The sequence below is a fragment of the Hyperolius riggenbachi genome, chromosome 7 (genome assembly GCF_040937935.1).
Source record: "Hyperolius riggenbachi isolate aHypRig1 chromosome 7, aHypRig1.pri, whole genome shotgun sequence".
Classification (NCBI taxonomy): Eukaryota; Metazoa; Chordata; class Amphibia; order Anura; family Hyperoliidae; genus Hyperolius; species Hyperolius riggenbachi.
The window spans coordinates 272,691,397-272,763,485 of NC_090652.1; the positions used below are offsets into that span (position 1 = coordinate 272,691,397).

Consider the following 72,089-nt stretch of genomic DNA (forward strand, 5'->3'; position numbering starts at 1 on the left):
TCACAGTTCAGTGCAGCTCTGATCAGTGGCGTAGCTAAGGAGCTGTGGGCCCCGGTGCAAGTTTTCATGGGGCCCCCCCAAGCACTCTATACATAACAATTGATTTGGCGCACCAAAACCTGCCAAAGACAACCACAGAGTCAGAGTTGCAAGAAGGAGATAGGGAACAGTGTTTTAAGGATTACTACTATTCAAAGCATCTATAAAAGTGATTATTACCAGCACAGGACCAACAGAGAGCTAATACTGTGATGAAGAGTGGACCCTTTGGGGCCCCTCTGGCCCAAGGGCCCCGATGCGGTCGCTACCTCTGCACCCCCTATTGCTACGCCCCTGGCTCTGATTGCTTTGGCAATACATTTATCAGTAATTATCATAGCAAAATGATCTATATATTGTTTTTTTCAGGACAAATTAGGCTTTTTGGGGTTGATATTTGCTTTTAGTAATTACCTTATTTTCTATGCATTTTAGAAGGAAAATAGGAAAAAAAGTACAAAATACACAATTTAGCCGCTTTCATACATTATAGCTTTAAAAAGTTATATTGTACATTAACCCACACATTTTATTTATCTATCTCTCCTGTCCTATTTAAACAGGTCATTTGTTTTCATCATGTGTTAGGAACACATTCTACACCCTACTCACTTGATGCATCCGTCTTCTCCTGCAACTTTTATTTTACACTTGTTTCCTAATTAGTTCTGTCATTAAAAACCCTTGAGGGAGAAGAGGGCTTTGCTGCCATTCCTTTTCAACTCTGTAGACTTTTTATCAGCACAGAGATAAACAGTGTTACCTAGGATTTTGTAGAGAGGAGACTGGAGAGACTTATTTTCATGTCCTTAGGCTGGGGAGTGGTTAATGCAGAGTTCATGGCAGGTATACAGAGTGGAGTATAGTACTGTATTAGATACTAGGTCTATATTTAAAATTGAGTCTCAAGCAACCAGAAAGCACACTTATCTGACCAGCATTAGCCGATCCCCTTCGGTGCCGGATAACCGAGACTCTACTTATTTTATTCTGTGTGGTTTTCCTCTTGTAGCTGTCATCTTTCCCCCATAAGAAGCATGTTTCATGTTGGCTGCTTTGGCTGCTGTAAGCTATCGTTTCCGTATTCTGTCTCCATAATGTTGTTAGTTTAATGGCGTTGATCTGTGCTAGAAAGGGAGTAACACGGTGACAGTCACAAAATTCCACAGGTGACACCTCTCGCTTCGTGGAAATTCTCTTACTGACGAAAATCAAATGCATAAATCATTCTTATGCTGTCAAATGTTAATCCATCATTGCCTCTGACAACATCAGACATACAATATTGTTTTAGTGAAATAATAAATAATTTACTGGAGGTGTTGTGTGGCTTCCATTTCTTTTTTTCTAAATGCTTACCTCTTTCTATGTGCAACTTCACAACCATTCTGTAGACTTTTATGGCTAAACAAACCTAATACATTATATTGTCTGAGGTATAGATCAAGAGATAGTGCCTTTACAATTCATGAAGGAGTTCTAGGACTGTCCTGCAACTCAGTGTAGTATGCCTTCCATAGGAAAACGCAAGGGGGATGACAGCTGCCCAGAATCCCCCCTCAGACCAGGGTGGGTGCAGTGTCTGGGGACAGGCACAAGTTGAGACACCAGAATATCTGCAGGTATCAGCACTTCCCCCTTTCTTTCCCTGCTACTGGATGGTGCAGCAGGGTGTGTACAGAGCATGGAGCAGCAGCATGTGTACAGAGTATGGAACAGCAGCATGTGTACAGAGCATGGAGCAGCAGCATGTGTACAGAGTATGGAGCAGCAGCATGTGTACAGAGCATGGAGCAGCAGAGTGTGTACAGAGCATGGAACAGCAGCGTGTGTAAAAAGCATGGAACAGCAGCTTGTGTACAGAGCATAGAGCAGCAGCGTGTGTACAGAGCATGGAACAGCAGCGTGTGTACAAAGCATGGAACAGCAGCTTGTGTACAGAGCATAGAGCAGCAGCGTGTGTACAGAGCATGGAGAAGCAGCATGTGTACAGAGCATGGAGCAGCAGTGTGTACAGAGCATGGAGCAGCAGCATGTGTGCAGAGCATGGAACAGCCATGTGTGTACAGAGCATGGAGCAGCAGCATGTGTACAGAGCATGGAGCAGCAGTGTATGTACAGAGCATGGAGCAGCAGCATGTGTACAGAGTATGGAGCAGCAGCATGTGTACAGAGCATGGAGCAGCAGAGTGTGTACAGAGCATGGAACAGCAGCGTGTGTAAAAAGCATGGAACAGCAGCTTGTGTACAGAGCATAGAGCAGCAGTGTGTGTACAGAGCATGGAACAGCAGCGTGTGTACAAAGCATGGAACAGCAGCTTGTGTACAGAGCATAGAGCAGCAGCGTGTGTACAGAGCATGGAGAAGCAGCATGTGTACAGAGCATGGAGCAGCAGTGTGTACAGAGCATGGAGCAGCAGCATGTGTGCAGAGCATGGAGCAGCAGCATGTGTACAGAGCATGGAGCAGCAGTGTATGTACAGAGCATGGAGCAGCAGCATGTGTGCAGAGCATGGAGCAGCCGTGTGTGTACAGAGCATGGAGCAGCAGCATGTGTACAGAGCATGGAGCAGCAGTGTGTGTACAGAGCATGGAGCAGCAGTGTGTGTAAAGAGCATGGAGCAGCAGTGTGTGTACAAAGCATGGAGCAGCAGCATGTGTGCAGAGCATGGAGCAGCAGTGTGTGTACAAAGCATGGAGAAGCACCATGTGTACAAGCATGGAGCGGCAGCGTTTGTACAGAGCATGGAGCAGCAGCATGTTTACAGAGCATGGAGCAGCAGTGTGTGTACAGAGCATGGAGCAGCAGTGTGTTTACAGAGCATGGAGCAGCTCTGTGAGTCAGGTATGAGCACAGCCCCGTGCCCTGCTGTGTGAATGTTTCACTTTTCTCTTCATTACCAATGTTGGCTGTTATTATTATCTGCATCCAAACTGCCCCTGATTGATTCCGTTGTCAATCGGGAGCAGATTGGACATTTAGGAAGTAATTTTTAGATCCTGTCAGTCAGACGGGAAATTGCATTATGTGCACCCAGCATGATGCCCTACTATATTATTATACTGTACTTTGCGTGGCTGAGGGAGACCTTTCAGGAATACCCCCTTGAAAATCCTGGGTTTGCCCCTGCCTTCTTAAAACAGACTGTAAGCTTTCTCCTCTGCTCTCCCCACTCTACACCAGTGACTGCAGCTTCACAGACTCCATGTGTAGAGGTCCAGAAGCCGGCAGACCTCAGCGCTCAATGTTTTTAATCATGTAAAGGTAAGAGTAGATTTCAAAAGAATGTCCTTCCAACATCCCCCCTTAATCATAAATGGATCCTAAACTTCCCATGTGGAGTCAAGCAAACTCCTTTGGTACACAACTCTATGTCCATCATCAACAGGGTCCAATGGAGGATAGTCAACTCATCAGCCTACCTAGTGAGTTCATCTACATGTCTTTATTTACTGTCTTGTTTGGCTCATATGTTAGTTTTTACCCCTGCTTGGTAGCCCTGTTTCCCAAAGAACTTTGCAGGCTCTTTTAGCACTCTGGAGAAGAATACCACAGAGCTGTGTAATCTGTACTGTTTTATAGAGGGAGAAGGGGAGGATGAGTGGCACCAATCTACCAGTGCCTGTGGCTTTACAAAACAATAGCATTGGAGCACAATTTTACAGCTTCTCCTATCACTAACAAAGTTGCTAGTGTATGCCAGAGGACACCTGAACATGTATGGAAAAAGCTCCTGAAAGATCTTTGCTACGCTGGCAAACATGTACACACCTTGTTGACCCAGTCATAGGTGGCCGGTTTGGGCTCTCTCAGAGCATGGAGTCTTAGTGGCCATGTGTCTTCACCAGAACACACCGCAAGGGATGATGGACCACTACTCCTAGCGGGCAACAGACTTCTTTGTGGCCTGTTGGCCATCAGGTCATGACCCTTGGGATTGCCCCATGGTTGACCCTTGAAAACAGATGCTGCCACAGTGTGGAGTTGTTCAAGCTGGAGCCAGTGGTGGCAGAAGAATTAGTGTAGTCGAGGACACAAAGCCAAAGGTCGGGGCTGGCAAAGAAAAGCATAGTAGAAGTCATGGAGCCAAGAATCAGGGCAGGAAGCAATCAGCATAGTTGAATCCATGGAAGCCAAAAGTCAGGGCAGGCAGCAATCAGCATAGTCGGGGTCACAGTGCCAAGAGTCGAAACCAGAAAAGTCAAGGATAGTTTCAGAAGCAATAAGCATGGGTTACTCCTCACTGGCTTAGCCAAATCTGTCACAAAAAACAGTGCGGCCATTGAGGAGAGGTGGCCCTTTTATGGCAATGGCGCTTGAATTTGGCGCCAGAAATGTGCGCTGCAATCTAAGTGTGCACATGCCGCTGTCTGCACATGCATGCATATTGCGCTACGTGCCCGGCCAGCACGATAAAGCCGAGGGAGGTCCTGCGCGTGTGAGTATGAGGTCATTGCCAGGAACCCTGAAGGTAAGTGTGGGGTCATGCTGAAGAAGAGGGGACAAAGAGCTGGGAGCGCTCTAAGGCAGTGGGGCTCAGAAAGATTTCGGATATCTGAACTATCCAGATAATCCGAACTTTTTCCACTATCCGAACTTTGAATACCAATTCGGATATTTTTTAAAATCCGAATTGACTATCTGAGCAAACTCGGATTTCCCATCTGAAATCCGAAATGCGGGCGGATAGTTAGTTCAGATATCTGAGCAGAAGCCAAAATCATCTTCAATGGCAAAAATCCCTTTCGAAGGCATCCAGGCCGAAAGAGAGAGAGAGAGAGAGAGCGAGCTCCAAAATGGATTTTAGCCATTTGAAGAGACTTTTTAAGCTATTTTCATGTCACTTCCGGTTTTCTATCCGAATATCTGAATCCAGCCGGATATTGGGTTCAGATATCTGACTTTACTCGGATACCAAAAAGTTCGGATTCGGATATCCGATTTGGATCTGGATATCTGGGTATTCGGATCCGAATCAATTCGGGTTTTAAAAATGGGTATCCGAGCACCCTTGCTCTAAGGAGGTTGGACAAGGAGCAGTGGGGGAAAATTAGGAAAGGGGGTGCAGGAAAAAGGAGTAAAAAAGACCTGGGACCACAAAAAGGGATGTCTACCAGGAGCAGGCAATATCACATTCAGGGAGGGGGAGCCAGAAGTAGAAACCATAGTATGAGAGGAGGACCAGGACAGGTAGCATAATATGGGAAGCTTGATGAGAAAGGGCATTGGGCAGCTCCACTTCCCATACAAGTGTTCCTGACTAATGCCTTTCCCCATCCTGCTGGTGCTGAATAAGGAGGATGTATAGAGTAACTAAGGGGAGAAAGGGATTTGTAAAATGAGTGGTGCCTGGTTATGTATCTACTGTATATGCATGCAAAGTGTATTTTTAATCATATTTACATTTCTGGACAAACCAAGCAAAAGGATGTGGCCAGAACTGAGCTTTAAGCTCATAAGAATGTGGCCTTCTGTGAAGGAATTTAAATTGGAAGTTTGATCAGGTGCATCATTTTTTAAACAGAATATATTAGGGTGCACTGAGCTGCCAACTTTTCACAAAGGAGCCCTTGAGCAGCTACCACCAACATATACCATTTATTGTCTGCAGTGGTGTTTCAAAAGCCAAAGACTAGAGAAATGATTCCAATGCAATTTAAAAAGAGAGAGAAAGGGAGCACCATCACAACCCCTTTTAAGACCTACATTTTTTTCCTCATCTTATTAAAAAATCGAAACTAATGGCAATGAGATGTTACAGGCAAATTCAACATAAAATGGATATGCCTAAAGCCCAAGGAAGAAGAAAGTATGAGTTGACACTTCTTGCCACTGTAAACACTTTGTCAAAATTAAACTGGCCATGGTGAAACAAAACATAAATCCACACCTCTTTGTCCCCTCTAGGCTGTAATAATCCGTTGTCTTCAAGTGTACCCAAGGCGAACCTCAGGTATGAAATGTCATACCTACCTAAGAAGAGAGAAGCCTTTTGATCCTTTAGAAGCTTCCTCCGTTCCTCCTTCATTGACCTTACTTCCCCCCCAATGACAAGCTCTTGCCCCCCCCTGTACCTGTGCAAGTACAGTTGTACCTGCAAAGTAAGCCAAAGCCTTTCATGCATAAGCAACTCCTTGCTACTGCACAGGTGCGCCAGTGCTCATGCAGGTGTAGCATGGCCATGCTTGCTCCAGAGGAGGAGCACAACCCCGACATTAAGGAAGGTCCTGACAAGTGGCGGCAGGAGTGTGGAGCACCCTTGAAGCCTCTATAAGATCCAGTATGTGTTTCTGAACTCGACATTCATCTCGGGTTCTTTTTAAATTAACACTGGTTAGAGACAAAAGACTATTATTATTATTATTATTTTTTAGTATTTATTTATGCTGACATCTTCCGAAGCGCTATGCAGCGTTGAAAAGTATATCGTCTTGTAACTTTAATGGTGGCCATACATGGTACTACTTTGTCATCCAATCTTACCATTTCTATGTAGTATAAGGGTAAATTAAGTGAATATATTGAAAGGATAATTTAGGCAGTTCCCTTATATTACATAGAAATGGTAAGATTGGATGAAAAAATTGTACCATGTATGGCCACCACTACTGTCCCTCAGAGGGGCTCACAATCTATTCCTTACCATAGTCATATGTCTATGTATATATTGTGTAGTGTTTGTATATCGTAGTCTAGGGCCAATTTAGGGAGAACCCAATTAACTTATCTGTATGTTTTTTTTGGGGGGATGTGGGAGGAAAACGGAGTGCCTAGAGGAAACTCACGCAGAGATGGGACGAACATGCCAACTCTGTGTGGATAGTGCCCTAGCTGTGATTCAAACTAGGGACCCAGCGCTACAAGGTGAGAGAGCAAACCTCTATGATGCCGTGCTGCCCGTGCTGACTAAGCATAGCATTGATCCAAAATTGTTATGCTACACTTGACCTCATTTATGAAAACATCTTTGGAACTGTTTATGTTGTCTATAGCGGCATTTTTGATCATATCTTTCATTATCCTGTAGTGTGCTTGTCGAATTAAAGGGGAAAAGCCTGATTGGATGCTACAGGCAGCTCAAAAGTCTTTCCTTTAGACCCTCTCGTAAATAAGACTGACTGTTGCCTCTAGTTTTCAGTGAATTAATAACCTGAATATCTGATGAGTTGTCAAAATGGCTTCTTACCTCCACTGTGCCCGCCTGACAGAAATTCTTCCAGCATTGTGAGATCCAATAGGAAGGAAAAAAAAATTTGTAAAGCCTTGCGGGCATCTCATGAGCTCATTGAAGTACCTTCCTATGGTGTTGACATTTTTTTTTTGTTTAATACAGTCAGTGTCAATTGAGTTAACATTTCACACAGCTGTCTGAATGTAGTCAGTCCCACAGTAGTCAGTTACACTTTGATAATGTGTCTGTCACTGTGTTCAAACAGTCATGCGCTGACACTTCTTCCAGAATGAACATGTTTCAGGAGCGACGAGAGGGGTTGGCCTTTGAAATAAGCAAGAAACACACTTTTCTTTCCAGGAAAAGACATGTAATCTAAAATAATAGCACAGCAGTAGCGCCTGTGGGATTGTGGGAAGCTGTTGGAATTCATAGGTGTCCATAAAACGATATATACGGTATATAAAAGTATAAATTGTACAGAAACAATACCATTCTAACCATTTAATCCATCATTAGAATAGTAAATTATTGAAAATGCAAAAACATTCATTAAAGCATTTTTGTAAAATTAATTAACTGATTAATTACAAACGATTCCGCATGTTACTTACTGAAATGTTTTTGGAATCTATGATCATTTCAGGAATACTTTCATTTTTAACACTGAAAGTTTTTTTTCTATTTTTTTAATTTTTTTTTAGCCCATTGACTTTCCTTCCATTCAATTAAATGTTGCAAGGAAATAAATTGGCTTACGCCATGTAATAAATAAATTCCACTATAAGTTCAGTTTGGACTTAGCAGACAATTAGGAGATATAAACAAAGGCTAGCTAACGAACGAGTCTAGCACCAGAAATTGGTCATCATGGGTGCTCACTATTTAATTAGTTGGAAAAGAAAAAGGAAGAAAGAAATTAAAAGAATTCCCACAGCTGCCATCAGTAATTTTTTATTTACAATAACCCTTATTAAGGAAAAAGAAAGAATAACTCCACATCAAGTTTATTACACAACGCTATATTCATAATATTTCTGTCTGTATTTTTCAATTAATGTATTCATTTACAAAACACAAAAAAGCATAAAAATATATATGCACAAATAAAAGAGAAAATAACATTTCCAATTTTCTAACATGTTACAAGCACAAATGAATTACTTTTAGTGCGCAAGCCAAATTAAATTTCAGACGTAATAAATAAGGCTCATTTTTTATTATTATTTTTTTTTTTTTAGCAAAGTACTATAAATACATGTATACATTGTAAAACTTATTTGAAAAATAAGATAAATGTTTTTTTTTTGTTAAAAAAGGATCATGCATAAAAATAATACCTTATTCTTTTTCCATGCAAGATTCTATGTTTTTTTTATTTGTTCATTTAGCTAATTACAGCTCTCTGCAATCCCAGTGTTCCATCCACCTTGTTTTCTGGCGCTTGATCCTTCCCCAACCCTGAATCGACTGCAACTGAACAGCTGAAGCTGAACAGGAAGGAATTGCAGGTGTCAATTCACAGTTTACAAATATGACATCTCCTCCGGCGTAGCTGGAAATATGAAATATTGATTTATGTGCAGTAAAAGGTCTTATAAAAATGATCACATACACATGAGAGATTAATGCGCAGGAGATCAATAGAAATTTCATTCTTGACGCTAGACTGTCACCTATGGTGAAATGCTAAAATACAGAAATCAATATTATCTATGAAATGTCAAATTTATTATAATTATGAGGATGAAAGCTGGCCAAGTGGCTCCCAAGAGAGGAGGAATAGGTTATTGTACTGAAGCATCCTTCATGTCCCTTGTTCGCTGGCTGCCAATTTGAGAACAATATTGGTGCACGAGTTTTCGGGCTTTCTGTGTAACCACGTCGTAACAAATTCCTCCTGGAATATTTAACTCTTGAAACTGACAATAATACAAAAGTCCCCATAGGCAAAAGGTGTGGAACTTTAAGGGAGACATTAAGATCATCTCAAGAACACGGCATATCTCGCCTGTGGTAGATAAAACAGAAATTGATTATCAGGGCTTTCAAAATAGGCTTTTCCTTCTTAGCAAACCTCACTGGATGATTCCCGCACTCCGGCGCTGTAGAAAATAAAAAGAACTATTAGCGATATTCCTTTTTTTTTCTTTATGACTCCAGCTATTAAGTCGATTTACCAAAATGGCCAATGACTTGCTCTTGTTACGCGTGAATTATTTTAAAGTTGTTCCTAATGAATTTGTGGTTGTCATCTGATACCATGGATGAAGTTTAATTTAAGTTTGCCATAACGGCGATGCTATTAAAATGTTCAAGGATATTGTACTGCTTGACGTGGAGTTGGGTATTGTCTTGTGGGGTATTAGGGATGATTAGGGAGCTTATTCATTAGTAAGTGAAGTAGCCAAACATGAACAGTATATGAAAAAAACCTTGTCAAATGAAAGCAGCTTTCAAAACAGCGGGTCTTCTACCGCTTCAGCAAATCTGCAAGTGTTGCAAAAGATCTTCTGTTGCTCCAAGGCTCTTAAATGCTGACCCCACCTAATATTTTTTGGTACTTTTGGTAGATGGTTGGAGATTGACTCACTTGTATACTGGTAACTAGGGATGCTTATTAGGACTCCGCAGAAATGAAATTTCTTCATTTCCGAAATCGGAAATGGGATTTCTGTGGAAATACCACATTACCGCAACTCGTTGATTTTAGCTCAATCACAGAACTCAGAAGAATTGGACCAATCAGAGAATGCAGAGTTAAAGAGAGTCTGAAGCGAGAATAAATCTCGCTTCAGACCTCATAGATAGCAGGGGCATTTGTGCCCCTGCTAAAATGCAGCTATCCCGCGGCTTAACGGGGGTCCCTGATCCCCCAAATCCCCTCCTTACAGCGGGGGAGCGCTTCCGCATTGGGGCAGGGCTAACCACCGCAGCCCTGCCTCCCGCGCGTCTATCAGACGCGTACCTCCGCCTCTCCCCCGCCCCTCTCAGTCTTCCTTCACTGAGAGGGGCGGGGGAGAGGCGGCGATGCGCGTCTGATAGACGCGCTGAGAGGCAGGGCTGCAGCCTTTAGCCCTGCCTCCAGGAAGAGCAAAATTTACGACCAAGTTGGTCGTTGATTTTGCAGGGGAGGGTTTGGGGGTGAAGGGACCCCATTTAGCCGCGGGATAGCGGCGTTTTAGCAGGGGCACACATGCCCCTACTAAGTATGAGCTCTGAAGCGAGATTTATTCTCGCTTCAGAGTCTCTTTAACTCGGAAGAATTTTGCCAATCGGAGAATGCAAAAAATTACCAAAAAAAGACTAATTGGAAATCGGAAATTGGATTTCTGTGGAACTACCGTATTACTGCAACTCAGTAGTTTTAGCTCCATCATAGAAATCAAAAGCAGTGGACCAATCAGAGAATGCAGAGTCAACTCGAAAGTATTTGGCCAATCAATGAATGCAAAAAATGGCCCTTAAAAAAGACTCCTCAGAAATCGGAAAACAGAAATTGGAAATCCGTGGAATCGGTAATCGGCATTGGTGGAAATCAGAGTTTCCACAGAATCAGAAATTTGCATTTCTGACCATCACTACTGGTAACTAACAGCCTTGTCTTATCGTTTGTGATAGTCTGCCATCTGTGTCCTCCCTCTGACACTTAGATTGAACTTCCCTTTTTCACTACTCTTCTTTGGGTTCAAACAGATACCATCTGGTGGCTTAAAACAATCCTGAGCCGAAGTTCGGGATCAAAATAACATACTCACCTGAAGAGAGGGAGCCCTGAGGATCCTATTGAGGCTACCCTTGGTGGTCCGATGTTCCTCATCGCTGAGTGCAGCCCCTTTCCACATCAGGGGCACACAGCTCCTCTTCTTGCAGCGTGGCCGCTCAGTATGCACAAGCATGGCCACGCATGCACAGAAGCACAGAGCAGAAGAGGAGCTGCATGGCCCCGATAGGATTAGCAACAATGCCTTGTTGCTAATCTTCCAGGGGGTCCGCACTCAGCAGCGTTGGACATAAGAGCAGCGAGGGAAGCCTCAATAGGATCCTGAGGCTTCCCTCTCTTTAGGTAAGTATCTCAATTTGTTCCCAAATGTCGGCTCGGGTACACTTTAAAGATATGTTCTCCATGTGCTTCTGATGTTAGTGTTGACTCCAATCACAAAGACTGCTTAGTGCACTATATCAGTACATGAGCAGTAAGGTTTCCTGCAGAATCTGGGCCCTGCTAAAATTGATCAAGTTTTTGTACATTATTTCAAATTGGTAATCTTTATGGTAACTGCTTTTTTTCAGTCGTGCTGGTGACAATTTTTCTGTCTCCTACTTTCAGTTATGTTGATGACCATCCTCTTGTTCAATGAATCCCATTATTCTTGGTGAAGTTTCTGGTTCCAGTTAATCTTCACTGTTCGCTGTCAGTGAAGTTCCTCCTGTATATAACACCATTTTCCCTCTGAGCTATTGCCTTAGCAGCAGTGGCGTACCTAGGGCATTTGACACCCGGTGCTAGGTATTGAAAGACACCCCCCCCCCCCCCCCCACGGTACACTACCTGCGGCGCGCGAAGCGCGCCGCGGCGAAAAAATGGGCGTGGCTATGACCGGATGGGGCGGAGCTAATTTAAAAGTGCACCCAAGTTTTAGTCAACCTTTCTCCAGAAAATTCACATCATTGCGCAGCTTTTCTCCAGAAAATACACAAAATGTCAGAAGCTTTCAACATAAAATACACGTAATGCGAGAACATTTCACCAGACATTACACGTTATGTGAGCAGATTTCACAAGAAAATACATTCAATCATGTCGGCAGATTTGACCAGAAAAAAATCATTCAATCTTGCGGTAGATTTGACCAGAACATACACAATGTCAGCACCAGATTTCACCACAAAATACACAATATCAGTAGTTAAACTGACCACAAAATACACAATGACGGTAGTTAAACTGACCACAAAATACACAATGACGGTAGTTAAACTGACCACAAAATACATAATGACGGTAGTTAAACTGACCACAAAATACACAATGTCGGTAGCAGATCTGACCACAAAATACACAATATCGGTAGCAGATTTGAGTGTTGGCAAGCTGATAGCCTGGTGGGTAGGTGGTGAAGGGTGAGCAGCCTGATTGCCTAGTGGGTAGGTGGGCAGCCTGCTGGGTAGCAGTGGTGGGTAGGGGGGCAGCAGTGGTGGGTAGCCTGCTGGGTAGCCTGGTGGGTAGGTGGGCAGCAGTGGTGGGTAGGTGGGTAGCATGGTGGGTAGGTGGCCAGCCTGCTGGGTAGCCTGGTGGGTAGGTGGGCAGCCTGCTGGGTAGCAGTGGTGGGTAGGTGGGCAGCAGTGGTGGGTAGGTGGGCAGCCTGCTGGGTAGCCTGGTGGGTAGGTGGGCAGCCTGCTGGGTAGCAGTGGTGGGTAGGTGGGCAGCAGTGGTGGGTAGGTGGGCAGCAGTGGTGGGTAGCCTGGTGGGTAGGTGGGCAGCCTGCTGGGTAGCCTGGTGGGTAGGTGGGCAGCAGTGGTGGGTAGCCTGGTGGGTAGGTGGGCAGCAGCGGTGGGTAGGTGGGCAGCAGCGGTGGGTAGGTGGGCAGCAGCGGTGGGTAGGTGGGCAGCAGCGGTGGGTAGCCTGCTGGGTAGCCTGGTGGGTAGGTAGGCAGCAGTGGTGGGTAGGTGGGCAGCCTGCTGGGTAGCCTGGTGGGTAGGTGGGCAGCAGTGGTGGGTAGGTGGGCAGCAGTGGTGGGTAGGTGGGCAGCAGTGGTGGGTAGCCTGCTAGCAGTGGTGGGTAGGTGGGCAGCAGCGGTGGGCAGGTGGGCAGCAGCGGTGGGCAGGTGGGCAGCAGCGGTGGGTAGCCTGCTGGGTAGCCTGGTGGGTAGGTGGGCAGCAGCGGTGGGTAGGTGGGCAGCAGTGGTGGGTAGGTGGGCAGCAGTGGTGGGTAGCCTGGTGGGTAGGTGGGCAGCAGTGGTGGGTAGGTGGGCAGCAGTGGTGGTAGGTGGGCAGCAGTGGTGGGTAGGTGGGCAGCAGCGGTGGGTAGGTGGGCAGCAGTGGTGGGTAGGTGGGCAGCAGTGGTGGGTAGCCTGGTGGGTAGGTGGGCAGCAGTGGTGGGTAGGTGGGCAGCAGCGGTGGGTGGCCGGGCCGGTGCACCTGTAAAAGAAAAAAACCTTACCTGCAGATGTCTTCCGAGTCCCAGGCAGCCTCCGCAGCTCCTCTTGAATGTCCCGCGCCGTCTCCTGCTGCGTCATCAGTGCAGGGCTACGGGAAGATGGCCGCCGAAGCCCACACTGGAGACAAAAATAGACGGCAAGATGGCGTCGGCGGCCATCTTGCCGTCTATTTTTGTCTCCAGTGCGGGCTTCGGCGGCCATCTTCCCGTAGCCCTGCTCGGGTAAACTGAGGGCGGCTATCAGCCGCCCTGTCAGTGCCCGTTGCCGGCGCCCGTGGAGGGGAAGCGCGGAAGGAGGGGACCCAGGTGAGGGAGATGTGGGGGGTATTTCCCCCCTCCCCGCCGACGCTGCCACCCCTCCTTCAGCGCTGCTTCCCCTCCTGTGTCATCAAGGCTTCTGGGGAGGCCTTGATGACACCCCCCCTGGAGCTGACACCCGGAGCGGAGCGCTCCTGGCCGCCCCATGGTAGGGACGCCGCTGCTTAGCAGTAGCTGGGGCCATCCAATGATTTCTGTAAAATCCTTAGTGGAAAAAGAGACAATTTGTTTTCCTTAAGCCCATGTCCTGCCAGTTTCTTTAGGCATCTGGAGCCTCCATTATTAAGGGGACTCCAGATGACTGTTTTTTAAATTTGTAAAGGTAGTCATTTTTGACTCCCTACTAATTTAGTATAAAAAAAGTACTACTAAGTAAGTAATGCTCCTTACACTCAGACATTGTTCAGGTAAACTTGATAAATCCTAAGAGATGTCAGGTGATAAGAAGCTTGCACTGCAAGCTTCTTATCCCCTCAAATTGCATCTGGTCTACAAAAAATGTTTTCCGCACCAAAGAAGAGAAAAAGAGCTAAAAGTAGTTCAAAAGAAACTGTAACCAAGAATTGAACTTCATTCCTATCAGTAGCTGATACCGCCTTTCCAATGAGAAATATTTTTCTTTTCACACACAGATCATCAGGGGGTTCTGTATGGCTGATATTGTGGTGAAACCCCTCCCACAGTGTGATGTCAGCACCTCACCGCACTGAAGTACTGACATCACACTGTGCATTGTGGGAAATAACAGCTGTTTCCAACTGCCAAAAAAAAAGCAAGCAGCATCTTGAAACATGAAAACATATCCTATGCCAAAACGCAGGAAAAAAAAGGGACATGCCAAATGTAAGAAAAGTAATATGAAACTCAACTTAATTTGTGTTTAAAACATCATTTTATAAGAACAATAGAAATGTACAAAAGAATGGTCTGCATGAGGCACACAACACGCATCTTCACTATCTTAGGGTGAACTTCCACACTGACTCACATTCAGTGAAGACTGGTTGTTTAAACATTTTTTTATCTAATGTTCAAGATAGTCTCTTGATGAAGTGAACCCTGTTCACGAAATGTGGAGAGCCAACTGTCTTTGATTCCATGTTTGAACATATATAGTGTGATTTACCCTCTGAGTGGTGCCCCCAATGCACAACTTGGGGGTACACCACTATACAATCATTGTTATATCTAATACAATCAATTTTGTTATACCTACTGTGCATTTTGCAGCACAATTACAATTATTGGCTGTCTTGTATACTCTGTACAATGATATATAATTTTATATTATTACAGTATGTTCTAACATTTGTGATGGAGTTAAGTATCATTGTGTATGTTTTCTTTTAAACTGTTTTTGATTTGTTAGCCTTTTTATATATTTTTCTAATATAATGATACTTTAAACACAATTTCTATGGTCTGTTACTAATGGTATTCTTGACCCAGTAGAGTTCAATTTTGGACCGTTTGCTTATGGTTATACATATTCGGGATGTTGGGGTTGGGAATTACTTTATCTAAGTACATTTTGCACACTATTTACACCCTGATAGGTCCAAATTGTTATAGTATATAACCTAATTTTTGACAACTGACTTTGATTACTTTCTTGCTTGCTGGGAAATAAAAAATGCATTATGTTTCTTATGTGTGAAACCTCTCCTAAATGAATATAGAAGAAACATTTATACAAACAAGGCTAATATATCGAGTATAAGTTCTCTTACTTCTGTGCAACGTCATTTATTATGATGCAATTGTAGATGCAGAAACACCACAGACTCTCATCTTGCTGTAATCTCTTATAGGGTGAGGTTGATCGTACCATACCATCTGTCTAGTCAGACTTCTACTTTATCAGAGAAAGGCCTGGCTGGAAGTTTGAGAGGGTATGGTAGGACACATCATTTAGAATAGGACACATCATTTTCCACTAATACACATATATTCCAGTCCCTTTAATACAATTGACGCTGTATCCTGGGACTTGTTTGCTTTACTTCTGACGTTCTCAGATTTCAGTAGTTCTCTGATCATAATAGCTGGCTCCTCTGCTAATGTTGTTAGTGGCAACCTGCCACAAATAACTGTAGATGATGTTGAGAAGCTGAACATAGACTCTTACACCTGCACAATGCTGAGCAATCAACAAAGGATAGATGTTCCTCTTAGCCTAGGGACACATGGCCAGCTCACCACCATAAAGATTCAAACACACTGTTTTAGGTGGCAATAAATAGGTTGAGATCGCCAGTGGGTTCTATTCAAAACAGGTAAAAAAGGCGGTAACACCTGTGCCGCTGTAGGCGGCAATATTAATAACTGTGATTAGCCATGATTACCACTAACAGCTTATAATCATGGCTATTAACATTGCCCCTTATGGTGGTGCTGAAAATAGCAGCGGATAGGGTTAGGAGGCGGGGCGATAGGGGTCATCAGGGTATGGCGCCTGCAGGGGCCCTTAGTGTTTTGTGTGTGCGTGTGTGTGTGTGTGTGGGGGGGGGGGGTTAAGATTAGGAACCAGCAGGGGGGGTGGTAGGGTTAGGCAGAATCAGGCAGGGTTCTTAGTGCTAGGCATCAAGAGGGAGGGCTAGTGTTAGGGTAAGGTTAGGTCATAGTAAAATATAGTAAGACTTTTTTTTCTGAAGCCAACATGTGGATTCCTTGAACGTAATTTGGCAAAACTTGTAAAAATTATGTGAAAATCAAAATACAATGCATAATCATGATCAGAATCAATCAAAATTACTTAAAGGGAACCTGAACTGAGTAACATTATTTAAAATAAACACATGATGTAGCTGCAAATGAATATTACATACGTACCTTACCATCAGTTCTTCTCAGAAGCTCACCATTTTCTTCTTGAAGTGACCCCTTCCAGTTCTGACAAGATTTTGTCAGAACTGAAATATACCAGTTGCTGTCAGTTATATAACAGCTGCTGTCAGTTACAACTGAATGTGCAAGGTAGTTTCCATGTTTCCCTATGACTCATGTGGGCGATATAACAGTTTAAACAGTGTGCTGACCAGGAAGATGGTATGAGGGAATGGCCATTTTCAAAATGGAGGACGGAGAATTCAATTGATCACAGTGGACAAACAGGACGCAGGAGAGAAGAAAAAGATTGATGAGCAGACTACATGGGAGGTAAATATGACCTGTGTATGTTTATTTTGACTTTTTATTTTCAGTTCAGGTTCTCTTTAAACATTTACCAAAGCGAAAATACTCATTATGATCAATACTACCTGCAGCCAACTTTTTGGACAGTGATTGATTGTTGGAATTGTCAAATCATTTTAGTTTTGGCTCTTGTGTATTCCTTTGACTGAGTGTTTGTAAATGCATACAATGTGACATGTAAAAACAGAGATAGAGACAATTAAGGCCCTGCTGCAAAAATAACTGTCCTTTATTCGACCAAAAATTGTAGCTGTGACAGGTAAGTTCAGTCATTAAAAGCATTAGTACAAAACATGCATGCTGTTGAACCGGAGAAAGAGTACAGTGAGTGCAGGCGCTGGTGAGCCAGACGGCATGTTTCACACCTGGTGGTGCTTCCTCTGAGGCTGTGTCAGTGCGACATGGTCACAATCAATCAATATTTACCAGTTTGCATGATCAGTGGAGATAGTCAGTAAGATGCAAATGATTCCGACTAGCATACAAATGTAATGCAAATGCAGCTTTGAATTAGGCCAATAAAATGGCATAAAGGGCTTTTGATGGGCTCTGTTCCAAGCTTCATATTATTTGCAATAAATCTGCATGCAGACTCAGAATTATTAGCCTCACATCGTTTACCAATATGTATCACACAACGACCATTAAATAATGATTTATGCATTTCTTCTAGTCTGCAAATAATATCAGTTACAATTCCCAGACAATCTGATCTTTCAATTGGATTGTTTGCCGGATCAGAAGTAAACATTGTCTTTTGCAGTGGTGTAACTACTAGGGCCGGATTTGTACTTTTTTCCGCCCAAGGCCCACTATCACCATCTGCCCCTGGGCTGACTGCATCCTAAACTTTCCCCCCAACATGGCAGGGATTAAACTGTAAGCTCCTGTGAGGACAGCTGATGGCAGGGATTAGATTGCAAGCTTTTTGGTGAGTGGCGCATTTCGGTGAGTGGCAGGCAGCTCAGAGATCACTGTATGTGTCCATTTGCTGCCCCTTCACCCCCCCCTCCCCCGAGTGCCAGATCTGGCTTTTGGTAACCACCCCATGTGCAAACTTTGTGAAACAGAACGACCGTGGGCCGTCACTGGCTGCTAATATGTGAAGACTGCTGCACACAGCCTGCACATTGATTTCCTGGTGCCCTAGGCCATGACCTTTGTGGCTTTGCCAGAAATCCGGCCATGGTATCTACAAATCATGGGGCCCCCCTCAGAAAAACTTTGAGCCCCCCCCCCCAATTTTCACACCCTTTCCCTTGCCAACCTCTTGTGACCCACACATTTTGAAGGCCTACCTTGCAAGAGCCAAACAAGTGTAGACATCATAATCTTCACACCTACGACTAGTGAAGCCACAAAAACACCTGATCTGAAGGATGAACCCCTTTTATCGGAGGGAGTGAAGTAGTAGTTGGTAGAGATGGCTCGAGCCTCCGATTTTCGGTTCGCGAACCTCGAACTCGAACTTCCGAAAAAGTTTGCTAACCTGCAAACTTTTTGAACCGCAATAGACTTCAATGGGCAGGCGAACTTGAAAAACTACAAACACTGTTTCTGGCCTCAAAAGTGATGGAAAAGCTGTTTCAAGGGGTCTAACACCTGGAGGGGGCATGGCAGAGTGGGATACATGCCAAAAATCCAAAGGAAAATTACGGATTTGCAGCACAGCAGGGTTATAATCCCTAAAAGGCAGAAATCACATTGCATTGCTAAATTGGAGGTCTAAAGTGCTTGAAAACATTTTGCATGTGTATATATGCATCAGCAGTTACTGTAAGTAGTGTACTGCTGATAGACCAAACTCACTGTGTAACGCACCGCAAACAGCTGTTTGTGTAGTGATGGCCGTGTTGGACTGGTGCGCACGATGGCGAGAGTGCAGGCAATGGTGGTTTTCAAGCCCATATGGTTGAGCTGAGGTAGCTCAATGACAGAACAACTGTCCACAATGAAGCAACAACCTTATTATCTTGGGTAGGTGTGCTCCACCAACACACTCATATAGTCGGTCATTGCTTTATTGTGATATGCAAGCCCCTTCAACGCAGCAAGGTAACGATCACAAAGGGGAGTTGACACATGTATATGCCTTTTGTTTTGTTGTTGCAGCCGCAGTGCAGACAGAAAAATAGGCATGCATGTACACACACCCTAAAAAAATATTATTGTTTTTGTTAGCGGCTGCTGCTAGCAGCGGCCTTAAAAATTCAGGAATCCACCTGGAGTCCTGGTCTGGACCCTGTTGGTGGTGGCGGAGAAGGCAGTCAAGTGGCCTGCAGACAGAGATGCTGTGTGGGGACTAACTTAGTCTTGGGGCAGGCAGTAGCCCTCCGGTATCCATGCCTCATTCATTTTGATAATGGTGAGGTACTGAACACTTTTTTGACCTGACTGCTGGTGGTATAATACAAAGTACAGTCACACAGAGCCAGTGAAAGGTATGCACTGAATGTGCTGGGCCTGGCACAGTACAGCAGTTAGCAAGGGCCAGCTGCGACAGACAGGGCTGTATATGCAGTGTCAGCGGCGCACACACACACAAAAAAAACCACATCAGAAGAACATTAGCTCTCAAAAGAGCTGATTTGGGGTGCTTTTCATCAACAAATATCAGCAAGGAGCACCGTAACAGACCTCCTATCACTTTCCCTATCTCTCCAATGTCTCTCCCTTCTCTCACTAATACAGCAGCACACAGAGTGAGAACATTGCCGACGCTGCTGCCTTTTATAAGGGGGAGGGGGGCTCCAGGAGGGAGTGCAGCCTGATTGGCTGCCATGTGTCTGCTGACTGTGATGTAGAGGGTTAAAGTTTAGCCCAATGATGTAGTATAGGGGGCGGGTCGAACTTGCTAAATGTTCGTGGTTCACCACGAACTCGAACCAGCGAAGTTTGCATGAACAAGTTCTCCAGGGGACCGTTTCGGCCATCTCTAGTAGTTGGGCCCCCTTACAGCTCTGGGCTTCCCTGTGGTTGCAGGGGCTGCTTCCCTGTAGTTATGCCCCTGGTCTCTTGTGTGCTAAACCTTACACTTGCCCATCAACATACATTCTGTAAACTGCAAATCTTGCATCTAGTCTTGCATCTCTTTTTCCTCTTGTGTTAAGCTAGGTCCACACTTGTGCCCTGCAGAACGGATCCGTTTTTGTAAACACAATTTTTCTCTCTCCGTTTTGCAGGGACGTTTCCAGTCCGTGTAAACGTCCCCACCCTTTGCCGTGGAAGGAGGGCAGCCACCATGCTGAAGGGGAGAGCAGGCAGGAAGGGGGCAGTGGGGGCAGTGGTGGGGAGGGGGGTCAGTCCCCCCCTCACCTGGGTCCCCCCTTCCCTGATCCCCTACAGCTAGTTTCAATCATTTAAAAATAGTTTAAAATCAATATAATGTAGCAGGCGGCGAGCAGGGATCTTACTTACTTGCGCTCCATCGCCCAATGCGTCACTTCCTGTAATGCCGTCCAATGAACATCAGAGGACGGCATTACAGGAAGTGACGCGGCAGCAGTGAGATGCAAGGAAGTAAGTTCCCCGCTCGCCGCTTGCTACATTGTATTGATTCTAAACTATTTTTAAATGATTGAAACTAGCTGCTACATTATATTGATTTTAAGCTATTTTTAAATGATTGAAACTAGCTGGAGGGGTACCGGAGACCAGGGACCTAGGTAAGGGGGGGATAGTTCCCCCTCCTCTCTGACCGCTGCCACCCCTGTCCTGCCTGCTTTCACCCTCCAGCATGGCGGCCCCCTCTCCCCACCCCCCAGGCTGACACAGAAACATATACGTTTCTGTGTCAAAATTTTCCTGTGTAGAGGGAAATCCGTTTTCCCATTGCCTGCCATTACCCCTCCGGGTATCCAGGTACAGATCCGTTGCGTGAAAATGCAGCAGATCTGGACCTTCCGTCCAAATTTTGAAAACGGAGCCTTGCAAACGCATACGGATCCTTTTTTTCTTGGGTGAGGACGGCTGCTATTTTTAACATTAGTATCCAGGGCTCAGTTTTTTTAACAGGGCTGAAAAACAGAGCCACGGATACGTTTCCGGACCTAGTGTGGACTAGGCCTGAATCCAGAGTAGACACAAAAGAACATGTAGTGCAGCTTGCATTTAATGGTCAGTTAAACATCTAATCTGGCATTTTCCATTAGGTATACTGCAAAACTGCTGTTTTTTAATTACACATAAGAACAAATAACCAAGCTGAGATGATGTCTGCCATTAATCCTGAAAATCTATAAAGCTGAACGAAAAAAGATTGTATTTTGTATCTCATCAAAAGTGGAATTACCATTTTAAAGAAAACCTGAACCCTGAAGAAATACTAAAATCCACATACTTAGGCTCCGTTCACACCTAAGCAGGAATCGTGCGATTCCCGCTAACCGCAAACCACTAGCGTTTTTAAAAAACACTAGTCCTGTTCTAGCCTATGGCATTGTTCTAATCGCAAACGCCTGCAGTGGTTTGCCGGAGATTCTGGAGTGATCGTGTTTAGCATGTAAAGAACCGCTAATTGTGATCACTTGTGGAAAAATCACACCCGCAAAACGCTAGCGGTAATTGCTACCATTTTGCGATTTGTAGTGTGAACGAGCCTTTAGAAATGTTTAGTTGTGGATTTTTTTTTCTGGTTGGACTTGACGGACGGATGTCTTTTTGTCAACCAAACTAGCTATGTAACTGTGTAAATCCAAATCCCGAATCCATCCAAATACTGTCCGGTTAAGACTTGAGTTTTCAATTTTCAGGGATATGGGTACCCCCATCTAGGGATGCAGAAATTTCAATTCTGCGGAATCCGAATTAGCATTTTGTAAGAGTCCCATTTAACCAAGTCCTGGTGTCAAGAAAAGTTAGAGCAGGAGAATATTTCAGCCAAGGGATGAGTGCAGTTAATAATAATAATAATAATAATAATAATAATAATAATAATAAACAGCTGCCTTAGGTCACGTGGGCTGTGCACAACCAGACTAACTACATTTCAAGGGGAACTGTAACCAAGAATTGAACTTCATCCCAGTCGGTAGTTGACACCCTCCTTTCCCATTAGAAATATTTACTTTTCTAAATTAGATCAAAAGGGGGGTGGTCTGTATGGCTTATATTTTGGTGAAACCTCTCACTCAGTGTGATGTCAGGACCTAGGTCCTGATAGTTTCCTGTCTGTGAGCCTCGTAGCATTGTGGGAAATAACCGCTGTTTCTAACTGACAACAATCAGTATCTCCTGCTGTGCATTAGGGATGAAGGCGAACCGTTCGCCGGTGAACCCCTATGGGCCGCTACTACTTCCAGGTCGCTATGACCCGGAGTAGTACGGCTGCGCTGGGCTGGTGGTGCACGTCTTTGATCGCGCACCTATTGCCGGCCACTCTCTGCACATGAGCGTGGTGTCACTCATGACGTCACTCACATGCACAGAAAGTGCCCGGCAACAGGCGCGCGATCAAGGACGACGCGCACCGCCGACCCTGCGGAGCCGTATTACTCCGGGTCATAGCGACCCGGAAGTAGTACAGGGTGAGGTGTTTGCTGCTACTGCACATCTCTACTGTGCATATGTACAGTGGGATGCAAAAGTTTGGACAGCCTTGTTAATTGTCATGATTTTCCAGTATAAATCGTTGGTTGTTACAATAAAAAATGTCAGTTAAATATATCATATAGGAGACACACACAGTGATATTTGAGACGTGAAATGCAGTTTATTGGATTTATAGAAAGTGTGCATTAATTGTTTAAACAAATTTAGGCAGGTGCATAAATTTGGGCACCACAAAAAGAAATGAAATCAATATTTAGTAGATCCTCCTTTTTCAGAGATTACAGCCTCTAAACGCTTCCTGTAGGTTCCGATGAGAGTCTGGATTGTGGTTGATGGTATTTTGGACCATAACTCTTTACAAAACATCTCTAGTACATTCAGGTCTGAGGACTGAGATGGCAATTCCAGAACGTTGTACTTGTTCCTCTGCATGAATGTCTTAGTGGATTTTGAGCAGTGTTTAGGGTCGTTGTCTTGTTGAAAGATCCAGTCCCGGCGCAGCTTCAGCTTTCTCATTGATTTCTGGACATTGGTCTCCAGAATCTACTGATACTGAGTGGAATCCATGCGTCCTTTAACTTTGACAAGATTCCCAGTCCCTGAACTGGCCACACAGCCCCACAGCATGATGGAACCACCACCATATTTTACTGCAGGTATCAGGTGTTTTTCTTGGAATGCTGTGTTCTTTTTCCTCCATGCATAATACCCCTTGTTATGCCCAAATAACTAGCCGGCTTCTCCAAATGTGCTTTAGCATGCCTCAAGCAGCTCTGTTTGTGCTGTGGGCGGAGAAAAGGCTTCCCTTGCATCACTCTCACATACAGCATCTCCTTGTGTAAAGTGCGCCGAATGGTTGAACGATGCTGGTCTGTGGGTTGACTCTGACTGTTTTCACCATTTGTCGCTTCTGTCTAACTGAGATTTTTCTTGGTCTGCAACTTCGAACCTTAACTTGAACTGAGCCTGTGGTCTTCTATTTCCTCAATATGCTCTTAATTGTTGAAACAAACAGTTGAAATATCTGAGACAAATCTCTAGACAGAGGCGCTCTACCTGGTTCATGACCTGATTTTGCACCCTCCAAAAATCGTTTGCCTGAAGAAGCGGGACTGTTACTGATGAAACGCGTTGCACTTTTGGAATTACTAATAAATGTTACTTTAGACTGTACGTAACCTGTCCATTGTTCGGCCTTTTTTTCAGAAGGGAGGTGAGTCCACCCACTTCCCCCTTTTTAACAATTTTAACTAATTTTATTCTGCTTGGCGTCTGTTATCGTATTTCAATATTATCTAGTCCACCCTTGGTAGAGGGGTGTATCTCCATTTTCTCCTATCTACAGAGAGCGACTTTTTAAACCTGAGCGGGGTCAGGTTATAATTCTCCCCACTCGGCCTGTCCAGTGGCTGCCTTTGTGGCGACCCACCCTTGTGAGTATAATCATCTCAATTATTCGCAACAGATCTCTCCATATTAACATACTGCACCATATTGGGCTCTCGGTTTCTCCCCCATTTTTCAAGCTATTTCCTCAATATGCTCTTAATTGTTGAAACAAACAGCTGAAATCTCTCAGACAGCTTTCTGTATCCTTCCCCTAAACCATGATGGTGAACAATCTTTGTCTTCATGTCATTTGAGAGTTCTTTTGAGACCCCCATGTTGCTACTCTTCAGAGAAAATTAAAAGAGGAGGGAAACTTACAATTGACCCCCTTAAAGGAATACTATCGATTCACATATTTTTTTCAACACAGGAATTGTTTGGGAAGTGCTGCTAAGTACTGGTGTATACATTTTAGTAGCAACTTCATTGTTTACTGTTAGCAAAATACTTTCAATGTTTACTGACGCCAAAACTGACGGCTGACTGAACCATGAGGAGAGGGGAAATTCCCCTCACACTTGATCAGTGTAGCTCTGTGTGTGACACAGAGAGAGAGCTCCTAACAGCTGCAGCTCATGTGTCCTGTGTTTCTGACTGACCTGTCTGAAGAGAGCAGAGGAAATGTAACTAATTGTCACAGCTTTTTCATACTGTTTTTGCTTTCAGAGTTTGATATGTATGATATTTGCTTTCTGTAGTCTGATATGCAACTCTGGCTGTGCATTGAAGCAGACACCCCTTCTGCAATTGATTTGTCCCAATATAGCTAAATCCTACCCTCAATAGATTACAGCTTTTGCCTCTGATACTTAACATGAAAAGTAGGAAAATGTTTACACAGCTACTTAGACATTATTTGCACATTGTCATTTTAGAACACTTGGGTATCGATAGTATTCCTTTAAATACTCTCTCATAATTGGATTCACCTGTGTATGTAGCTCAGGGGTCACTGAGCTTACCAAGCCAATTTTTTTTTTTTATTCTTTATTTATCCAATCATTTATTTCCAATAAAATTCACACACACACACAAAAAAAAAAAGGAAATACATTAGTACAAAATATTAATACACGTTTCATTGAAACCTCTTTGAGCAAATAATTTACATCCTCGTCCCAGGAGGTGACCCTCCCACCTCCCCCATTTCCTCCATCTTCTAGACCGACCCATCTCCTCTGTTTCCGATAATATTCTCCTACTAACACCTAATTCTAGTCTAGGGGTCCAACACTCCTATCCTGTTTTCTTCAAGATGGGTTATAGTGAGAGGCACTCCCCCTGTGCCCTGCCTTCCCAACACAAACCAAGCAAAACATAGAAACCACCACTAAATAGAAAAAGAAACACATTTAGTGTTATTGAACACTGGTATCACTGCTTACTCCTGCTAGGCCATCTCCAACTTCCCAGACTCTTCCCTTTATAGGCTATTTTCTCCTACTATGCTTCCCCGCCCATGGGTTAAGTTCCTACTTCCCACCACTCCTATATTCCTCCGTTTTCTTAAACTCCAGCCACCTATCCCAACCCCTGATTTCCCTCCCATGAACTATACCTGAGAGCTCTTCCATCAGGTAGGTTTGGTCAACCTCATCAAAGCATTCCTTTAATGTAGAAGCTTGGGGCGACTTCCATTTTCTTGCAATCAGTATCCTTGCCGCATTTATCAAATGCATCCCCAAGGAGCCTCTATATTTTTCAATCCCTTTCCCAACCAAATGCAGTAGGTACTCCTCAGGGCTATCTAACTCAGGTATCTCTGCCAATTTCCATATATACGATTTTATTCTCCTCCAGAAGGGGGTAAGCCCCTTGCATGTCCACCACACATGTTTAAAGTCTCCTCTTTGGTCTCCACATCTCCAGCATGCGGGGCTCGCTCCACACATCTTATTTAATCTATCGGGGGTGTAGTACCACCTCATTACTACTTTATACCCTGACTCCTGTATTCTGGTCGAAACTGAAGCCCCAAAAATCATCTTAATTATCCTTTCCCATTGGATAGACGTCAGCTCCCTCCCAATATCCTGTTCCCATTTTGTTTTATATTTCAAGGTATAATCATTATCTTCTTCTAAGAATTTGTAAATTTTTGCTAAGGTGCCCTTTGTTAGTCCGTCAGCTAGGCAGAGCTTCTCAAATAAGGTTAGTTGCCTTGACAATCTCTCCTTCGTACCTAGTGAAACCAGGAAATGCCTAAATTGAAACAGACTCCATATATCTATCTCCCCCATCTGTCTTTGTTCCGCTACTTCCTTTTCATTCAACCACCTTCCACCTCCGACCAATGAACGAATCTGTAGACTCCTTCCCTGTCTCCACTCCCCATAACTTCCCCTTTGGCATCCCGGGGGGAACGTATGATTTCCCAAAATAGGCATCAATGGAGAGGGGCCCCTAGACATCTCTCTTCTGTTTCTTACCTTATCAATGATTTTTAAAGTGTGTTCCACCAGTGTTCCTGGTGTTGTATATATCTTTGGGACATATGGTAGCCACGGTTCATCCCTAAGGTCCTCCTCAAACATTTATTTTTCCATTAGAACCCATTGCTTAGACTTTTCATTTCTGTTCCAATCAACCACCCTGGTGTATACTGCTGCGTGATAAATCCAATTAACTTAGTTTCACTTTTCAAATATCACTGCATGTGTTTCCTATAGGATATATTTAATTGATATTTTTTATTGTAACAACCAATGATTTATACAGGAAAATCATGACAATTAACCAGATTGCCCAAACTTTCACATCCCACTGTATTTATATTAAAAAAACAACCTTTTAGCCTATTGCATTGTTAGGGGGTATGGCTATAGATAATGGCAGTTGGTGCTGTTTAGTTTTTTCATGTCTGCCAGTAGTAAAGATGATGATATGCATGCTCATTGTGGATGAAACAATATGAACAAATTTCATGGTGAATATCAATCATTTCTGGATCTCTCTTCTAGTTTTTAACTTCTCATTTGCAATGTATTGGTTTATTTTTTCCCCCTTTTCGCTAAAGTTCCTCTTAAAGCTACAATTAAATTATTGTTTTTCCAAATGCAGTATGTTCTATTTGGCTGGGTTTAGGATAGGGAAGTGATTAGGGTTAGGCACCACCAGGGGGGTGATTAGAGTTAGGCAACACCTGGGGGGTTTAGGGTTAGGCACCACCAGGGGAGTGGTTAGGGTTAGGCACCACCAGGTGAGTGGTTAGGGTTAGGCACCACCAGGGGGGTGATTAGGGTTAGGCACCACCGGGGGGGTGATTAGGGTTAGGCACCACCAGGGCGGATGATTAGAATTAGGCAACACCCGGGGGGTTTAGGGTTAGGCACCACCAGGAGGGTGATTAGGGTTAGGCACCACCAAGGGAGTGGTTAGGGTCAGGCACCACCGGGGGGGGGGGTTTAGATTTAGGCACCACCAGGGTAGGTTTCTGTGTGAGAGCAGGGTTGGGTTAAGCTGTGTTATTGAATTACGTAACGATTTGTAAAGTTAATATCTTTTTATTATCATCTCCCGTATGTTTTAAAACGGTAAATTTTGTTAACAAAGTTTATCGTTCTAGAGATTTCATTACCCACCAGCGCCAATTCATTATCCAGCTAGGCCCTGTTTCCCTGACTCCCTTTTTTAATGCACCCGGGTTTAGAAACCAGCAAATGCAGTGCAGCCATGATATGAATGTAGCACCAACATAAATAAAAAAAAAAAAGCAATGCAATGTGTATCCATGATGTAGGTGCGGTACAAATAGTACCATGGTTGATGCACACAAGCCCTTAGTATGTGCACTTATTGCGGGCTGCAAGTTCTTGTCCAGCCCCAATGAACTGAATAGCTGTTCATAAGTAAAGAATACCAGTAGCGATGAACCTCCATTCTCCAGCTGTCTGCCTCAGTAAAGTCTCTAACTGAGCCAGGGAACTGAAATTTGCCTTCCTGGGCGCGCTTTTATAGCTGGGAGTGTTCTGCACCTGCATAGTTACTAGCCTATAGCTAACTGCACAGGTGCAGATTGCTCCTGGCCACAGTGGCACAACCAAGCATGCACGCAGCCAGGGCAGTGCATGTGCAATAGTCGATGAGAACTGGGGACACCTGAGGAACAGAGAAGAGCAGACAGACAGAGGAAGCCCATGACCTACAGGGGGCTGGGGGAAGCCCCAGGTAAATATAAGTCCTCATGTTCTTTTCATTACAGGTTCTCTTTAACCCCCCTGGCGGTATGATTGCTGCGGCTGCGCGGCCGCCAGGGTTTTTTTTTTAAACTTTTTTTTTTTAGCATGTAACTAGCCTAGCGCTAGCTACATGCTTCTCCCCTCCCTGCGGCGTCCCTCCGTCACCTCCGATCGCCGCCGGCGCCGCTTGCCCATAAGGAAATCCCGTTCTGAAAAGGATTTCCTTGAGGGCTTCCCCCGTTGCCATGGCGACGACCGGAGTGACGTCACCGACGTCATCGACGTCGTGACGTCACACGGAGTCCCGATCCACCCCATAGTGCAGCCTGACGGTGATTGGCCAGGCTGCGCAAGAGGTATGCGGGGGGGGGGGGGCCCTGTTTAGCGGCGGGTAGCGGCGCATCTGCGGCGGGCAGTGGCGATCGGACCAAACACGCAGCTAGCAAAGTGCTAGCTGCGTGTTTAAAAAAAAAATTATGCAAATCGGCCCAGCAGGGCCTGAGCGGCACCCTCCGGCGGCTTACCCGATGTCCAGCACGGGGTTACCGCTAAGGAGGTTAAAGTGGACCTGAACTCTTGCACAGGACAGAAGGAAACATAGAGAAATCCACCCTGCATGTATTTAGAGACTTTAGTCTATATTTCCCCTCTTCTGGGACTAATCACAATTGTAATTTGAACTCTTAGCTGTGTCAGCTCAGGAATTTCGGCAGCCTCAGCAGACCAGCTAACTTGTAAACACAGGATGTTAACCTTATGTCTTCTTTTCTGAAAGCAGGAAGCAGACACTCTGCAGATGTGTTGCATAATTTCTATCAGCTGAAACAGAGATATGATTTTTCTTATTAGGCTATTATGCTGTTGCTTATATTTTAGAGCAGAGAGGAAGTTCTGAGTTCAGGTCCGCTTTAAGGGGTTCTCTTGCATATATAAAAAAAAAACAAAATCTGAAACTTACCTGGGGGCTGCAGCCCCCCCTGCAGCTGTCATGTCCCACACTGTCCTCCTACGATCTTCCGTTTCCCGTTGCCTGTGCCTGCGCAGTAAGCTTCCGATGACGCGCGTGGGAGCGAGCACATGCGCAGCCGCACAGCCGCAGTTCTATTCATCTAGTTAGATGAATATTTAGACCGGTGGCGGCAGCAGGGAACAGATAATCGTAGGAGGACAGCGCGGGACATGACAGCTGCAGGGGGCTAATAGAAGCCCCAGGTAAGTGTCATTTTTTGTATTTTTAGAAATGCAAGAGAACCCCTTTAAGCAGAGCCCATGCAAGCTGCCCATCAATCACAACACTAAATGCATTTTTTTCTGTTCAGTTTTGTAATCTATTGTCCAATAACGTAACCTTAAAAACCTAAATATATTTAAATTATTTTTTTTTAAATGTTAAAAGGAAGCTTGGGCAGCCGTAAATTACTAGCTCCATTTTTAGCATGGTCCTTCCACCCCTGTTTTCTTCAAGTCTCTTTCTGACACTGGAGTACCTAAACCTGTTAAAGTTAATGCTGAATGCTGCACAGTTTGAGAGATAGGACTTTCTGGCAGTCAAGCCTCAATTAAGAGATAAAAGACCCACGTGTAGTGCATTTGATAAAGCTTAGAATACAAGGACAGGCCTGGATGTACTTGAAGGTGTCTATAGCGATAACTGAACAGTCAGCAGGAGCCACATTCAATTGGAGTGGGTGCTCTAACTTATCAAATTTCACATATGGGAAATTATTGGTGCCTACAGGGATGATTAGCGCTAACCTGGAGGGTCAACTGCATGCTGGGATAAAGGTGAAAACCGTATCTCGCCATCAACACCAAATACATCCATTTGCTGGAGATAGCAGCATTCTCTCCTCTCTAATATCCCTCCTTGTACAGATTGTGGGTCTAGGCTCTGAATAGCGGTAGAAAATAATGCCTTGTATTGCGGGAATTAGAATGCACATGGAAGCAGGCTAGCTGCTTGTGTACCATGACATTTACTTAAAGATTTGCAAAAGAAAAAATTTACGACTATAATTTAATAGAAAGAAAAAAAAGAGCACCACATTGAATATTTAATTGTTTGTTTTAGGCCATGTCAGGACAAATGAAGGGATTTCAAGCAGTTTACCAGTGAACATGATGTGCGTTTGGACAAGCTAATATATGTAATTGTTAATGAATGTTTCATGTAATATGCGTTAAAGAGAAACTTCAGCCTAAACAAACATACTGTCATTAAGTTACATTAGTTATGTTAATTAAAATAGATAGGTAATATAATCTCTTACCCACGCTGTTTTAAAAGAACAGGCAAATGTTTGATTTCATGATGGCAGCCATTTTTTTGGTTGAAAGGAGGTGACAGGGAGCATGAGACACAGTTCCAACTGTCCTGTCTGCTGATCACCCCTCCCAGTTGCTAGGCAACGCGGATAACAACATAGGAAATCCCATCATGCTCTACACAGCATCAAGGACAAAAAGCCTGGGCTTTTTTTCTTTGATGGGTGGAACTTATGTAAAAATGCAGCTAAAAATGATGCTTTGGTAAGAAAAACAAAGTTCTGATGCTGTAAAACTGTTAAAGAAATACCAAGCATTTTCAGTTCTGCTGAGTAGATTTTTAGTCCGGAGGTTCACTTTAAGAACAGACAGGAAAAAGTGTTCATTGGAACAATTTGAAGATTTGAAGAAGTTAGAAACAATGATAAAAATTATAGCTTACAGTTACATTTTACAAAAGGATTAGTGAACCTGTAACATGGCTAAATCAATTTTAAATTATACCCTGATGACATTTGAGGAACTCTAGGGTTCCTTTGGTGCTCCCCCTTTCCCAGAACAGTATGGCAGAGATGGATTAAAGAGGAACTGCGACCAAAGATTGAGCTTCATCCCAATCAGTAGTTGATACCCCCATTTGCACGAGAAATCTTTACCTTTTTTTGGAATACATTAGCAGGGGGGTCTGTGTGGCTGATATTGTGGTGAAACTCCTCCCACAGTGTGATGTCAGGACCTAGGTCCAGAAAGTTTCCTGTCTGTGAGCCTCGTTGCATTGCAGGAAATAATGGCTTTTTTCAACTGCCAAGAAAGCAGGCGCATGTGTATATCTATAAAAAAAAACAACCTTTCAGCCTATCGCATTGTTAGGGGGTGTAGTTACAGATAATAGCAGTTGGTGCTGTTTTTTTTTTTTCATGTCTGCCAGTAGTAAAGATGATGACTTGCAGGCTCATTGTGGATTAAACAATATGAACAAATTACATGGCGAATATCAATCATTTCTTGATCTCTCTTATAATTTTAACTTCTCACTTTGCAATGTATTGATTTATTTTTTCCCCTTTTCACTAAAGTTAATCTTTAAAGAGAAACTCCAACCAAGAATTGAACTTTATCCCAATCAGTAGCTGATACTCCCTTTTACATGAGAAATCTATTCCTTTTCACAAACAGACCATAAGGGGGCGCTGTATGGCTGATATTGTATTGAAACCCCTCCCACAAGAAACAAAAAAAGTACGTACTCTTGGCAGTTTCCTGTCTGTGAACCTTGCTGCATTGTGGGAAATAGCTGTTTACAGCTGGTTCCAACTGCCAAAAAAGCATGCAGCAGCTACATCACCTGCCAACTGTAAAAATGTCACCATGTAATAAATGTCAGAATGTAAATCAGGGATTTCAAAGATTTTACAATGGGCAAACACTGACTAAATCATTTATACATAATTATTGTAAAAATGAAGCACTTTTTTTAATAACATTATTTTCACTGGAGTTCTTCTTTAAATGGAACCTGAACTGAGTAAAATGATTTAAACTAAACACATGATGTAGCTGCAAATGAATATTACATACCAACCTCGCCATCAGTTCCTCTCAGAAGCTCACCATTTTCTTCTAACAGTGACCCCTTCCAGTTCTGACAATATTTTGTCAGATCTGAAATGTACCAGTTGCTATCAGTTATATATCAGCAGCTGTCAGTTACAACTGAATGTGCAAGGTAATGTCCATGTTTCCCTATGGCTCAAGTGGGTGATATAACAGTTTAACAGTGTGCTGACCAGGAAGCAGTTATGCGGTGATAGCCATTTTCAAAATGGAGGACCGAGAATTCCATCGATTACAGTGGACAAACAGGACGCAGGAGAGGAGAAAGAGATGGATAAGCAGACTACATGGGAGGTAAGTATGACCTGTGTATATTTATTTTGACTTTTTATTTTCAGTTCAGCTTCTCTTTAAATATAAATGGTTTTTTTTTATCACCTGGCTTTCTTTTGGTAAGGTTGGGTGGGAGACTGTATCAGAGGATGTGTCAGTCAGGCACCTGCATAGACACCCCCCAGGCCTTAGATACCTGCTTTGGCTGCCTTGTGGATGATGGTACTACTGTATGTTTTTTACACAGTCACCACAGCTGTTATAGCTTTAGCCTGCTGGCTGTAAATGGCTGTGCATGGCCTTGTTACTTAAAGGACAACTGTCCTTTAAAAATCACATGTATAAAAAGTACTTTTCTCCAAGAGTAAAATGCACTATATAAAACTTTTCTCTTACATTGTTGCTTAGCTTACAGTAAGCAGTAAAAATCTGCCAGATCTGACTGGTTTTGGACTAGTCTATCTCCTCATGCAAATTCTCAGTATTTCCTTTATTCTTTTCACTCCCTGGAAAGGCTCTAAACAAAGTTGCACACCAGGCTCGCTGTTTGTTTGCAGCCTCGATACTTGTTTGAACTCTGATGCAAAATAGCAGCGACTGCGGGTGGTTAGTGTTAGGAGCAGGTAGAGGGTGGTTAGTGTTAGGAGCAGGTAGGGGGTGGTTAGTGTTAGGAGCAGGTAGGGGGTGGTTAGTGTTAGGAGCAGGTAGGGGATGGTTAGTGTTAGGAGCAGGTAGCGGGTGGTTAGTGTTAGGAGCAGGTAGGGGGTGGTTAGTGTTAGGAGCAGGTAGGGTAGTGTTAGGCTCTGATTAAGGGTTCTTGTTAGTCATCAATAGAGTCAGGTTGTTGTTAGGCATGGAAGGTGAGGGTTCTTGTTAGGCATATTTAGTGGAGGGTTCTAGTTAGGGTTCTAGGGGGGGTTAGTTATATGTTGTGGAGGTCATTAGTTAGGCGTAGATAGGGAAATGTTCTTGTTAGGCATATACAGTATAGTGAAGGGTTCTAGTTAGGTATCCCTGGGATGTGGGGGTTGTTCTTGTTATACTTAAAAAGTAGGGGGGGGGGGTTGTTAGTCATCAATAAAGTAGGGGTGTTGTTAGGCACAGATGGGGAGAGTTCTTGTTAGGCATATATAGTGGAAGGTTCTAGTTAGGCATTGATGAGGGAGTGTTTTTTAGGCTTAAATGGGAGAGAGTTAATGTTAGTCATCAATAGAGTTGGCATATAAAGTGGAGAGTTCTATTTAGGCATAGAAAGGGAAGGGTTCGTGTTAGGTATATATAATGGAGGGCTCTATGCAGGTATCAGGGTAAGGGTGTGTGTGTTCTTCTTGTTAGGCATAGATAGGGGAGGTTCTTGGTAGGCATAGATAGGGGAAGGTTCTTGGTAGGCATAGATAGGGGAGGGTTCTTGGTAGGCATAGATAGGGGGAAGGTTCTTGGTAGGCATAGATAGGGGAAGGTTCTTGGTAGGCATAGATAGGGGAGGGTTCTTGGTAGGCATAGATAGGGGAAGGTTCTTGGTAGGCATAGATAGGGGAGGGTTCTTGGTAGGCACAGGGGAGGGTTCTTGGTAGGAATAGATAGGGGAGGGTTCTTGGTAGGCATAGATAGGAGAGGGTTCTTGGTAGGCATATATAGGGGAGGGTTCTTGGTAGGCATAGATAGGGGAGGGTTCTTGGTAGGCATAGATAGGGGAAGGTTCTTGGTAGGCACAGGGGAGGGTTCTTGGTAGGAATAGATAGGGGAGGGTTCTTGGTAGGCATAGATAGGAGAAGGTTCTTGGTAGGCATAGATAGGGGAGGGTTCTTGGTAGGCACAGGGGAGGGTTCTTGGTAGGCACAGGGGAGGGTTCTTGGTAGGAATAGATAGGGGAGGGTTTTTGGTAGGCATTGAGGAGTTTTTTTGGTAGGCATAGGGGAGGGTTCTTGGTAGGCATAGATAGGGGAGGGTTAGTGTAAAGGTTAGGGTACAAAGCTGCATAGTAGAACATCAGTAACACTACCAATATTCTACTGTAGCAGATAATAGAATAACAGTTAAATTGCTGCTATTACCACTATTTCCATTTTTCATTGTACCTTTTTTTTGCACAGATGCAGTGATACCCCTTTGTCCTTGATATTGGGCAGAAGTGCTTTGCAAAGCAATGGGGGTTTATTTCCATACTCAATTTACAGAATATTTCCTAAGAACTATGTTGGTTGTGGTTGGTGCTGTTCAAGCTACAAAGCTCCATGATTGTAGGCTTAGTCATTCTGAGCGACACCAACCTTCACCGGGATAAGGGGTTAAAAATACCTTTTCATGGGGGGGGGGGGGGGGGGGGTTTGATAAGCAATGTATGGTGCCAAAAACAATAACTTTCACTTACCATTAGTGGTAACATCATAACGGCTGACTTATTTGTTTTAATGCATTGAGCATATTAATATTCACATCCGCATTGCAAGCCTGAAATTTACAATGGAGCAGTTGGTAAGGAAGGAAAGGAAAATGTCTCCAGTCACTTGATTGTGATATGGCATGACTGGAGCACAGTGGGTTAGAGCTGATGTGTTCCCTCAGTGGTTGGCTGTCCCTGGTGGAAGCGGTACATGTGCACTATGTTTATCATTTGCAACAACTTCTGAAAATTGATACAGGGGATATCAGTATGCAACCCGGTGTCCACAGGACTAAGCTCTATTGCACTGTTCACTGTGACTGTCTTGCCATTAGTTGTACCTTCTATTACTGTCCGTATCTTTGCCTAACGTTATATCTGTGTGTTTTTGTTTACTTAGTTCCAATGTGATTTTACTTGTACTGTGCCTAATCGATGTGCCAAACCTAATTCCAGGCACGGCCTAGCTGTGGTTGGCGAAATAAACCAATTCTGATTCTATGTGTTGTTGCTGCACCCAGGCTCAAACTGACAATGTATGCTACACAAGAGAAAAGAGATGTGTGCTCAGACCAGTCAACTCCTGACTTCATTACTGGCTGCCTCAAGTCTGCTGGCTAATTAAAATGGCAAAACGTTTGCATAATGCATTCTCCTACCAGAATGTGCAGGATCTAAACCATCAACCTGCCTTTCCTGCAGGAGTTGGCCCACGCAATGTGCATTGCATCTCAACAGGGGTGCCGCGTTTAGGCCTCCTTGTACCCCCTCAAACTGACAATGTTTCAGCCAGAAACGCTATCATCCTCCCGATGGGAAGGCAGTGTACTCTTGTTGTTTTGCTTACAATGATGCACATTTGAAGCTCTCGAGGGCTACATAAAATGGCATGGAGGCCCACATTGGGCCCGCGGGCCTTGTGTTTGACACCTGTGATTTGGACTAAACTGTAACTTTTATTGGGTCACTAAAATCATAACAACATCAAAATGTATACTGACAGTGTGGTCTGTATAATGTTAGGGGTTCTTTGCTGATTCCCCCCCCCCCTGTTGCTGTGTGCCCGTATGAGGCTTCAAACACAGGACGGGGTGTAGCTAGCCCTTGTTGCACATTAATTAGGGTGATTGTATTCAGTGGAATCCTTGTTCATCACCACAACCCCAAAAACAGGTGGGGAAAAGGAAACGAGGTGGGTCTATATATAGTATAGATACTGGGGAGGTAAAGTGCGCATAGACTTGTAACTAAACAAAGCATAACAACACTATGGGCCTGATTCACAAAGCGGTGCAAAGTGTTTGCACGCGAGTGAAAACCCCTTTATCACGCCTAAACTCAGTTTAGGCATGATAAGAAGAAACTCGCGCGAATTTTCTGAATTTTCCGAATTTTCGCGCAGCACCCGGCTCTTCGCGCGAAGCTCCCATTAAGCCCTATGGGACTTTGCGCGCGTATGCGCGTACGCGCTGTAGCTTCGCGCGAGTTAGAGCACAAAGCGGTGATAACTTTGCTAGTGCAAAGGTTATCACGCCTAAAGTCTTTTAGGCGTGATAACTGAGTTATCACCGCTTTGTGAATCAGGCCCTATGTGTTAAGCTACCTTCTTTAGAGCTAGGGATGACCGAAAATCGCAATTTCATGTTCACAAACACATTTACGAATTTTATCATGAAAATTTGTGAACCGATTGTTCGCGGTGAGCTCCATTGACCTTAATGGCATCTCCAAAAACTTTAGGACCTCTCTGCAGCCACAATTTTTTTTAAAAAAAGAGTAAAACTGACCAAAACAGTGGCATGGCAAAGCAGGATCAAGTGCAAAATAGTTGCCAAAAATACGTACTTTACACAAACGCTTTTTTTTAATGGTTGTTTTTAAAGAAATTTTAATGGCCACCGACTTTAACGGTTAATAGCAAAAGCACCCATACTTAATAGAATCACCAAATTTGAAAGGTATGTAAAGGAGAAGACTGGGTACAAGGTGAAAATATTTTTTCCAAAAAGAAATGACGTGGGGTCCCCCTTTCTAAGCATCTTTAACCCCTTGTCCCTCATGTAGACTTGGATAGTCAGAATACGTGGCCCCAGCTGCGTGGGGCTCCGGACCCTGAGCTATACCTGCCCACATGGTCCATGGCATGAAGGGGGGGGGGGGTGGCTGGAAAAGAGGGTTGGCCAATCCTCCCCCTCTCCCTCAGAGCAGTTGTCCAATGCATGGACAAGGAACTGATTCCCACCTCCCAGTAGGAGGTAGGGGCCAACATAGGGGTTCATAGTGAATCTGGGTGTCCTCTCTAAGAAGGGGACCCCTAGATGCCCATCCCTTCCCCAGGTAATATGAGTATAGTGTTACTGAGTGTTACTGAGTACCCTTTACCAATTTCCACAAAGAGTTACATTGAAGTTAAAACTTAACCATGAGGAAAGCCTTTTAACGGTCTTAATTGTCCATAAATACTTACCGTTAATTAATTTTCCTACACCAACATCCTCAGAAAGGTCCCTCGTAGAGTAAATGTGGCTAAACAGGATGTGGGTGTTTCCAGCGGTCATGTGATCTGTGCATAGCAGTGTGCTTACTGTGGGGTGTAAGAATCTCTGGTGTGAAAATAAAATTCACAATGCCAGCACTGGCAGCATAGAGTAGCAAGAAAAAAATGTTTACAAACTGACCATTAGTGCTTCAAAATCCATGTTTTGTTGAACATTTGCGCTCCCTTTCGGAAAAACTGCCATGGCATTTTTCTGGATTTATAAAGCATGAGCCAGTCTATCACAGAGCGGATAGGTGGGAGAAATACTGCAGTACCAGCCCATAGTATGAGGCCAATCAGAGCTGCCATGGTGTATCCCATTGTTTAATACAGAAATCAGCCGTTGCTGCACTGGGCCAAAAAAAGTGGTGGACCAATCACAATAAATGTAATCCTTGCTTTTTTTCACTTTGGAATTTACAGCTGAGGTCCACTTTAACACAATACTCCCTCTGAATCAATTCCATGTCTGAGATCAGAGGTTTCAGTGCAGTGGACAGGGTTTCTGGCTTGCCCAATCATTCTACTGAATGAGTTGTATCAGCCAAACTCATTGCGCTCCTCAATCAAGTGACCCCCACCACAGAGGTTACACTGATCAGTGCCTGTACCGCGGTATACAGCCTGCTATTGCCGTGCCTCGCTTCCCCTCTCACTAGACGTCAGCATGTCACCAGGCTCCTCCCCTACGCATTTCGTCATAAATGACTCATCAGGGGGCTGGGGAAGCGAGGCACGGCAATAGCAGGCTGTATACCGCGGTACAGGCGCTGCTGCTTGCTGTCATTCTGGATGCTGATCCTCAGAGTGTTTTTTTAGTCTATACTCTGTCTTTAAACAGATTTTTATTATAATAAACAACTTTTTTTTACTGGACAGTTGATCTGGACCTCTGTCAAGGGCTGACCAGACAGTGATAAAAGGAGTACTGTGAGTACTGATGAGCAGAAGTACCAGTGTCATGATGGTGAGTGCATACCCAGAGGGGGGTGTACAATTGTGACTTCCATTTAAAGGGCAGATTCTGGTGGAGTGCATAAATGTGGTGAAAGGGTCTCATTACCTAAGCAATATTGAGCACTAAGTGCAATTTTTAACTCTTTCCAGGGCTGATCAGTGTAACCTCTGTGGTGGGGGTCACTTGATTGAGGAGCGCAGTGAGTTTGGCTGATACTGTTATAACAAAGAGACGGTGACTTTGTGCGAACCCCTGGTGGTGATTCATTGTATCCATTTGGAGCGCAATCTCTTTTCCTTGGATATACTGAATGACTTGTGCTAAGTTAAAGATTCACCCTATAGCACTCCATTTTTCTATTCAAGAGGCAGCAGTGAAAGAACATGTCATGTTCAGGGCTCAAACTCACAGGCAGCCTTTTCTATGCACTAGTGTGATTTAAAAAAAGCTCTTGCTAATGCCAATGCAATGTTTTGGGGGATTTGTATAAAATCACATCACTCTAGTGGGATCATACCCATAGCATTACATTAGCAAGAGCTTTTCAAATCACAAAGTGCTCAGAAAAGTGCTCCTAGAGGGTTCCAGGCCTCAGTGTGTTTTTAAAGCATTTTCTAATTAATTCAAAAATGTCATGCTTAAAGGGTACCTGAGACGGGTAGTGGGGAAAAAAATACATACCTGGGGCTTCCTCCAGCCCCGTCCAGGCTAATCACTTCCTCGCTGTCCTCCTGTGCTTTCTGGATTTTCTGCAAATTGTCCCGTAAGCTCTCCAGTTGGGGCCAGTCTGCGCAGGCGCAGTCCAGCAGCGTGCACTCCCCCATCGTGGTCCCATGACCGGGAGTGTTCTCTGCCTGCGCAGTAGTACTGCACAGGACCGGGAGCATGACGGGGCACATGCCCAGCAGGGCCGCGCATGTGCAGTACGCCGCACAACAGAGGACTTACTGGGGAAAATTGCCAAAGATCCAGACAGCGCAGGAGGACGACCAGAGAGCGATTAGCTTGGAGGGGCTGGAGGAAGCCCCATGCATGTATATTTTTTTCCCCACTGCCTATCTCAGGTTCACTTTAATTTATTGGTTTAGGAGCATGTACATGTCAATACAAGCATTCTGTTCAGTGCCTGTAGTTCCAGTTTAAAATAAATTTAAATTTAGCATGCCATTTCTTGGGAGCGATGGTAACTGCTGGCTCCTGCGGGATCTGCGATTCACTGTGCCAAAGTAAGGAGGTTATTTGCAATTCATTTGGGTACAATCCTCAGTGAAGAATATCTGATGCAGCATCCCAGAATGTATTACCTCCCATTTATTGAAGTGTACTTGAGGAAATACAGATTAAAAGCATTTTCACGCCTTGGAAGTCAACGTTTCTCAGGCTTTCTTTTTTTTTTGCGCCTTTCTGTTTGTATCATGAGCTTAATTTTTATATTTGCTTTTCAAGTGTTTAATGTGTGGATTTAATATGTTTTTGCAAAATCTCAGGAATCGAATGCAGAGCATTTAAATCCCAAGTTTCCCCCCGTTGTGTTTCTGAAATTAATAAAGTTAGTTTGACTCTTAAATGTCACTTATTTGCTTTCTTATTTTCATAGTCAATTTCACTAAGCAGAAGGACTTGCTAATCCCGCATTTCACATAGACAGAAGGTCAAAGTTGGCCACTCAGTTTGCAAAAAATAAAATAAAAAAAAAATAAAAAAAATACTGTATCAGGGCCCTTTCCTCTCCAATTGAAAGAGGTATAAATTGTGGAATTAGTGTATTGATTGAAGGCTACAACTTCAAGCAATCGGTTTTTCTGGCTTGACAAGATTATTTTATCCTACTTTTCTTTTAGTGTTTTGCGTTCTATTTGAGCCATCCTTCAGCCAGCTGAAGTGACAGCTTGAATTTACTCAATAAAATCCACCACTTAGGTAACCTAGTGAGCCGAACAAAGGCCGAGAAACGATTTGTAGGGGATGGTGCCGTGCGTGTAAGCAAGCATGGCGCTCTATAAGAGAAAAATATTAAACTAAATTATGCTGTAATCAATAGATTTCTATGGAAACATGAGAAAAAGTTTGCAAAAAAAAAAATAATAATAAATAAGGAACTGAGAGGGACCATCAGAGGGTGAGGCCACGATTGTTTAAACTATTAAATGTTATTCGGAAATTGTATTTTCGCTTTGCGTGTTTTTGATTGCTTTAATTGGCACAAATTGGGAATCGAGTTGTATTTAATAGGGCTCCTGTCTGCACAACAGTAATTAAGTGGGACGCTGTTATTGCTAAAAGATCATGTGAAGTGCTCTTCCTGGAACTTAAAAGCGGTGGGACAGAATTTGTTTTTTGGTTTTCACAAACTGGTACACAGCATAGGTATGTTTCTTGAGTTAAAAAAACAATAAACAACAAAAACAATAAAAAAATGTAAAAATAGAGAAATACAGCAGGTTATGGCTGCTAATGCTCTTTTTGAAAGAAGGACTGTAAAACATAAATCTAGACAGGACCAGATTTAAATCTCAGGAGCCCGTAGGCACAGAAGTTGTTGCACTAGTAATTCCACTGAATCCACACTTCCCAACCAGAGCAGGATGATCAACCAGGCAACTTAGGCAGGTGCCTTGGGTCTAGTGGGTGTCAAGGGGCCCACCAGCCACTTTCTCTGACCTTTTTCTACTTCATCTTACTAAAAAGACCACAATGGGGCCCCAAATCTACTACCTTGCCTAGGGCCCCATTATATCTTAATCCATCTCTGATCCCATCACCAAGGCGTGTAATTGAATGTCTAGGTGACACTACATTGTTTAAGGACAACTAAAGCGAGAAGGATGGGGATTCTGCCATACGTATTTCCTTTTAAACAATACTAGTTGCCTGGCTTCCCTGCTAGTCTGTTTGGCTGTAGTAGTGTCTGAATAACACCAGAAACAAACAGCAGCTAATCTTCTCAGATCTGACAGTAATGTCAGGAACACCTAACCTGTCATCTTGTTCCACCTGACTTAAAGGACTTACGAGCCCAAATAGTAAAAAAAAGTTAAGTACCTTAATCATTTTTAAATGCACGGAGGACGCCGTCCGCGCCCTCCGTGCTGTTCCGCCGGGTCCCCGCAGTCTGATCGCCCCCCGTGCCGCTCCCGACCCCACGGACGGGGTCGGGCTCCCCTTCCTCTCCCAAGATGGCCGCCGGAGCCGGCCGCGGCTGCGCAGTCCGCATACGCGTTAGTGCGGCTGCGCAGCTCTAGGGCCTCCCCCCCGATCCACGCACAGTAGCGTGGATCGAGGGGGGAGGCCCTAGAGCTGCGCAGCCGCACTAACGCGTATGCGGACTGCGCAGCCGCGGCCGGCTCCGGTGGCCATCTTGGGAGAGGAAGGGGAGCCCGACCCCGTCCGTGGGGTCGGGAGCGGCACGGGGGGCGATCAGACTGCGGGGACCCGGCGGAACAGCACGGAGGGAGCGGACGGCGTCCTCCGTGCATTTAAAAATGATTAAGGTACTTAACTTTTTTTTACTATTTGGGCTCGTAAGTCCTTTAAGGGTGAAGGGTCAAAAAAATGGCTCCATGTTATAGTATCAAGTATAAGGCGAATGCAAACTCATGGCTAATGAAGTTTGGTAGGTTTACTCCATTTGTGGCTAATACTACAACTAGTGATGGATGAACATGTTTGGCAGTGAACAGTTACAGGTGAACAGTCGCTGTTTGTCGTTCGCGATTTCTGCAAAGTTTCTACAAGCTTTAGGCTAATTTCACACCAGGACGTTGCATTAGAGGGGGCGTTAAGGTCGCATAACGTCCCCCTAACTCAACGCCTGGTGGTGCTGGATCTGGACGTCAGAGTGAGCCGCGTTGTGCAGCTCACTCTGGCGTCAGTGATGCAGTGATGCGCACTCTTGTGCGCATGCGGCATCACGTGGTCCCGCCGGCCAATCGCCGCACAGAGCGGCTGCTCCAGGAAGTAAACACTGCAGGTCATAAAGTGCAGTGCATATTAATTAGCCATGTGCCTGGCCGCTCTCCGCACCTCCCCAACATTACTGAGCATGTGCAAGCAGTCTAACGCGGCTCAGCCACGTCCAAAGTACTGCATGCAGTACGTTGTCTTGTGACGCAGCGTTACAATGTAACGCAACGTCCGCACTGTGAACAGCCAATGATTTTTCATTACTGTGCGGTGGGCTGCGTTACAGGCTGCTCTAACGTGCGCCTGTAATGTCCCACTGTGAAACCAGCCTTAGTCTTCTTCCCCCTCCAAACCCTTTAGCTCAACTTTAGTCATGGTCAGAAAAAAAGTTAGTTCTCTTACTAATTGTAATAAGTTTTTTGGAGGGGTATTCCTAAATAAAAAAAACTTGAGCTAGACCAAGTCACGGTTGAGAGGAGCCTCTGCAAACGGGCACCAGCTCTGATGATGTATTTCCTGTTTGGCGGCCATCTTCATTGTTTACAAAAACAATTAATAAAACAGTGATTTAATCCCCAAGAAAGCAGCGGGGAACAGCAAAAATCACAGAGGGGGCTAAGAGAAGACAACAAACAGGCTGGAATGTTTATTCATGTAAGATTTTAACAGTACAGTTTCTCTTTAAGATTAAAGCTGATTCGCCACATTTCCACGGCAGAACAATGTATTTATCCCCTCAAAACCCCTGGGGCAAAATTCTCCATTTGCTTCCTAAATGGAGGCAGAGCTTTGTGCAGTAGCTCTGCCTCTGCTCGAGGCAATCTCCGCCGATCTCCACCTCTCCCCGCCCCTCTCAGTCTTTCACTGAAAGGAGCGGAGATCGGCAGAGATTGACTGGACTGGAGGCAGAGCTAAAGTACAAAGCTCTGCCTCACCCGGGAAGCAGAATCCACAACCTGGAAAGTCGTGGAATTTTGCCCCAGGATTTTGGGGGGATAAATACCTTGTTCTGCCGCGGTGTTGCAGCGAATCATCTTTGATCTTAAGGCTTAACATAAGTGGACAATAAAAAGAGCTAATTTATCTGGCTTCAGACTCTCTTTAAAGGATTGTGGTAGTAAAAGTACACAACATTTTTTCCTCACAGGTTTATATTAAGATACGCCTCTGGTCAGTAATGCAATGTATTGGCATACTAGCTTTTAAAAAGGAACTGTAACGAAGGTTAGAACCTCATCCAAATCAGTAGCTGATAATTCCTTTACCTCGAGAAATCTTTACCTTTTCTCAAACGGATCACCAGGGGCTCTGTATGGCTGAAATTGAGGTGAAACCCCTCCCACAGTGTGATGTCAGCACCTAGGTACTGACATCACACTGTGGGAGCCTTGATGCATTGTGGGAAATAACATCTGTTTCCAACTGCCAAAAAAAGCAGCATCTCCTTCCACAGACGTCTCCTGCCAGAAGTAAAGATGTCTTCATGTGATACATTTCAGAATGTAAATCTGGGAAAGGAAAGTTTTTACAATGGGCAAACACTGACTAAATCAGTTATAAATAATTATTGTAAAAATTAAGCACTTATTTTCTTTATGTTATTTTCACTGCATTTCCTCTTTATCTTCATTTTAAGATAGAGGCATGTCATTCCCATTGTGCACAGTAACAAAATCGCTGATTACTATCCATATACAGTATATGTGCTGTGCTGGACTACTGATCTGCAAAGGGTTGCTAAGGGACATTTTACAAGTGGAGAGGGGAGGAGGAACATTTTAACCACTTGCCGACCGCGCACTCATACCGCGCGTCGGCAAAGTGGCAGCTGCAAAGTGGACCAGTTCTGCGTCGCCGGCTGCAGTCTAATTAATCAGCAAGCGGCTGATTACTGTCAATTCACGGCGGGGGGCTCCGTGAATAGCCTGCGGGCCACCAATCGCGGCTCGCAGGCTAAATGTAAACACAAGCGGAAATAATCCGCTTTGTTTACATTTTTACAATGCTGCTAACAGTAGCAGCGTTGTACCAGATCAGCGATCCCCGGCCAATCAGCGGCCGGGGATCGCTGTCACATGACAGGCAGGAGCCTGTTAGAGGCTGCACAGGACAGATCCATTCCTGTGCAGCCTCGGATCTCCGGGGAAGGGAGGGAGGAGAGGGAGGGGTGAATTTCACCGCGGAGGGGGGCTTTGAGGTGCCCCCCCCCGCAACACCCAGGCAGGCAGGAGAGATCAGACCCCCCCAGCACATCATCCTCCTAGTGGGGAAAAAAGGGGGGCGATCTGGTCGCTCTGCCTGGTGTTTGATCTGTGCTGGGGGCTGTAGAGCCCACCCAGCACAGATCAGCTAAAACAGCACTGGTCCTTAAGGGGGGGTAAAGGGTGGGTCCTCAAGTGGTTAAAAGGAAAATTCTCAGAGAGGGATCAGCACAATAGGCATAGATTGTCAGTTTTCAATGGTCATTCTAGTGTGCACATTTATTAAAATTGGTGCAACATCATCATGCAAAAATAATGCACCATGGATAAGGGCCCCATGCGATGACATTTTACCAGCAGTTACTCTTAAGAACCCTCACACTTACTAGCATTTTCAATGGAAAAATATTTATTTCTGGGCTCCAATACTCTGTGTTTAAGGCTCTTTTTCTCACTGCAGGAAATCTAGGAATAGCTTGACATGCATAAATATCCAGAGACTTCTCTCAGAAGCTCAGTGTTGTGGAGAATCTTAAGAATAATAAGTCAAAAAATAAAATTTCCAATTTACAAGGGGTGAGAACTATTACTTTTGAGTGTCAACTTGGGAAGAGCAGCCCGGTGCATGGTAAGCGGAAATCTCTTTGAAGCTTGACGCAGAATGTATTGAGGTCATGTAGACCAATTTCTCAAAGGATCCAGCGAGCGTGTGTGACTGGACAATCTATCGAGTGAAGCATGTCAATCTTGTGGTGCATCTTGCCAGAAGAGGCTCGGATTGAAGAATTACCTACAAAGATGTTGCCTCAATCTGGAATGGAACCAACAACAAAGACTAGTCTACAAAGCCAAGAATCCAATTGTGTTTCCAATCTGGCTCTGAAGGCAACAAGACACTTCCTGTCTAAGCCATGATAAAACTGGAAATAAAAATAATAACAGTAGATATCAGTCATTTTAAAGGAGAACTCCAAAGAAAATGGGTATAGTTTTCTAGAAGGACATTTGAGATGTTTGAGAGGGCACCTCTATATAAGACTGTATTTTGTACAGTTGCCTAATCATTGCTCATAAGTAACTGAACGTCTTCTACCTGCAAAAGTTACCAGTTTTGAGTCATCCATAGAATGATAGCAGCATCCTTGGAAAAAGGTTGGTAACCAGTCAGTTGACTATAAGTCTATCTTACTCTGCATTCTCTCCATAGTCTTGTTCCAGAGCAGTTGCTTTCTGCTTTTCCTAGTCAACATGGGACACCAGTCACAAATGAATGTGTGGCCTCCTACATCTTAATACTGTACTGACAGTAAGGTTGTTGTGACCTCCACAATCACTGACTCGGGTTCCTCTACAGAACTCGCAACACTGGACAATTTTCCAGATTTGCTTTTTGGAAGTGCTGGCACTTCCTTGCAAGCAGTCTACTCTGGATTCCTTTGCCATCCAGCTTTCCCTGATACATGAAAGGGCGATAAAATATATGTGCGCCCTCAGCGCATGTCATTTCTTTTATTGTTTATACAAACAACGAAATGTGTATTGGGCCCCTGGCACAACTTTTTGCCTGCCTTTCATGAAATTCAAATAGGAAATATACTATAAAAACACCAAAACATAGACCAGTCCTTTTTTAAGAAAATAAAACACATCACCAAAAATGGACAAACGAGAGAAAAAAGAAATTGACAGGCAGCCAAGGTCAATCCACATACCATAATAATCCATAAGGTGGCAACTGTACAGTCTGTTTCAGGCTCCTGCAAGTCCTTTTTCAAGCCACAACAGGAACATGTAAATAGGGAGCAAAGGCAACACAGTTACACTATTCCCAGTCATCAGGGGATTTTTTCATAAGCAAAATGGTGTGGTGATCACCAAAACCTTTCCCTGAACCCATACAATATACTTTCTTGAATTAAGGCCAATGTTACAGCACATTATTGAATACAACCGTATTAATTAACATTATTTTTAAAGGCTCATCATTGCTTCATGTGTTTTAAAGGACAACAGTCAAATTTATTTTTTACTCTAACTACAGCAATAAATGGAGGAGAAAGTTTGGTAAAAGAATGTAGCACTGAAAGTGAAGAAAAAAAAGGTCCCTACCATGAAGTACCTGCAAAATGTTCCCTCATAAAAACACAGACGGTGTCAGTTGGCAGAAGAGTCCATTTCCAGAAGTAATGCCGTACTGTGTCTGTAGCTGAAACGAAATGCTGACCACCACTCCAGCGTGAGCCAAAGGCCAAACGACAATGGATCCCAGATTGTGTGAGGTACAAGAGACAACACACCACCTATGAATGAGTGTGCATGCTCGAGCAAAGTTACTGCTATGTAACGGAGAACAGCTAATGAGCAGTAACATCGCTCAAACATGCACACACATTCCCTTCTTGATAGATGAGGATAACCTCTCTTGCTTGTCATGAAATTTGGGTGCCGTGGTCACACAGCTTTTGGTTCACGCTGGAAGGGTGGCCAGTATTTGGTTTCAAAGACAGCATTATCTCTGGAAGAGGACTCTTCTACCATCTGATGCCGTCTGTGTTCTTATGAGACAACGTTTTACAGATACTGCATGTTGAAGGAGACCATTTTTTACTTTCACTGTCACATTCTTTTACCAAGCTTTCTCCTCCATTTATTACTGCAGTTCGAAAACAAACGTGAACTTAGATAGTTGTCCTTCAAATTAGAACACAACCCTGTGTACTTCACATTTCCTTACTGCTGAGTTCTGTATTTCTTATTATTGAGAATTAAATAATGCAGAGTAGCTACTGACTTGGGGCAGAGGAGGTGTAACCTTTTAAATTCAGTGATCCCACTAGAGGGACAAAAGAGAACTACAAGATTTTTTTTTTTTTTTTTAATAGGATGATTATGATGCAAGTGGGTTGTGGTTGCTGCTCTTTGTACCAAAAACATTAAGACAGGGCACATATTTGAGGTGTCTGAAATTGTACATTTTGACAAAATCGTATTTCACTGCATATACTTTGATTTATAATTGTCTTCAAAATGCTCTCTGTGTGCATAAAAAAAACATTTTTTTCCTGCAATGCTAAAGTGAATACTTAAATCAAATGCAACAAAGAAAAATCCAGAATTACGAGTAGCCACTAGGAATACATTGAAAGTGCGGCACTCTGCAAATAACACTTCATGGTACAAGAGATCATATGTAAACCACCCCCCAAAAAATCTCCTAATTTGGGATTGGCACCAGTCTAAAATTATTATTATTTTTTGCTTTTAGTTCAATTGATGCCAACTACCTTTTTTAGGGGGAAGAGGAAGTGGGGTCACTTGTGAAGAAGAAACAAATGATTTAGCCCAACTCTAAAATTGGTCTTGTGTCTAAAGTAAATGTTTAGGTTTATGGGAATTAACCTGTGTATCTTTTTTAATGTATTGGGGTGTAAAGATGAGGTCTCAGTTCTCATGGTTACAAGGCGTTAGCGCTAAAGAGGTGTAGGGAGTAAATAATTGCAGAGCAGAGGATTAGGAGAAAACTTCCAAGAAGAAAAATAAGAGCAGGGTTAGTGCTTTTATCATCCTAATCAATTATGTATGGTGGAATCATACACACTGAAGAGCTGGCTCGCCAATGAGGTTATTTGTGGAGCTGCCTCTCAGCAGGTCTCCTAAAGACTGAAGATCAAAAGGCTATGAAGGCAGCTAAACATCAGTTCACTGTTCCCAGCTATATTATTTCTCGATCATCTCACAGCTGACAATTGGCACATGGCATGACAAGTACTTCTCATCTCTTGATAGACTGTACATTTCTATTTACTTTTAATGGGCAATGGCCTTAGGTCTTCAAGATGCATGCTATAATGTGAACTGATAATTGAGCACCCATTATTTTCCAATACATTGAGCAAAGTCTCAAGGATCACCGTGGGAGGTAGCTGGGAAGCAAGTGCAAACCTACTGATGTGTCCATTTACTTTGCAATATATACTTTGCTACGTATGTAATTTGTGTTTACTGCTGTTAAAGAGACTTTTTTAACAGTTGCAAAGTATGTGTGTTTTTGTATCAAGTTGAATTTGCTAGAAGAAATATATAAAAAAAGGATAAAATAATGGTGCTCTTTACAGATGCAATCCCACAAATTACTCACAGGCAGAACCAATCTGATAAGATTGATGGAATCAATCTAATGAACGGATTGATTCTTTCCATTGAGTCTGAATCCCGGACACTGGAAGCATGCAAAATCTACATTAGATTTGATGCCCATTGAAAATCTTTTGAGCTGTTTCCACCTAATGCAGGAAGCCCCGTGCCTCGTGTCTGGAAAAAAAATGTTGATGCTTGCAACTTTTTGCAGACAACCAAGGCCGGATTTATACTTTTTGTGCCCCTAGGCCAAGTATGTTGTGGCTTCACTTTTATGTGCAGCAGTGCCCCTTCCATTCCATGTACAGCCCCCTCTTCTATGTGTATCATCCATGTACAGCAGCCCCTCCCATTCCATGTACAGCCCCCTCTTCCATGTGTATCATCCTTGTACAGCAGCCCCTCCCATTCCATGTACAGCCCCCTCTTCCATGTGTATCATCCTTGTACAGCAGCCCCTCCCATTCCATGTACAGCCCCCTCTTCCATGTGTATCATCCATGTACTGCAGCCCCTCCCATGCCATGTACAGCCCCCTCTTCCATGTGTATCATCCATGTACTGCAGCCCCTCCCATTCCATGTGCAGCCCCCTCTTCCATGTGTATCATCCCTGTACAGCAGCCCCTCCCATTCCATGTGCAGCCCCCTCTTCCATGTGTATCATCCATGTACTGTAACCCCTTCTATCATGAGCAGCTCCCGTGAGCAGCAGTTTCCATTTTGTCATGTGTTCCTCCCCATTTTCAACCTCCTCTTTCATATGTAGCACTCCTCTTTCATGTCCAGGTGCCCCATTTGGGCTGCAGCCGCCCAAGGCTTGGGCCTTTGTGGCCTCTCCAGAAATCCGTACCTGCTGACAACACAGCCATTTCTCCATAGTATAACATAGCCACTCCCCCACCATGCACACGTATTTTAGAGATGTATGCGTACACTGTCCAGGTTATTTCCTCAGTCCGCTACAATGTGAGAATTCACGTGCAAATTCACATAAAAATCACAAAAACGTGCACAAAAGTTCATACAAAAAAAAATTGCAAATGCAGAATCATGAATGCAAAAAAATGCATGCATAAAATGCTAGTACAAGTGAGAATGGCCCCTAAGTCATGTTACTACATCTAAAAATCTCAGAGGTACAAGGAGACTGGGAAAAGTAGTTTTAGACTTAGTCTGACCAAGTGCTATGTGCAGTTAACAGGTCCTCTTCTAGCTCCCATACTGTCGTCACAATGAACGCAAGGAACAAACAGTGCACTGTACTCAGCTTCACAGGCGATGCACTGTCCAATAAAGAAGTACAACGTCTATCCATTGTTCATAATCACTTTGTATTTAGGATACATATGGCTGAAAAGGCTTTTCACAGTGTTGACACTCCTCAAATAGACAAAGCTTATTTCAGCTTTTCCTAATAAATGTTCTTAAGATATTAACAGTGAAGACTGGCAGCCAGCCACAGGGGCATTCAGCTAAAATGCTGGCAAAATCTAGGAAATTGGCCACTGTTCCAGAGACAAATGTAAAACGTTGAAGCCAATGCATAAACATGTATACCAAATGAATTATTTCTACACAGCTACTAATTTTTAACACAATTTTCTGAAATGTCTTTTTATTTAGACTGCCCAAAAACAATGCAGTTACCCTAGGAGTCGCCCTGCTACAGCTAAACAACAACAGCATGAGCAAAATCCCTTTCTTAGCTGATTGGATGGAGTGAAGGAGCAGCGCAATGATGAGTCATCAGTCTGTTCCCCCTCCTGCAATCAAGCTCCAACTGTTAGAAAACCAGTGTTGCACAATGTTCCAGAGCATGAAAAAGCCTAGAGAGGGCCCAAATGCATGCAAACGGTATTCTGCAAACATTCGCTGTTTGCATTCATGGCGACCAGCGAACATTTGGCATGTTTGATTCGCCCGCCTATACATCATCATTGAGCTAAACTTTGACCCTCTCAGTCAGCAGACACATGGCAGCCAATTAGGTAGCACCTCTTCCTGGACCCCCGCCCCCCTATCAAAAAGCAGTTTCAGTGGCCATATTGGATTAATTCTCTGCTGGCTGCTGACTGTTAGTGAGAGCAGGAGAGCAGGGTCAGACTTGCTACAGATATGTAGGGAAAGCATTAGCTAGGCCTGTGTCCTTGTTCCTCACTAGCTGTACATCAGGGCATTGAGGGCTAGTATCCTGTATTTTTTTTTTTTTGCGTGTGACACTCCACAGCCCACTGAGACACAGAGCTGTGTGCACACCACTGCTGTTGCCTCATTAAGTTACAGGTACAGAACCACTCCAGTGCATCATTATTTCGCTGTATTCTGATAGTACTATTGCATTTCTCTGTGTGTGACTAGAGATGGCCGGAACCTTTGATTTTCGGCTCGCAAACCTTCGCCAAAGGTTCGATTTGCATGAACTTTTGTGAACTGCAATAGACTTCAATGGGGAGGCGAACTTTGAAAACTAGAAAAATTTACGCTGGCCACAAAAGTGATGGAAAATATGTTTCAAGGGGTCTAACACCTAGAGGGGGACATGGTGGAGTGGGATAGATGCCAAAAGTCCCGGGGGAAAATTTGGATTTGACACAAAGCAGCGTTTTAAGGGCAGAAAGCACATTGAATGCTAAATTGCAGGCCTAAAGTGCTTTAAAACATCTTACATGTGTGTACATCAATCAGGGAGTGTAATTAGAGAAGTGCTTCACACTGACACACTAAACTCACTGTGTAACGCACCACAAACAGCTGTTTGTGTAGTGACGGCCGTGCTGGCCTGGTGCGCACCATGACAACAGTGCAGGCCATGACGGTTTTCAAGCCCATATGGTCGCTGGGCTGTGGTAGCTTAATTATAGAACAACAGTGACTGTCCACCTGATCAAATTTGGTCTGTCCAGAATAAAGCAATGACCTTATTATCTTCGATGTGCCTACCCCAATACACTCATATAGCCGGCGGTCATTGCTTCATTGCGATACGCAAGCCCCTTCACCGCAGCAAGGTAATGATCACGAAGGGGAATTGCCACATGTACATGCCTTTTGTTTTGTTGTTACAGCTGCAGTGCAGCCAGAAAAAATAGGCAGGCATGTACACATACCAGAAATTCAGAATTCCACCTGGAGTCCTGGACCCTGTTGGTGGTGGCAGAGAAGGCAGTCAACCCACCTGTGGGCAGAGATGCTGTGTGGGGACTGACTTAGTCTTGGGGCAGGCAGTCTCACGGCATGCAGGCAGAGATGTTGTGTATGGGGACTGACTTAGTCTTCGGGCAGGCCTGAGCATGCTTTGCAGACCAGGCATCTGTGGTCAGATGGTCCCTTGACCCAACGCTGTGTGCCAGAAATGTCACCACTTGCCTTTCAACATCACGGTACAGTTTAGATATCGCCTTTTTTGAGAAACAATTGCGGCCTGGTATCTTCCACTGCAGTGTGTGGCTTTGCTTTTGTGTGCTGCTTTTGCTCAGGTGGTCATCCCATTGCAGTTTGTGCTTTGTAATAATGTGCCTTTGTAAGGTAGTTGTCCCTACGCGGGTCTTGGTCTTTCCATGGCTCAATTTTCGGTGGCAGAGAGTACAGATGGCATTGCTCTCATCTGAGGCAGACACACAAAAAAATGTCCACACCGCTGAGCCCTGGGGTGATGGCACTTTGGTGGTGGCGGCCGACTGAGTGTTAAGTGGGGTGCCAGAATCAGAGCAGGAGGAGGAAGAAATGTCAAGCTTCCGTGCGGAAGCTGAGAAAGATGAGGTGTTCTGTGTTAAATAGTCAACTACGTTCTGACAATATTGGGGGTTGATGGCACGTGCCTTCTTCTGAACACTGTATTTGGTCAAGGGCCACACGAAATCACGACAGCGTGACCTTGAACAGACCTGCCAGGTGGCCTCCCTCTGCCTTTTGTTTTGTCCATATTGGGGGGGGGGGATGAAGTGAAGGGTATGCACTGACTTGACTAATACAATGTGCAGTCACACAGGTGCAGTTAACAAGTATGCACGGAGTGGTATATCACACTGCGTGCACTCACGTAGGTAGGTGGGTGCACTGAACACAACAGGTAGGTATATGCAGTGATGAGGTCGGTGCACTGAACACAACAGTTAGGTATATGCAGTGATGGGTATTACAATGTGCACCTGTCACACACAGACAGGTACCGGACAGGCACAGTGACACTGTGTGCACTCACGTCGGTAGGTGGGTGCACTGTGTACAATAGATAGGTAGGTATATGCAGTGATGGGTATTACAATGTGCACCTGGCACACACACAGGTAGTCACTGAATGTGCTGGGCCTGGCAGTGGCACACACAGTAGGAATTACCAAGGCTGTCTATGCAACACAAGTGTCAGTGGGAGACACACACACACAAAAAAAATAGATCACAAAAACAAGATTAGCTCTCAAAAGAGCTGTTGTGAGGTGCTTTTTTAGCAATACGAATCAGCAAGGAGCAAGCTAAGAAGCCTACAAGAGCCTAACTAAGCTTTCCCTATGAGAGTCTGCAGCAGCTTTCCCTTCTCTAATTAATGCAGGTACACAAGTGAGTGAAAAGCCTGACGCTGCCTGCCTTTTATAATTGGGGAATGGCTCCAGGAGGGAGTGTAGCCTGATCGGCTACAATGTGCCTGCTGACTGTAATGGAGAAGGTCAAAGTTGACCCTCATCATGCACTATGAGGGCGAACCAAACTTCCGGAAAAGTTTGCGTTCGATTGGGAACGTGAACCACCGAAATTCGCCGGAAACCGTTCGGGCCATCTCTACGTGTGACACTCCACAGCCCACTGACACCCAGAGCTGTGCATGATGTGATTTCTGCCCTTAAGGGATTAAAACCTGACTTTGCAATTAATTCAATTAACTTTATCTCCTCCTGCATTTTCTCCTAGGTATAAGGGAGAAAAAGATAGAGATAAAAAGATTCTCCTGAGTTTTCTCCTAGGAGATCATTTTATTTTCATCTGTATTTAAATTAACTTTTCAGCATTTTGCAATTGAAAAAATACCCAAAGGTAGTTGAAAATATACTATCAAAATGATTTTGAGTATTTTCTTGCTTGCTGTTGGTTTAAAATGTTGTTGTGAAAATATCACCAAGGAGAAAACTCCCAAAAAAATAATTTCATAAGTAAGGGCCTATGGCTTTTTTCTGAGTTTTATCCTAGGAGATAATTTTTCATCTCCTGTTTAAATTAACTTTTCAGCACTTTGCAATTGAAAAAGAACCAAAAATGTACTACCAATATTATTTGGAGTATTTTCTTGCTTGCTGGAGGTTTAAAGGGCATTTATTTGACAAGTTGAGAAAATATCACTTAGGAGAAAAAGTTAATAGCATGTGGGCTAAAGTGTGAAACCATCCTTAAAGTTCTCACCTGATTTTTGAAGTAACATGATTTTAGTGGAGTTTAACCACTTCCCGACCGCCGTATATACAATTGGCGGCCGGGAAGTGGACCCCGCAAGGACCACCGTATAGACAAATGGCGGCGGTCCTTGTAGGGGCATGGGCGGAGCGATTGCGTCATCAGTGACGCGATCCTCCGCCTCCGCCTGGCGCCGCTCACCCGCCGCAACATCCCGCCGGCCATACGGAAGCGCCGGCGGGATGTTAACCCGACGATCGCCGCATACAAAGTGTATAATACACTTTGTAATGTTTACAAAGTGTATTATACAGGCTGCCTCCTGCCCTGGTGGTCCCAGTGTCCGAGGGACCACCAGGGCAGGCTGCAGCCACCCTAGTCTGCACCAAGCACACTGATTTCCACCCCCCCTGCCCCAGATCGCCCACAGCACCCATCAGACCCCCCCCTGCCCACCCCCCAGACCCCTGTTTGCACCCAATCACCCCCCTAATCACCCATCAATCACTCCCTGTCACTATCTGTCAACGCTATTTTTTTTATCCCCCCCCCCTGCCCCCTGCTCCCTCCTGATCACCCCCCCACCCCTCAGATTCTCCCCAGACCCCCCCAGACCCCCCCACCCCATGTACTGTATGCATCTATCCCCCCTGATCACCTGTCAATCACCTGTCAATCACCTGTCAATCACCTGTCAATCACCCCTGTCACTGCCACCCATCAATCAGCCCCTAACCTGCCCCTTGCGGGCAATCTGATCACCCACCCACACCAATAGATCGCCCGCAGATCCGACATCAGATCACCACCCAAGCGCAGCGTTTACATCTATTCTCTCCTCTAAACACCCACTAATTACCCATCAATCACCCATCAATCATCCCCTATCACCACCTGTCACTGTTACCCATCAGATCAGACCCTAATCTGCCCCTTGCGGGCACCCAATCACCCGCCTACACGCTCAGATTGCCCTCAGACCCCCCCTTATCAATTCGCCAGGGCATTATTTACATCTGTCCTTCCCTGTAATAACCCACTGATCACCTGTCAATCACCCATCAATCACCCCCTGTCACTGCCACCCATCAATCACCCCCTGTCACTGCCACCCATCAATCAGCCCCTAACCTGCCCCTTGCGGGCAATCTGATCACCCACCCACACCAATAGATCGCCCGTAGATCCGACGTCCGATCACCTCCCAAGTGCAGTGTTTACATCTGTTCTTTACCCTAAACACCCACTAATTACCCATCAATCACCCCCTGTCACTGCTACCCATTAGATTAGACCCCTATCTGCCCCTAGGGCACTCAATCACCCGCCCACACCCTCAGATGCCCTCTGACCCCAGCCCTGATCACCTCGCCAGTGCATTGCTTGCATCTATTCCCCCCTCTAATCACACCTTGAGACACCCATCAATCACCTCCTGTCACCCCCTAGCACACCTACCCATCAGATCAGGCCCTAATTTGCCCCGTGTGGGCTCCTGATCACTCGGCCAAACCCTCAGATCCCCCTCAGACCCCCTTCCGATCACCTCCCCAGTGCATTGATTGCATCTATTTTCCCCTCTAACCACCCCCTGAGACACCCATCAATCACCTCCTGTCACCCCCCTAGCACTCCTATCCATCAGATCAGGCCCAATACAACCTGTCATCTAAAAGGCCACCCTGCTTATGACCGGTTCCACAAAATTCGCCCCCTCATAGACCACCTGTCATCAAAATTTGCAGATGCTTATACCCCTGAACAGTCATTTTGAGACATTTGGTTTCCAGACTACTCACGGTTTTGGGAGCGTAAAATGCCAGGGCGGTATAGGAACCACACAAGTGACCCCATTTTAGAAAAAAAGACACCCCAAGGTATTCTGTTAGGTGTATGACGAGTTCATAGAAGATTTTATTTTTTGTCAAAAGTTAGCGGAAATTGATTTTTATTGTTTTTTTTTCACAAAGGGTCATTTTTCACTAACTTGTGACAAAAAATTAAATCTTCTATGAACTCGCAATACACCTAACGGAATACCTTGGGGTGTCTTCTTTCTAAAATGGGGTCACTTGTGGGGTTCCTATACTGCCCTGGCATTTTAGGGGCCCTAAACCGCGAGGAGTAGTCTAGAAAACAAATGCCTCAAAATGACCTGTGAATAGGACGTTGGGCCCCTTAGCGCACCTAGGCTGCAAAAAAGTGTCACACATGTGGTACCGCCGTACTCAGGAAAAGTTTTATAATGTGTTTTGGGGTGTATTTTTACACATACCCATGCTGGGTGGGAGAAATACCGCTGTAAATGGACAATTGTGTGTAAAAAAATCAAAAGATTGTCATTTACAGAGGTATTTCTCCCACCCAGCATGGGTATGTGTAAAAATACACCCCAAAACACGTTGTACTACTTCTCCCGAGTATGGCGATACCACAGGATTTCACAGGTCATTTTGAGAAATTTCGTTTCAAGACTACTCCTCACGGTTTAGGGCCCCTAAAATGCCAGGGCAGTATAGGAACCCCACAAATGACCCCATTTTATAAAGAAGACACCCCAAGGTATTCCGTTAGTAGTATGGTGAGTTCATAGAAGATTTTATTTTTTGTCACAAGTTAGCGGAAATTGATTTTAATTGTGTTTTTTCACAAAGTGTCATTTTCCGCTAACTTTTGACAAAAAATAAAATCTTCTATGAGCAATGAGCACCTTTAGGCTTTACAGGGGTGCTTACAATTTAGCACCCACCAAAATGTCAGGACAGTAAACACACCCCACAAATGACCCCATTTTGGAAAGTAGACCCTTCAAGGTATTCAGAGAGGGACATGGTGAGTCCGTGGCAGATTTCATTTTTTTTTTGTCGCAAGTTAGAAGAAATGGAAACTTTTTTTTTTTTTTCTCACAAAGTGTCATTTTCCGCTTACTTGTGACAAAAAATAATATCTTCTATGAACTCACTATGCCTCTCAGTGAATACTTTGGGATGTCTTCTTTCCAAAATGGGGTCATTTGGGGGGTATTTATACTATCCTGGAATTCTAGCCCCTCATGAAACATGACAGGGGGTCAGAAAAGTCATAGATGCTTGAAAATGAGAAAATTCACTTTTTGCACCATAGTTTGTAAACGCTATAACTTTTACCCAAACCAATGAATATACACTGAATGGGTTTTTTTTATCAAAAACATGTTTGTCCACATTTTTCGCGCTGCATGTATACCGAAATTTTACTTTATTTGAAAAATGTCAGCACAGAAAGTAAAAAAAATCATTTTTTTGCCAAAATTCATGTCTTTTTTGATGAATATAATAAAAAGTAAAAATCGCAGGAGCAATCAAATAGCACCAAAAGAAAGCTTTATTAGTGACAAGAAAAGGAGCCAAAATTCATTTAGGTGGTAGGTTGTATGAGCGAGCAATAAACCGTGAAAGCTGCAGTGGTCTGAATGGAAAAAAAGTGGCCGATCCTTAAGGGGTAGAAAGCCCTAGGTCCTCAAGTGGTTAACCTCCTTGGCGGTAATCCTGAACTGAGTTTGGGCTAAGGATTTCTCAGGCCCTGGTTGGCCGATTTGCATAATTTTTTTGTTACACGCAGCTACCACTTTGCTAGCTGCGTGTACTACCCGATTGCCGCCGCTCCGCGCCGATTCGCCACTACCCGCCGCGTCGCCCCCCCAGACCCCTTGCGCAGCCTGGCCAATCACCGCCAGGCTACGCTAAGGGGTGGATCGGAACACCCCCAGACGCCATGACGTGGATGACGTCGATGACGTCATCCCGATCGTCGCCATGGCGACACAGGAAGCCAAGCAGGAAATACCGTTTTGAACGGGATTTCCTGTTTGCTCTGATCGCCGGAGGCATTTGGAAGGGGTGGGGCTAGGCTAGCTACATGATTTAAAAAAAAAATGTAATAAAAAGTGCTGCACCGCCCCCCCCCCCCCCCCCGGCAATTTTATTGTAAAACAAGGGGGTTAATGAATTGAAGACTCTGGTGTATCAACTGGCCTGTCTGGGGTTCCGATTTTAATTGGTTTATATTGCAGTATCTGATGGCTCCTCATAGAGTATGTTCACACAGAGGGTTGCTGAGAAACTGAACCTCTCATCTTCAGTTTGATTTATCCCACCTGACAGGACATCCAGATCTTTGCAGTACCTGACAAGTTTATATCTGTGTCTATATAGTTGGGGCTGGTTCACCCTACAAGTGCTTTTGTGCACTTTTCTACAAGCCAGTGATTTTAAAGGCTATGTGTAATTTTTTTAAAATTGCATTGCTCAAGTGAGAAAACTCATAGCATTACATTAGCAAATCACTTTTCAAATCACTGGTGCTGCCCTTAATGAAGGGGTGTCAAACTACGGACCAAGGGCCACGGTCCTCACACATTTTTGGCACAGCTCGGATTAATTGATGTAACTGAATTAGGAAAGGTGTTGTTCATCAAGTAGGACACCTATCTCTATCTCTAAGTCCATCCTAAACACTGGCATAAATATGGGCTTTGAGAACTGGAGCTTGACACTGGTGCTTTAATGGCAGTTAGAAATCTTGTCAGGTGGAAGACACCACGTAAAGGGAGAGGGAGATCCCTGACCTCATCAGTAGCCTTACTGACAGATGAGACGTTGTCCGATATTGAGTGGCATTTCTGACCATTTTCTTTATAAGTGTATTGAGCTCTTTGTTCTGCTGCTATAATATGAATGGTCAATCAAAGAAGCATGTAAAAACAACCGGCAGTAACAAACAAACAAACAAACACAGAACACTTATATCGCGCTTTTCTCCTTGCGGACTCAAAGCGACAGAGCTGCAGCCACTAGGACGCGCTCTATAGGCAGTAGCAGTGTGAGGGAGACTGGCCCAAGGTCTCCTACTGAATAGGTGCTGGCTTACTGAACTGGCAGAGCCTAGATTCAAACCCAGCTCGCCTGTGCCAGAGGCAGAGCCCTTAACCATTACTCCATTCAGCCACATATTTTGCAGTACGAGAGTTATGCTACATACACACTTGAGATAAAAGTCTTTGGAAAAGGCAAGATCACAGACCAATTTTACCCTCTTCCATGTAGTATGAGAGCCATACCTACACAGTCTATTCTATGGAGCTGAACTCCCCATCAGATAAAATCTTTGCAAGATGCTGCTGCACACAAAGATGCTGTACACATGCAACAGATCAGTATCTGCAAAAGATATGTTCCTGCAAAAGATCCATTCCTGCAAAATGCATTCATGGTCTATGATATCTGCAGATCATCATACACACCTTGTTTAACAGACACCTTGTTTAAAGCCTCTGACTATCGGTCAGAGGCTTTAAGACAGTTGGGTGATGCGGATGTGTATCGACCCCTACTCCGAGATCCCACCTCAGATTTTCTTGCTGATCTTCGGGGGCTGTTTGAATTGGGACAAACTATGGGTGTTATTACTAAAAGTATGTCGGAATTTTTATGTCCCCTTCATCCAATTGTTCCGGTTTTCCACCATCTCCCGAAGATACACAAGCCTGGCGCTCCCCCGCGGGTTCGCCCAATTGTGGCTGGCATTGGCTCCGTGGGTGAGCGCCTTGGGGAGTGGGTCGACTCACATCTGCAACCCCTTGTCCTGAGGTTACCAGGTTATCTACAGGATACTCGACATGTCTTGTCCAGTTTTACAGATTTTGTTTGGGAGGAGCAGTATCATTGGGTGACCCTAGATGTCGCCTCTTTGTACTCCTCCATCCCGCACAACCTTGCCCTTAAAGCTCTGAATTTCAGCCTTGAGACATATTCCACCTTCGAAACTTCTTTGCAGTCTTTCCTTGGGGGGGGGGGGGGGGGCTGTGGAGTACCTCCTCACTCACAATTATTTTATGTTTGACTCGGGGTTCTACCTCCAGAGATGCAGAGCTTCCATGGGGGCTAAGTTTTCCCCCTCCCTGGCTAACCTCTACATGGGATGGTGGGAGGAGCTCCGCATCTTTGGGGATGAGAACCCCTTTGCCTCCCATATTATTTGGTATGGCAGATTTATAGACGACTTGCTTATGGTTTGGGGTGGTCCTCCCGGCCTCCTTGATGATTTTCGGACATTTATAAACAGCAATTAACTGAATTTGAGTTTTACGATCAATCATCACGACTCACACATTGATTATTTAGATATGACTCTGACTGGAGACACTTTGCTCCATCGAGTCTCCACTAGGACCTTTCGTAAGCCCACAGTGGGCAATTCCATACTTCTTGCTAGTTCTTGTCATCCAAGACACACTATCAATGCAATTCCCACAGGGGAGTTTATTCGGGCAGCCCGTAACTGTTCCAGTCCTGTCGAATTGGAACAGGAATGTGCTTTGTTGAGAACAGATCGAAACAAAGAGGCTATACTAAGAAACAGTTAGCTTGGGGACGTTCTAAAGCTACAGGGAGATCACGCAGTGAACTATTAACAATTAGGAACCGGTGTGGTGATCGGCATGACAGGGTGACCTTTGTCACGGAATTCAGCCTTGAATTTAATAAAATCACCAACATAGTGAAAAAATATCTTCCAGTGTTGAATTCGGATTTTAAATTTAGAGCCATTTTGAAACAGGGCTGTCGCTTTTCTGCCAGACGGGCACGTACTTTGGGGTCTATTCTCTCCCCTAGTTACATTCAATCCACCCTCTCGCCACAGTGGGATCGTACCCGTGTGGTTTCTCAACGTGTAACTACTGCCACTGCCACAAAAATGGCTCCTTCATCTCCTCCTTTGCGACTGGAAAAAATCTCCCTATTAAACAGTATGTGAATTGTGACACGAGGTGCGTTATCTATGTGATTTCTTGCACCTCTTGTTGCTTACAATATGTGGGGTGTACCACTCGCAATTTGAGGGCTCGCATTGCGGAGCATTACTGTGGCACTAACTTGAAAACTTTTAAAAAATCGTCAGTTTCCAAACACTTTGAGAGCGTCCACGGGCGTAATCTCTCTTCCTTTACTTTTCAAGGGGTGGAACGTATTGTTAGTCCCAAAAGAGGTGGGGACACTCATAAATTACTTTTGAGGCGAGAAGCCTATTGGATTCATACTATGGATACCCGCACACCAAAGGGTCTCAATACACGTTGGGACTTAAAGGGGAACTGAAGAGAGAGGTATATGGAGGCTGTCATGTTTATTTCCTTTTAAGCAATACCAGTTGCCTGGCAGCCCTGCTGATCCTCTGCCTCTAATACTATTAGCCATAGCCCCTGAACAAGCATGCAGCATATCAGGTGCTTCAGTGGTTCAGACTTATAAGTCTGATCTGACAAGACTAGCTGCATGCTTGTTTCTGGTTTTAATCAGATACTACTGCAGAGAAATAGACCTTCTGTATATACTTATGGATTGGCCTGGCTTCCCAGATCCTGCACCCATTGGTTGAACCGGTAGGGGGTTTGAGCGTTTTTGCCTTCCTGGATTTGAGAGTGCAAGCCCCACTTGTGGGATAAAATACACACCTAGCATACACATAACCTGTCTACCACTGGAGGATGTTGGTTTCCTGTAACAGCTTGCATGCAACTTGTTAAGTACTCGTCCCTCCCACTGCGGAGAAGTCATCCCCCTTTGGGGGATGATAATATGAATGGTTACAGAGGTATTTGAGCATCATAATCTTCTCCCCAGTCACCGATTAATCATTTGGAGGAATATGCTAAATCAAAAGTCTTAATTTAAAGAGGAACTCCAATGAAAATAATGTAATAAAAAAGTGTTTTATTTTTACAATAATTATGTGTAAATGATTTAGTCAGTGTTTGACCATTGTAAAATCTTTCCGTTCCCTGATTTACATTCTGACATTTATCACTTGGCGACATTTTTACTGCTGGCAGGTGATGTCACTGGAAGTAGCTGCTGCTTGCTTTTTTGGCAGTTGTAAACAGCTGTAAACAGCTATTTCCCACAATGCAATGAGGTTCACAGACAGGAAACTGCCAGGACCATGGTCCTCACAGTTTCCTGTGGGAGGAGTTTCACCACAATATCAGCCATACAGCGCCTCCTGATGATCCGTTTGCGAAAAGGAATAGATTTCTCATGTAAAAGGGGGTATCAGCTACTGATTAGGATGACGTTCAATTCTTGGTCTTGGTTTCTCTTTAAAGAGACTCTGTAACAAAATGTTCAGCCTTATTTCTTCTATCCTATAAGTTCCTATACCTGTTCTAATGTGATCTGGATTACTGCAGCCTTTTCTAGTTGCACTGTCTCTGTAATATATCTAATCTTCTTTTCTTTGTCAAGCTTTGTCCACCCAGGGAGGAATGCACTGCCTCTGCTGTGATAGGGACAAGTTATGCATGCCTCATCCACGCCCCCCCTCTGCTCTCCTGTGTGCTGTGTGTATGAGTCACAGGCAAGGTCTCTGCTCACAGCCAGCTTGTCTGCGACTCTCACAGAGCTGTGACCTTGTGAAAAGCTGTGAGTGCAGAAAGATCAGTTCAAAGCCCAGACAAGCAGCTAAGGCAACAAGTGGGAGTAACATTCCAGTTGTCAAGTCAGGCTTGAGAGGAGCCTCTGGAAACGAGCACCTGCTCTGATTATGTATTTCCTGTTTGGCGGCCATCTTCATTGTTTACAAAAACAATGAATAAAACAGTGATTGTATCACCAGGAAAGTAGCGGGGAGCTGCAAAAATGTCACAGAGGGGGCTAGGAGAAGACAACAATCAGGCTGGTACATTTATTTATGTAAGATTTTCACAGTACAGACTCTCTTTAAAGGGGCACTACAGCGAAAAACTGTAAAATTTAAAATATGTGCAAACATATACAAATAAGAAGTACATTTTTTCCAGAGTAAAATGAGCTATAAATTACTTTTATCCTGTGTTGCTGTCACTTACAGTAGGTAGTAAAAATCTGACAGAAGTGACAGGTTTTGGACTAGTCCATCTCTTCATAGGGGATTCTCAGCAAGGCTTTTATTCTTTATAAAGGATTTAAACAATGATGCTGGCCAGCTTCCCTGCTCCCTACACAGTTTTTTGGCAGATGGACAGAGGAACTGACATTCACTAAGTGTTTTTGAAAATAAATGTATCCCTAAGAATCCCTATAAAGAGATGGACTAGTCCAAAACCTATCACTTCTGTCAGATTTCTACTACCTACTGTAAGTGACAGCAACATAGGAGAAAAGTCATTTATGGCTCATTTTACTCTGGAAAAAAAGTACTTCTTATTTGTATATGTTTGCACATATTTTAAATTGTACAGTTTTTCGCTGTAGTGCCCCTTTAACTGAGCACTGGTTTACTGCAACTGTCCAATAGCAACCGCTGTGGGTGATTCTGTAAATAACAGACAATAATCTAATCAAGCAATTGCAATACTGATTCTCTCTCACTTGAGTAGCCCTGAAAATAAAATAGTTTTCTTAATTATAAAATATATAAAAATGTAAAAAGATAAACAAAGCTCTGATGAAATAGTAGACCATAAACCTGCATTTCTTGTAGCTGTGTGGCGCATAAAGGTCATGGGAAAAGAAGTCATTGATACGTAGTCGTTTTTTGTTGTTTTTTTTAAATATTGCTATCTATCCCTGCATGAATATAATTATGTTCTAAGCCATGAATAAAGGGCTGCTATTGTGCTCCAAAGGAGTCAACTTCTAATCTTCAGCAGGAAATGGCTTGGTTTACTTGTTCACAGAACTTCACACTTTTTTCTTCCTATTCACAATAAAACACTTCATAACTAGTAACCTGCAGGACTGGATACATCCAGCGGGTTGTGCTTCGGGCCCCGTGCCTATCAGATCAGGTGGATGAAATAAGCACACTGGATCACTTTACTAAAACGTATCAGTTTTCACAAAGGAAAGATATAGACTCTGATAAAGAAAACATCAGATTTAAAGGGAACCTGTACTGAGTAAAATTATTTAAAATAAACACATGAGGTAACTTCAAATGAAGATTATATAGTTACCTTGCCATCAGTTCCTCTCAGAAACTCACATTTTCTTCTGACAATAATTCCTTCCAGTTCTGACAACATTTTGTCAGAACTGAAATATATCAGTTGCTGTCAGTTACAGCGGAGAGGAGAACTGATGTGCCTATGTTTCCCTATGGCTCAAGTGGGCGATGTTACAGTTTAACTGTGTGCTGACCAGAAAGCTGTTATGGTGTAATGGCCATTTTCAAAATGGAGGACGGAAAATTCTCTTGATCACAGTGGCCAAACAGGATGCAGGAGAGGAGAAAGAGATTGATTATGTTTATTTTGACGTTTAATTTTCAGTTCAGGTTTTCTTTAAAGTGAAATTGAACCAAGTAAAATGAGTTAAAATAAACTCATGACATACCTAAAATGAATATTACATACTTACCTCACCGTCAGTTCCTCTCAGAAGATCACCATTTGTTTTTCTTACAATTCCAATTCCAGTCCATTTAACTTTTTTCAATACATTTTTCAGCCTTTTTTCAACCATCCAGCCTGGTTTGCGGATCCTCTCTCTGTTGTCCTGTTCTGGAAGTGTTTTGTCAGAACTGGAATATATATCAATTGATGTCAGTTATATATCAGTTGCTGTCAGTTATAACTGAAAGGACCACTGATGTGCAAGGTAATATCCATGTTTCTCTATGGCTCAAGTGGGCGTTTTTATAGCTTAACCATGTGCTGACCCAGAACTGTTACAGGGTCATTGCCATTTTTAAAATAGTGAACGGAGAATTCCATTGAACATAGTGGACAAACAGGATGCGTAAGAGGAGAAAAAGATTGATGAGTAGACTCTTCGGGAGGTAAGTATGACTTGTGTATATTTATTTTGACTTTTAATTTTCAGTTCAGGTTTGCTTTAAAGACAGTACTTGCCTTTATTATAGTGTAAGGCTGGCCATGGAAATAAGGTGCTTGTTGGACGTGGGAGAAAGATTTAAAGGGAACCCGAAGTGAGATACATATGGAGGCTGCCATATGTATTTCCTTTAAACAATACAGTTGCCTGGCTTACCTGCCATCTGCCTCTAATACCTTTTAGTTATAGACCCTGAACAAGCATGCAGATCAAATGTTTCTGACAAAAAAACTATAAGATTAGCTGCATACTCGTTTCAGGTGTGTGATTCAGATAATACTGCAGACAAAGATATCAGCAAGACTGCCAGGCACCTAGTATTGTTTAACCAGTTCACCCCCAAGGGTTTTTATCCTAACGGACCAGAGCAATTTTCAGTTGTCAGCGCTCCTCCCTTTTATTCCCTAATAACTTTATTACTACTTATCACAAGAAAATGATCTATACCTCGTTTTTTTCGCCACCAATTAGGCTTTCTGTGGATAGTACATTTTGCTAAGAATTTTTTTATTCTAAATGCATTTTAATGAGAAAAACAGAAAAAAAAAGAAAAAAATCATTATTTCTCAGTGTTCAGCCTTTATAGTTTTAAAATTAAACATTCTCCTGTGGATAAAACAAACACGTTGTATTTGCCCAGTGGTCCCGATAATTAAACCGTTTAGATTATGTCCCTACCACAATGTATGGCGACAGTATATTATTTTGAAATATAAGTGGTTATTTTTCTGTTTGTTCTGGCCATAATTACAAGCCCCTATGTAATAAATTAAAATTAATTTTCCCCCATAAAATATAGAATAAAAAAAGCTGAGTCCCTAAGGCAACTATTTTTTTTTTTTTTTTAAGCTGATTTTTTTTTTACAAGTGTTTTTTTTGGGGGGGAGGGTTGGAAGTGTAATTTTATTAATGATGTGTATATACTTGAAAATGTATGTATTTTGTAAGTGTAATATACTTTTTGGCCACAAGATGGCGCTGGTGAACACTCATAGGACGTGTTCACTTTTTTTTTTTTTTTTTTTTTACACACTTTATTAAACTGTTACATTTCCTGTTTATGTGAATGGACGTAGCCGCTGTTCGCGGTCACGTCCATTCACTCCAGGCACTGCGATTGGGTAGAGGACTGTTCAGTCCTCTTCCCCAATCGCCCAGCACGGGATCCCGACGGTAATGGCGGCGGTAGCGGCGGACACACGGCGGTAGCAGCGGCGGGAATGCGCGACGTATTAAAACGTCATGTTGCTGTTAATAGCGGTAAGCATGACGTTTTAATACGTTAGGATGGCGGTAAATGGTTAAAAGGAAATAAATATGGCAGCCTCCAGATACCTCTTGCTTCAGGTTCCTTTTAACCATCAAACATTTGTTTATTTTTTATTTTCAACCTGACCAGTCCATTATTATGGCAGGCTTGTATTGCCTGATATGCTATACTATGGTCCCCCTGCCCCATACACACTTTGCTAGAATTTTTTTTTAATAAAATAGTATTTTGATTTCTCATATGTTCATTATCTTATAAGTACAGCTCCCTTGATAATCTGTAGAGCTAAGTAGTTTTTACAGCAAATAAATAAGCAATAATATATATGCTCAAGCAGAAAAAGAAATGCCCATTTTATTGATACTTTACCAATAGGTAGAAACCAATGTATGAATACATAGATAATTCAAAAAAGTTGCGCGCCCGCAGTGTCACTGTGCCTGTCCGCTACCTGTCTGTGTGTGACAGGTGCACATTGTAATACCCATCACTGCATATACCTACCTACCTGTTGTTCACAGTGCACCTACCTACCTACGTGAGCGCCCGCAGTGTCACTGTGCCTGTTTGGTACCTGTATGTGTGTGTGACAGGTGCACATTATAATACCCATCACTGCATATACCTACCTGTTGTGTTCAGTGCACCCACCTCATCACTGCATATACCTACCTACCTGTTGTTCACAGTGCACCCACCTACCTACGTGAGCGCACGCAGTGTCACTGTGCCTGTTTGGTACCTCTCTCTGTGTGACAGGTGCACATTATAATACCCATCACTGCATATACCTACCTGTTGTGTTCAGTGCACCCACCTCATCACTGCATATACCTACCTACCTGTTGTTCACAGTGCACCTACCTACCTACGTGAGAGCACGCAGTGTCACTGTGCCTGTTTGGTACCTCTCTCTGTGTGACAGGTGCACATTATAATACCCATCACTGCATATACCTACCTGTTGTGTTCAGTGCACCCACCTCATCACTGCATATACCTACCTACCTGTTGTTCACAGTGCACCTACCTACCTACGTGAGCGCACGCAGTGTCACTGTGCCTGTTTGGTACCTGTATGTGTGTGACAGGTGCACATTATAATACCCATCAGTGCAATACCTACCTGACAGTCACTGTTGTTCTATCATTGAGCTACCACAACCCGGCGACCATATGGTCTTGAAAAACACCACGGCCTACACTCTGGCCATGGTGCGCACCAGTCCAGCACGGCCGTCACTACACAAACAGCTGTGTGCGGTGCGTTACACAGTGAGTTTGGTGTGTCAGTGTGAAGCAGTACTCTAATTACACTCCCTGATTGATGTATACACATGCAAGATGTTATAAAACACTTTAGGCCTGCAATTTAGCATTCAATATGATTTCTGCCCTTAAAATGCTGCTTTGCGTCAAATCCAGATTTTCCCTGGAACTTATGGCATCTATCCCTCTCCGCCATGCCCCCCTCCAGGTGATAGACCCCTTGAAACATCTTTTCCGTCACTTTTGTGGCCAGCGTAAATGTTTCTAGTTTTCAAAGTTCGCCTCCCCATTGAAGTCTATTGCGGTTGACGAAAGTTTGCGCGAATCGAACGCTTGGCGAAGGTTTCGCGAACCCGGTTCGCAAACCGAAAATCGGAGGTTCAGGCCATCTCTAGCAACCGCTGCCCAAATTACACACTGGGTGTCATCATAGCCACAAATTGCATTACTGCCCAAATTACCAGGCATGACTCGCGTCCATTTTACCTGCTCCGACTAATTCTTCTACTAAGGTGTCTGCAGATAATATATCCGTTTTGCCACAGATTACAACTAAAATGTAACAACAGAAAGATCTAGCACCAATACAAAACTGTTTGTATGAGGCCAGTCAATAAAGTTACACCAAAGGGAAACGCATTTAAGATCAGGGGCCACTTGATTAGACATTGAGGTGTTTACTGTACTCAAGCTGTAGTTGTCACTGGATCCCCCATCCAATAGGAAAGGGCCAATGCAGAGGCAGTCTGCAAACCTTCCATATCTGGTATTGGCTGAGAATAATGATGATCAGCTATAGCACATTTATTATGTGTCCATGTGAATTCATTCTTTTTTGTAATATCTATTAAGTTCCTCAGTTAATCCTTGCCAAGTATAGAGCTGAAATAAATTGTTTCCTTTCTCAGCAAAAGAGTAGATTTAATTTAAAGGGGAACTTTAGGATTCTGGTAAACTTTCTGAACACATCCCAGCACGGTGGTGTAGTGGTTAGCGTTCTTGCCTTGCAGCGCTTGTTCCTTGGTTTCAATCCAAGCTAGGGAACTATTTGCATGGAGTTTGTATGTTCTACCTGTGTCTGCATGGGTTTCCTCTAGGCACTCCAGTTTCCTCCAACATTCCATAAACATACAGATAAGTTAATTGGCTCCCACTAAATAGGCCCTAGACTACGATAAATGCACTCCCCCAGGGGCAAACCAAGGATTTTCAAGGGGGGGATTCCTGAAAGGTCTCCCTCAGCCACGTACAATACAGTATAATAATATGGTAGGACATCATGCTGGGTACACATCATGCAATTTCCCATCCAACAGGATCTGACGATTTTTTCTTAAATGTCCGATCTGCTCCCGATTGACTGCGGGACCAATCAGGAGAGGTTTGGATACAGATAATAATGAGGACAGCTGACATTGCTAATGAAGGGGAAAGTGAAGCATTTGCACAGCAGGGCACAGGGCTGTGCTCATACCTGACACTGTTAAGCTCCCCAGAGCTGCTCCATGCTCTCCCCAGAGCTACACTGCTGCTCCATGCCGTGTACACACCCTGCTGCTCCACGCTCTGTAAACACACTGCTCCATGCTCTGTACACACACTGCTGCTCCATGCTCTGTACACATGGTGCTGCCCCGTGCTCTTTACACACACTGCTGCCCCATGATCTGTACACACACTGCTGCTCCATGCTCTTTACACACGCTGCTGCTCCATGCTCTGTACACATGCTGCTGCTCCATGGTCTGTACACACACTGCTGCTCCATGCTCTGTACACACACTGCTACTCCATGCTCTGTACACACGCTGTTACTCCATGCTCTGTACACACACTGCTGCTCCATGCTCTGTACACACAGTGCTGCGCCATGCTCTGTACACACTGCTGCTACATCCAAAGTAGGGATGCTCGGATGTGCCTCATCCACGAATTCGGCAATCCGCGTGGTTGCAAAAAAAAATCCGTATTCGGCCCCGCCGCATGCGGATTTTCGTCCGCGTCCACGCAACCACGCGGATTTTCTGCCGTGAATGGCGTAATCACGCGTGGATTCCCGCCCGGAGGCGGATTTTCTTTTAACGTTAATAACAAAGCCCCCATACATGCTACAATCCCCCAAATTGCATGGATTATCGAGGTGATAAGGGGCAACATAACTTGAACATAAAAAATTCCCCCCAATTTTTTTTTTTTTTTTTTTAATGGCCTTTAAAGACAAATCACCACTGTAAATGGGGCTATTAATTGGTAATACGTGGTTTTAAAAAGGGATATACGCGTTAAGCAATCAAAGAGGTGACGGCGAGTTCCAATGGCACTTGGCGGCGAAGGTACCGCTGGAGGAGGATGAGTGGCTGACGCCAAGAAGGCCCCAGAGAGGTTTTTGTAATTTTTTTTTTTTTTTGCAGCAATTAGCAGTGACATCGCAGCAGAGTTGTCAGTGGACACGGCAGTGTGAACGCAGAGTGCAGTGGTGGTAGCGACTGAGTCAGGAGAAGGACTATGCGGGCGGTCAATTCAGCAGCACAGAAGGACCATGGCAACATACTGGTGGTAGTAGTAGCAGCACAGCGTCATAGTGCTGGCCAAAAAATTAAATGCACCCGGTGACCCGGGCAGTGTGAACGCAGACAGAGTACATTGGTGGAAGCGATGCAGTGGGCACAGCAGTGGGCACTGGATATACAACTAGGTCACTGAAGGATGCAGTGGGCACAGTACAAGGTCACTGAAGGATGCAGTGGGCACAGCAGTGGGCACTGGATATACAACTAGGTCACTGAAGGATGCAGTGGGCACAGTACAAGGTCACTGAAGGATGCAGTGGGCACAGCAGTGGGCACTGGATATACAACTAGGTCACTGAAGGATGCAGTGGGCACAGTACAAGGTCACTGAAGGATGCAGTGGGCACAGCAGTGGGCACTGGATATACAACTAGGTCACTGAAGGATGCAGTGGGCACAGTACAAGGTCACTGAAGGATGTAGTGGGCACAGCAGTGGGCACTGGATATACAACTAGGTCACTGAAGGATGCAGTGGGCACAGTACAAGGTCACTGAAGGATGCAGTGGGCACAGCAGTGGGCACTGGATATACAACTAGGTCACTGAAGGATGCAGTGGGCACAGTACAAGGTCACTGAAGGATGCAGTGGGCACAGCAGTGGGCACTGGATATACAACTAGGTCACTGAAGGATGCAGTGGGCACAGTACAAGGTCACTGAAGGATGCAGTGGGCACAGCAGTGGGCACTGGATATACAACTAGGTCACTGAAGGATGCAGTGGGTACAGCACAAGGTCACTGAAGGATGCAGTGGGCACAGCAGTGGGCACTGGATATACAACTAGGTCACTGAAGGATGCAGTGGGCACAGTACAAGGTCACTGAAGGATGCAGTGGGCACAGCAGTGGGCACTGGATATACAACTAGGTCACTGAAGGATGCAGTGGGCACACAAGGATGTCACACTGTGTAATGAGATGCTTATATGCCAGCGAGCGAGCAGTGGGCACTGGGCACGGCACAAGGTCACTGACAGAATGAATGAACAGCGCTGGCAGAGAGTGGCAGTGCCGGCGGTGTGACTGGCTGCCTGCAAATAGTACAAGTGAAGTGTATAACTGTCACTGAAATAATATACAAGTGTGTAATGAGATGCTTATATGCAAGCGAACGAGCAGTGGGCACTGGGCACGGCACAAGGTCACTGACAGAATGAATGAACAGCGCTGGCAGAGAGTGGCGGCGCCGGCGGTGTGACTGGCTGCCTGCAAATAGTACAAGTGTATAACTGTCACTGTCACTACACACAGTTAAATAATCACTAGACTCCCACACTCCCACTACACTACACTGACTACAACTAACTACAGCAATCACTCACTGACTAGCTAACTGTGTACAGTATAAGAGCAGTGTTAGCAAAAAAAACCTGCTTTGTTTTTAACACAATAAATGCACTTGCTCAAACAACAATGGCCTGGAGATAATCCTCTCAGCACCACAGTCTAGTAGCAAGGACAGAGCTTTTCCATCATGGCCGCCGCTTTATATTCAGGAGGGGAGGGCATAGCTCCCCTCCTGTGATTGGTTGCTAGGGCCTGGCTGGGGCCCTCTGATTGGTCTGCATTGTGTCACTTCCGCATAGTTTGACGCATTTCCGCTAACCACGACTTCAGCCCCGGGTTTCACGAGCGTGAATGCGGATTTCTGTCCGCATTCACGCGAAGCCGAAGCAGATTTTCGTGGTTGAAAATTTATTCACGGCTTAGCATGTCCGAGGCGGAATGCGTCAAAATGGTCGTGAATCCACGCGTAAGCGTGATCACGACCTGGCGGTGAGCACCACTGATCCAAAGTCAACTGTAGCTGGGAAAGAAAGGGGGCAGGGCTGTGAGCTGCAGGATGTCTGCAGATATTCTGGTGTCTCAACTTGTGCCTGTCCCTAGATACTGCACCGGCCCTGGTCTGAGGGGGGAATCTGGGCAGCTGTAATCCCCACCTGTGTTTGCCTATGTCCCCCATACACACATACATATGATGATCGTAGGGATTCAATTGTGAGCCCTCTGAGGGACAGTTAAAGAGAACCCGAGGTGGGTTTAAAGAATGCTATTAGGACACAGAGGCTGGTTCTGCATAGTATCACCAGCCTCTGTGTCTGTACTGTGTCCCCCCAGGCCACCCCTGTGCTCTGCTGTCCTCATGTCTGCCATTCACCGCCGCTGCCCCGCCTCCTCTATAGCACCGCTCCCCGTCTGCGTCCCTTCCCTCCCCACCTCCATAAGTTGATTGGAGGAAGCTTGCAGAGGCGGGGAGGGAAGGGACGCAGGTGGGGAGCAGGTGATATAGAGGAGGCGGGGGAGCGGCGGTGAATGTCAGCCGGAATATAAACAGCCAGCTAGCAACAAGCTGTATGACGCTAGCATGGCTTTTGTTTATGGGGGACAGCAGAGCGCAAGGGGGTCCTGGGGGCACAGTACAGACACAGAAGCTGGTGATAGTATGCAGAACCAGCCTCTGTGTC

General features: G+C 44.3%; 1 long non-coding RNA gene across 1 annotated transcript; it reads left to right on the plus strand.

The window, feature by feature from the left end:
* The first annotated feature begins 14,446 nt into the window (after positions 1-14,446).
* Positions 14,447-45,081, plus strand: LOC137525846 (uncharacterized). Its single transcript, XR_011023028.1, has 2 exons — positions 14,447-14,532; positions 44,598-45,081. It is a non-coding gene; the product is annotated as an uncharacterized lncRNA (long non-coding RNA).
* The last annotated feature ends 27,008 nt before the right edge of the window (positions 45,082-72,089 follow it).